Raw genomic sequence first — 72,089 nt, 5'->3', positions numbered from 1 at the left:
AAAGAAACACTTATTAGTATGTTTCTAATATGATATACCATTAATTGTCACCTATATTTTCTATGGTAAACAGAAAAATGAAAATCAGATGGGGAGTTGGAGGGTAGATCAATGGAATAGTGTGTGTTTAGCATGCATGAGGCCTTTAATTGGAACGTCAACATTCCTGCTTGGACTTCATCTCCAAAAAAAAATTAGATGAGATATTTGATTTCTTAATTTCCAGCATTATACCACATTTTATACTAATAATTCACCATTTATATATCTCTTTAATTGATTGTATAATATTTTACATTTTTTATTCCCTATTAAGATGTTAAATATATATACTGAGATGTCAGACTCTAAATTCCTTTGAAATTTCTTCTATGTTGTCCTCCCATGATGAGTGATGGCTATTTACTTATTCAAGTTCAAGAATCTTAAATAGAGGGCCTGAGTTTTATTTAACTCACCATGACCATCTATTTTTTAATTAAAATTTGCTGGAACACAGCCACATTCTTTTTGTTTATGTATTATCTATGTCTACTTTTATGATAAAATAGCAGAGTTGGATAGATTTAATAGAGAAAATAGGCCTGGAATGTTTATAGGGTTTACTCACTTTGCCAAAAAAGTTTGATTCTCACTAATGTGCTTTGATATACAATTGTCTTCTATTCTACATTTAGTGGTGGGCTTTTATAATAAAATATTACTATCATTAAAAACAAGTTAGGCATTGCACTTACATTTAAATTCTTTAAGTTCTTAATTCAAAGTATTTTTATTTTTTATTATACTTTGATCCATGTAGTGTTTCTAAGTTTATTTTTTATTATTCAAGCATATGGATATGTTTTTTTTTTATTTTTCAATAATGTGAATACTTTCAGCTTAATTATAAAGAGCCTACCAAAAATATTTGATATGCTGTTAAACTTCTGATATTTGATACTTGCTTTATAAATAAGTCTGTTTATTTTTGCTATATATTCTTCAATTGAGTTCCTGTTTTTTATTTTCTAATTTGCTAATTTTCACACGTCTGCATAATCTGTTATGAAAACTCCATTGAAGTTTTGATTTTGGATCTTTTGATTTTGAGTCCATTGGTTTTATATTTTAAAAATTTGATTGTGTCATGGTTTTCAGTCCTTGTTAAAGGACTATTAAATAGTACAAAGAGAACGATTTCAATTGTCTGCAGATTATGCTGATTTTTTTCACATATTGTCTTATTTCCTTGTATGCCTTGTCACGTTTTACTACATATTAGACTCTGTGTTGGAGAAAATGTTTCTAATAATTGTTACTTGTTCAGTTTTAGTGTGAGTATATCTTCTTTCAAAAGTGATATGTTTTTCTCATTTTCATTGAAATTTTGGATCATTCAAGTTCAGTATATATATATATATATATATATATATATATATATATATATATATATATATATATTTAACACAAGCTTTAGAAGGTCATGTAAAGTCAGGCTATAATGCCTGGTGGGCTGATTGATGCTTAACTGATTGCAAATATCTTTGGATTCTAGCTTAACATACTGGATGTTTTTTCAAGTACCCAAGGATTTGGGGATCATAATCATTTTTTGTTTGCTTAGACTAAACATGTTTTTTGGTCTGTTTTTTCTTCATTGTTTATAACTGCCTTTAGAACCCTAAATTATTGGAATTACTTCTTTCTGGCTTTCTTGTTGTAATGCTTTCTGGTTTGCTTTCTTTCTCAGGTTATGACCTCAAAATTCATCACTGTTTTATTAACTTCTTGGAATTTTATAGAAGACTAAATATTTGTTTGCAGGTGCTTGATTATCCTCAGGAGAAGGCTTGATTCACATTATAAATGGTCTTATTTACCATTATTAGAAATAAGGCTTTCCAATTATCCTCTGAGTACATGACTTCTTCAAAGAAATTAAATTTACAAATACCATAGACTCAAAATCAAGCTGTATTAATAATTGTGTGATAATATGTAATTTTACTATATTTTCTAAAGCTTTGTTTCTGCCTATTTAGTAGTATCCTATATACATGATTTTGTTGAATTCATTGTAAGAAATGCATTTCTGAGTAAGCCAGATATTATTGTCAAGTACAATTTGACTATTTGTATAGAAGATCCACATAGAAAAGAGAAAGTATTAGAGTAAAATAGACATATAGATAATGTTAAGGAGAAATAACTTCTAGTGTTCTACAGCCCAGTAGATTGATTGGATATATACCATAAATTAATAATTTACTTTTTATTTTATATAGAATTAGTAGAAAATTCAAAGGTTCCTTACACAAAGAAATGATAAATATTGAAGGAGATAAAAAAGATAATTACACTTATGTGATTATTATTCATTACTTGCTTATATCAAATTATTACATTTTACCCACAAACCTAAAAACTATTAGTATTAATAAAAGTACTAAGACTAAGGGAGAGAGAAGTAGAGGATAGAAATATTACATGGATACAGAAATATTTCATGGAACTCTTCAGGTAATCCTCCTATTCTGCATAGACATTGTGTAACAATTTTCTAGTTTGAGTTTCTCATATTAAAAATCTCAAATGGAAATGCAAAGTACTTTAAGATTTTAGAATATAACTTAAGAGAAAATAGAAAGAAATTAAAAAAACATGTTAATATAACATACCTATTACCTACCCACAAAGAGGTATAATCCATATATTTAGGAAGGAGGAAGATGGTAGATTAGTGGAAGGAATCACCCCTCAGCATCAGACTTACAAAAAGGATAGATTGCTTCTCATTGAGAGGCAATTAGCATTATACATATCAAAGTTAAAAACAAATATTTATCTTAAAATTATATATGGGTTTCTGACATTAGTCTGATATTATTGCTACTACTGGCTCTCTCTCCATCTAAGAGGGGCACTAGAATGTAATTTGGACCCTTTTGGATTACAGAGTGGAGGGATTGCTGCTGAGAATTCTCACAAGTTGTTGACCTCAGGGTCAACATAGAATTCCCAGCCACTTATACACACAGGTCCATGGGGTGCCCCAGTAGGACCACCAGCATTAGCATCTGCACAGGACTCCTGGCTGCCCAACCATGCAGGAATCCTGATACTGACAGTTATGGATGACAAGTCATGCTTCCCCACATGTTGAAGTTTGAACATGAGAGAAACACTCCGAGGCAAGCATGTAAAGCAGGGTTTATTTAAAAAGGGGTAACATAGTTCTCCCAGGAGGTAGAAGGGGGCCATAGCTGGTATCATGGTATCCCTAGAAAGTGTTCTGCCCTTTGTATACATCCTACACTTCCTTTGTTCTCCTGTCTTTCCCCCCTTATCTTTTCTCCTTCCTGTGTACATGACTAGCCCCCCCCATCTTAACAACCTTATAGCTCCCTGTAGTGGGGGGGGGCAATTCCTGGGACAGGTTACTTTGGCAATTAGGTTGGAGCAGAGGTAGGTTCTTGGTAAGGGTGGAGGAAGGGCATTGAAGGAATTAACAATTTAATCCCTCAGGGGACTGTCTCCAGCTTCCCTGACTCACTCAAAATTGGCCTCCTTGATCCTTCCTGACTCAATTTACCTGTCTATACTGACTGCCTGCCTGATTCTGGCTTCAATCCCAGCCACTGCTCCCACACAGAACACCCAGCTGCTGCCCACATATAGGATCTCTGGCCACCACTTCCATGTGGACCTCCATCTGCCAACATGGGGCTCCTCTGGTTGCCTCCATCTTGGGGCACTAGAACTATTGCCACAGTCTCCTACATGCGGTAACCTGCACCGTAGGACACTGCACTGGGTCTAGAGACAGCCGCCAGCCACAATACTGCATGCCACAGAGCTGCATCTCTAAACTTCCTGCTCAATGCCATTGTCTGGCCCTACCTGACCCCACAACACACCATCACTTAGAGCAACTGCCTCCATCTTGTGACATCTTCAAAACTATATTTAGTTGGGGCATCTCTTAGCTTGGAACACAAGATGGGGCTTAGAAACATTATCAAAGTACTGAAAGTACCCAACTCTCCCCATTCCCAGCAGTTACCAACCTGGAACAGTGCCTGTGGCTACGTAGCCAGTCTGTAGCTCACAAAACCAGTTTGGAGAACTGGGTCCTGAGCTTCCCAGTATAAATCAGCTCTCCATGACAGATGCACAGCTCCAAAAGCTCCAAAAGCGCAGCCCACAAGACCTCCTGAGAAGTTCTGAATTGGGAAGTAGAAAAAGAGAGGGTGGGTAAAATATAGTTTAGAGACTAAATTAGTGACCAGGAATTGTGAGGTCTACAGGCAAATAAGGAGATAAGACCAGGTGCCCCCATCACACAAGTGGGCCCCAAAAGAGATCCTTGAACCAACCCTCCTACCTAATAACCTTCTCAATCCTGAGGTGGTAGATATCAACAAACAACAGACAACTCCACCAATTGGATGAGAAGGGAACCTGGAGAGATACTGATCTCCAACAGAAATAATCCTTGTATCTTCCTTCAAGATTTTTTTTCTTCTCTCTCTTCCCAGACATCACTCACCAAAATTTGTGAAAACAAGCATTGTTCATGAATTAGGCTACTGAGGACTGGTACGTCTCAACAGTGTAATGCAATGGTGTTGTATATTCTTTTATATCCAATTTTACATTTTTTAACTTTCTTCATATATATGTTTGTTTGTTTTTGGTATTCTACTGTTTCCCACTTACTTGTCTCCCTGAAATCACTTTCTCTCTCTTCTCCTTCTACTAACCAACTTCTTTAGATTCCTCTTTTATGCTTTCTAAAATCTAATAACTCTATCCTCACCACCTACCCCCTCAACATCTCATCCTATACTTCATCCCTAATTCTTTGTCCACCATCAGAAACTGTAGACCCTTTTGCAGACTTATTGTTTATATAGTAGATGATAATTGAACTTACCATTTCTGTATATTGTGACAAAACCATAAATGTCTTAATAGCAAATATTTGGTTTAAGATGTATATTGTTTGTATTGGGATCTGCTCAGATTGTTCTCCCACTTAAAGAAGAGGTATTGGAAACCTTCAGGGACACTATAAGCCTATAGGGTAAAAATAGCAATGTCTTAGATACGCAATGCTAGATAGGAAGGCACACAAAAACAAGGGAAAAACAAGGGAAGAAAGAGCCCCCAACAAACCAAGATATTACATTGTTACAACCCATGGCCAGCACAATGGAAGAAATGACAGAGAAGGAGTTCAGTATGTACATAATTAAAATGTTCTGTGAATTAAAGGATGACATGCAAATACAAACAACAAAAGATCATTTTGAGAAAGAACTACATAAGCAAATACAAGAAGCAAAAGATTACTTTAATCAGTGTATAGAGTTTCTGAAAAAAAAACCATAAATACTTGAAAAAAAAGAAACAATAAACCAAATTAAAAGCTCAATAGAAAGGATCAACAACAACCTGGGTACAGTGGCACATGCCTGTAATCCTAGTGGCTTGGGAGGTGGAGGCAAGAGGATCTCTATTTCAAAGTGAGCCTCAGCAATTTAGCGAGGCACTAAGCAACCCAGTGAGACCCTGTCTCTAATAAAAGTACCAAATATGGCTAGGGATGTAGCTAAGTGGTTGAATGCCCCTGAGTTCAATTCCTGGTACCCCTATCCACCCCAAAATAAAAGTATCACCAACATAATAGATCACTTGGAAGCCAGAACCTCAAACAATGAGGACAAAATATATAATTTTGAAAAGAATGTTGACCACAGTGAAGATGGTAAGAAACCTTGAGCAAAACATTCAAGAATTATGAAGTAACATAAAAGACCAAACTTAAGAATTATTGGGATAAAGGAAGGCATAGATTTATAAACCAAAGGGATGAAAATCGTTTCAAAGAAATAATATCAGAAATTTTTCCAAACATAAAGAATAAATTGTAAATTAAATAAACTCACAGGACACCAAATATACAAAATCACAACCGATTCACACCAAGGCACATATAATGAAAATCCCTAGCATAAGGAATAAGAAGAGAATTTAAAAAGCCACAAGAGAAAGGAATCATATTACATATAGGAGGAAACCAATTAGGATATCTTCAGATTTTTCAACCCAGACCATGAAAGCTAGAAGATCCTAGAACAACATATACTAAGATGTGAAAAAAAAAGATGTATGCTAACCAAGAATCTTATATCCAACAAAATGAAGCTTTAGGTTTCATGACACGTCTGGGCTGGCGAGATGAGCTAGGTTCAAAGGAGCTGGCTGCAGCAATAAACTGAGAAAACGGCAAAGAAACCACACAAAACACAAACATGAATTTTGAGGGTGGGACTGCTTAGTGACCCCAAGGGTCAGCTCCACGTTGAATAGCACTAGGAAGAGCCATAGGGGGAAGGTGTACCTAGGACCCCCTTATTTAGTGGAGAAAAGACATTGAATAGAATATTCCACCAAAATAAGGAAAGGAGTAGAGTTTCAAAGGGTGGAGTCATATGTGGTGATGCCTTGTAGTCAGCAGATTGATTGACATCTTCACACCCATCTCATGTGCTGTGTGGGATCACAAGCAGAGTGAAGAAAAGGCACATTTGAGTCGCACAGCCCAATCAGTACACAATGCCAGACCAGTACCCTCATATGCTCAAATGCTCATAACTCACACACAGCCCATGGATGGCTTATGACAACAAAAACAACAACAAAAAAGCAAAAAGCATTTACAACTAGAAAGCCTGCACTACAGAACATCCTTGAAAATATTTTCCAAAAGGAGGAAACAAAAGACAACAATGAAAATCAGCAAAGGGAGATATTACATTAAAGAATCTTCTAATCAAAGGAGAAACCAAGTCAAGTTAAATACCAGAAATAAACAAATATGACCAGGATACAAGTCATGATTCAATAATAACCCTGAATCGAAAGACATCGACTGGCAGATTGGCTTAATTAAAAAAAAAAAGGCCCAACAATATACTGCCTTCAAGAGACTCATCTCATACGATAAAACATCCACAGACTGACAGTGAAAGGTTGTGAATAAACATACCTCTCACATGGACTGTGTTAACAAACAGGAGTTTCCATCCTTATATCAAATAAAGTAGACTTCAAACCAAAGTTAATCAAAAGGGATAAAGAAGGACATTTTATACTGCTTAAGGGAAACATACATCAATAAGACATAACAATCATAAATATTTATGCCCCAAGCAATGGAGTATCTATATTCATCAAACATACTCTTCTCAAGTTTAAGAGTCAAATAGACCACAACACAATAATTCTGGGTGACTTTAACATGCCTCTTTCACCACTGGATAGATCTTCCAAATAAAAGCTAAACAAAGAACATGAAAGGGACAGAACACTCTCAGTGACATTGTATGAAACCAGTGTAACCCTGATACCCAAACTAGACACATCTAAGAAAGAAAACTACAGACCAAAATCTTGCATGAATACAGATGCAGTAATCCTTCATAAAATAGAAGCAAACTACATTCAAAACATACTAAAAATATTATACATCAAGATCAAATGCACTTTATTCCAGGGATTCAGGGTTTTTCAACACTGGTTTTTTCAAGACATCAGTATACTTCATTGAGAAAAACTGAAAGATCTGCCTCTAAAATAAGGAATAAGACAAGGATGCCCACTTTAACCCTTTCTAGTCAATGTAGTTATTGAAATTTTAGCCCAAGCAATTAAGGAAGAGAAGGAAATTAAAGGGATACAAATTTGTAAAGAAGAAGTCAAATTATCACCGTAGGTTGATGACATAATCCCATATCAAGAGGACCTAAAAAAGTTTCACAAGAAGACTTATTGTAAATGAATTTAGCAAAATAGCAGGATACAAGATAAACACTCACAAATCAGTATATTTTCTATATTCTGACAAAAACGCAGATGAAAATAAAATAATGAAAACCAGTAGCCTCAAAAGAAAGAAAGAGAAAGGAAGGAGAGGAAAGAAAGGAAGGAGAGGAAAGAAAGAAAGAGAAAGGAAGGAGAGGAAAGAAAGAAAGAAAGAAAGAAAGAAAGAAAGAAAGAAAGAAAGAAAGAAAGGAAGGAAGGAAGGAAGGAAAGAAGGAAGGAGAGAAAGAAAATGTGGAAATTAATCCAACCAAAGAGGAGGAAAAAAAAAAAAAACCTCTACAGTGAAAACTATCCAACAATGAATAAAGAAATAGAGGAAGACTTTAGAAGGTGGAAAGACCTCCCATGTTCTTGAATAGGCAGAATTATTGTTGGCAAATGACCATCCTACCAAAAGCATTATACACATTCAATGCAATCCTCAACAAAATACAAAATGTCACTGGTATTGCTTACAGAACTTGAAGAAAAAAAAAAGAGTTCTCAAGTTTATTTGAAAGAACAAAGTACTCAGAAGAGCCAAAGTAATCTTCAGCAAGAAAAGCTGATGAAAGAGACACCACAATACCTGGTATCAAACTATACTATAGAGCTATAGTAGCAAAACAACAGGGTACTGACATCAAAATAGACATTAAGACCAATAGAAAAAAATAGAATACAGAGATAAACCCAAATGCTTAAAGCATTTAAATACTTGACAGAGGTGCCAAAATGTAGTTTGAGTAAAGACATACTTTTAAACAAATGGTCCTGGAAAACTAGATACTGGTTGAAAAAGAATACCATAAAATCCCTACCTTTCATCCTGTACAAAAAACAAAATGTCAAATCAAAATGGATCAGAGGCTTAGGGATTAGACTATATAAAGTTTGCAAAAGTTAGAGGTAAACATAGAGAATTATAATTACTATAATAATTATTATAATAATTATAATTATTTGGGGTAAACATTCCATCATATAGATGCAGGCCCTTACTTCAGCAATAAGACCCCTCAAGAACAAGAAATAAAATCAAGAATCAGCAAGTGGGATGTCATCAAATTAAAAAGTTTCTCTATGGCAAAGAAAAGACTGAATGAAGACAGAGACTACAGAATATGAAAAAAATATCTGCCAACTATTCCTCTGACAGAGGATTAATATCTAGAATTTATGAAAAACTAAAGATACTCTATGTCAAAAACAAATACCCAAAGAACTAAAAAGAAATTTTCAAAAGAAGAAATAAAAATCCCCAACAAAAACATGAAAATTTTAACATTTCTAGCAATCAGGGAATTGCAAATCAAAATTACTCTAAGATTTCATCTTACTCCAGGCAGAATGGCAATTATCAATAACATGAATAAAAATAATAAATGCTGGCCAGGATTTGGGGGTAGGTATACCCATATATTGCTGGTGGAACTGTAGATTATAGTACAGCACATTGGAAAGCAGTGTGGAGATTCCTCAAAAAATTAGAACTACCATATGATGCAACTATCACACTCAGTATTTATCCAAAAAAACTAAAGTCATCATATTATAAATACACAGTCACTTCTATCCTCAATAGCTAAACTGTGGAACCAACCTAGATGCCCTTCAATAGATGAATGGATAAAAAAAATGTGGCACATAATCACAATGGACTATTACTCAGCAATAAAAAGAGAATAAAATCATGCAATTTGCAGGTGAATGGATAGAGTTCGAGAAGATAATGAAGTTAGTTCAGGAAGATAATGAAGTAAGTGAAGTTAGCCAATCCCCCCAAAATACAAATGTGGAATGTTTTCTTTGATATAAGGAGGCTAATTCATAGTGGGATAGGGAGCAAGCATGGGAAGAATAGAGGAACTCTACCTAGGGCAGAGGGGTTGGAGAGGAAGGAAGGGGGCATGGGGTTATAAATGATGGTGTAATGTAATGATCATTATTATCCCAAGTACATGTATGAAGACACAAATGGTGTGAATATACTTTGTATACAACCAGAGATATGAAAAATTGTGCTCTCTATGTGGAATAAGAATTGTAATGCATTCCACTGTCATATATAAATTTAAAAAAACTAGTTGAAAAAAAATAACAGCTTAATTCTCAATAGCCAAAATATGGAATCAACATAATTGTTGGCAAATAGATGAATGTGTCAAGAAAATGTGGTATATATATAGACCCAATGAAATTTTATTGAACCTTAAAGAAGAAAGAAGTAATGACATTTGCTGGTAAATTGGTGAAAATGAGAAATGATGATGATTAGAATGATTTTATTCTAAGTTAAATAAGATAGACACAAATACTTTAGAATCAGATGTTTTCTCTCATATGTGAGAGCTAGAGTAAAATAAGGGAAAGAACCAGGAGGAGAGGGGATTGGCTATCATAAAGATACTGGGAAAGTTAATGGAATAAAAGGAGGACAAGAGGGAGGAGGGGAGGGAGGGAGGGGAGTAGGGAATGGGGAAGCAGTATGAAATTAATGTAGCAAAATAATGTTATATATGTATATAAATGTAACAAAGGGAATTTCCCCTTTGTGTATATGTAGAAATTATCAATTAAAAATAAATAAATAAATATACAGGAGTGAAAGGAAGATAAATATAATTCATAAGGGAGAATAAGGGGAGGAAGAGAGGAAAAGAAGGGGATTGAAATCAAATTTCTTTCAGGTATGATTTTGTCAAAATGAGATCAATTATCATAATTACAAATGCTGTAGTAAAAATAGAAAAATTAATTTTGTTCTCTGAGATCAAAATGAAGGAGCTGATATTAAACAAGAGGATTTCGATTGACCATAAAAATATATAAAATATATTTTTAAAATTAAAATGGCATTAGAAAATGGAAGGGTATGCTTTCCCTGCAGAGTCTGAAAGTATGAAAGATCATCATATATTAATAAAGGTTAGATTTCTTGGAGGGTAGGTCATCTTGAAAGGGTTCTTCAATCATTATATTTTTCCTGGGCACAGAATAATAACTGTTCTAAGAACAAAGAGACAAGTTACCAGTATATCCTAGTAGCTCCCAAACAGAAATAAATCCAAAAAGTTATTATAGACAATTATACAATTTTTATTGACACAAACTTATAGTGAATAATATTTTAGCTTTGTTAACTTAAAAATTTGGCTTTGTTTCTGGACATTGCTTAATAGTAAATTTTTAAATAAATTGATTAACCTATACGAGTCTTACTTTCTCATTTATGAAGTGGCAATTGTAATTCACATACTTAATATAAAATTTTATCAATAAAATTATACATATCTAATAAAACCATCACTACATTTCTCAAGCAGCAGTTTCTTAAAAATTTTCTCAATCTAAAAACAAATAAAAGAAATAAAAGCTGGAAATAAATTGAGAAAGGATAATCCCACGGTAAAATTGAGCAAGAACCTTTTTTATTAAGTAATGCCTAGGGAATAGTGACCATATTCAAAGTTGGATAATTAAAAAGTGAAATTATCTCATTTTATTATAATACTGTGTGACCTTGATTTTTCCTATAATATCTGCAATAATGCAATTTTTTTAACTGCCTCAAATCTTTCTCCTCCTCCTCCTCCCCTCTTTCTTCTTTATTTCCCCCTCCCTTTCTTATCCAATCTCTGTCTTTCTTTCTGCTTGATAGTTTTTACCTTACTAATAGATGATTTTGCACAAAATTAATCTGTCTCCCAGAATATTTATAAAAATAAAATATTTAGTTAATTTAAAGCATTCAACAAAATGCTTCAAATACAGTAAACTTATCATTTTTATTTTCTGGATCTTAGTCTCTTACAGAAAGCGTGGTTCTGCTTGATTTCAGCTAACACTATACAGTGTATTTGATAACCTATAAGGTGTTTTAAGAAATAAATTAACTTTTGTAAAGCACTTTGAATAGTGCCTGGCACATAGAAAACATTTCATATATCCATTTAATGAATGAATATACCTTCACCCTGTAACCATTGTATAGACTATTAAATTTCAAGAACTTTGGCATCTACAAAATGCACATATACATGTATAAAAGCCAAGCCCTAGATATTTTGGAGATATTAAAGTTTAACAGTGTATAATCACTTTCTAATGAACACTCAGCCTATTACATGAGATAAGTGATGTGTAAACAAATAAATATAATTCAGGACAGTTACTTTAAAATGTTAATTACTAATGTGATGTGCTTCTACAGAATTAATATTAAAAATTACATGCTAAATCACCAGATTTGTTATAATAAGTATCATATTAAAAGGATGATTAATTATATAAATTTTACACTTACATAGACCACATCTATGTTGGGACGTTACTGGTAACAATGACAGTTTGACATTTCGGGAATAGATTTAGTGATGATAATAGTACTAAGTGAAATTTCTTGCATGAATGATCTGACACAGGCTTAAGTGCATACATATTCTTTATTTCATTTAATATTCATAACATTTCTGTAAGACAGGTACTGTTTATTTTTATTATCTTAAATGTGTGGAGGAGGAGACTAAGATTCAAATGATTAATAGCTCTTAGAATTAGTAATGACAGAGCTGGGATTCAATCTAATTCTCCCTTTTCTAATTATCAGCCACTAGTTTAATATAACTGTAAAGCTGAGACATTCCTTTTTGTTGCTGCTTTGGTTTACAACCATGATGATGACAGCAATGTCTACATTTGCAGTTTCCAAACTGTGTGGTTAGGTGCCTGGCTTGTAGCATTGAACTGGGTAATTTTATACATCCAAGGAAAACAGGAAAACTCAACAAAGTTACTACAAATAGTACATTAAACTACGTTTCACAGTTAATGTTAGCACAAAATACATTTCTTTTAATGACATCATATCTTTGAAAATTTGAGTTTTTATTTGTTACTATCATAAAACAAAATATATGTGAAAATCATAATAGAACAAAATCTGAGGATGGTGGCATTGTTACCAGAATCCTAGATTAGAGGATTGACTCTGGGGTTGCAGCAAATTAGTTCTGGTTACTTACCTATGACAAAAACAAACAAACAAACAAACAAACAAAACAGAAAACATAATGATAACGTAAACTTAAATGGAAAGGTGCTTCAATCAGAGTAGCTAAACCAGAAACACAAGGGGACCCACATCCTTATCCTGTTTTTAGGGTACTAACAAAGATTTTTAGGTTTTACAAAAAGGGAAATGAGGACAGAGGTTGGGGATTTGCATAGCTGGAGTGTTCTCACAGCTTGCAAAACTGGTGATCTTGGTCAAATGTGGTCTGGTTCATCACTATCTCAGTATTGGTCAGAAGGAATTTTATTAGCACAGGAAATTTGCTGTTGCCTTGAGGTAATTTTGACTCATCCCAAGATATTTATTGCTCAAAACTGATCTTACTTAGATCCAGGTCACTGAACAAAAGAGACAGATGCAAAATAGAGGCAGAGATGCCACGTTCTTAATCCCACTTTTAGTTACTTATTGGATATTTGCAAACAAAAGTGAAAAATCTAAATCCTTGTTACAGTATTGTACCTAAGTCAAAATTTGAGAAGTCATGTAGTAAGCAAAAATTATGCACATCCAATTAATAAGATACTTCAAAGATACAATTAATAAGAAATTATGTTTAAGAACATAGCAAAATATCTTATTTTTCTTTATGTGTGTTATTTTTAAAATATATATATCCTAAATTGATATTAGCTATTTAATCAGTGAAACTGATAGGTATTTCATTCAACATTGGGGCACCATGAAAAACTTCATGGTAGATTGATTGCTCTGTGAGTTGAGACAGTCTAGTAACATCCAGTCTAACACACAAGTGCTATTCCCAGGAATTTCAGTCCTGGGTGTCAGAATATTTCTCTCTTGTGTTCATTTCCTTTGCTCATTTCTGACGTTCTCCCACCCAAACTGTAAGGTATATCTTTAAATTTCCCCCAGTAGCTATCCTCTCATTTTTGGATTTTAATCTTTAATTGTTATTTCTATAAATGTCAATGATAGAAAAAATACTCAAAAACAACTACACCAAAGAAAAGTTGTGGTCTTCACTTAATGCCAATATTCTTTCTTCACTATTTGTGGATTTTTAAAGTTCTGGAAATATATTATAAAAACACATTGACACAAATATCTGCTAACAAGTAAGTAGGTTTTATTTTCAGAAGATTTTATCTCATTCTAATCAGAATGGTAAGTACCAAGAATACAAATAATAATAAATGTTGGTAAGAAAAATGTATGAGTGTATATAAGAAAAAAATATACACTCATACATTGTTTGTGTTACTGCAAAATAGTACAACTCTAACAGTGGTTCACTTTATGCTTTGAATATAGTCTTTGCTGCTCTGCCAACACAACTTATTTTTTATTTTTATTATTTATTTATTTATTTATTTATTTATTTATTTATTATTAGTTGTTCAAACCATTACAAAGCTCTTGATATATCATATTTCATACATTTGATTCAAGCAGATTATGAACACCCATGTTTACCCTGTATACATATTGCAGATTCACATTGGTTACACATCCACTTTTTTACATACTGCCATACTAATGTCTGTTGTATTCTGCTGCCCTTTCTATCCTCTACTATCCCCCCTCTCTTCCCCTCCCCTCCCCTCCCATCTTCTCTCTCTACCCCATCTACTGTAATTCATTTCTCTCTCTTGTTTTTTTTTCCCCTTTCCCCTCACTTCCTCTTATATGTAATTTTGTATAACAATGAGGGTCAACTTGTTTTTTAAATGGACATGTTTCTTTCTCTTTATCTCTCTCTAGCCCTGCCTAATCTTCCCCCCCCTCCCTAATCTCAGGGGAAATAGGTTTACCTTTCTTTCTCATCCCCAAGGATAACTGCCTGCAGAGTTATCTGTTACTGAGTACACACCCACCAATGAAATGAAGTAACCTAGATTTTAGATATGGCTACAGAAGATGTCTGAAATGACTGAGTACCAAATTAACAAGTGAATTACAACTCCAGACAGAGAACAATTGGAATATATCTTTTGAATCTCCTCTGTTCCTGCACATGAGGAGAATCACAGCCTGTGGTACTGGAGTCCCCTGTGTTTCTCCTTTGCTACCAAAGCAATAAAGCTTCTTTTTCTTTTCCCTCAAAATGGTGTACTCATTATTGGATTGACATCAGGGACAAGGACCAAGCTTTTGGCAACACAACCACTCTGGAAAGCAGTATGAAGATTCTTCAAAAATACAGGAATGGAACTACCATATAATCCAGTTACACTATGGCTTGGTACTTATTCAAAAGAATAAAATAATATTCAAATTAGTATACTATAGGTGTAAGGTCCTTGCTTAGCATCTGTATGGCCATCTTAAGTAACAGTTGCCATCTTAAGAAAAAGTTTTGCTTTCCTGCCCAAGATCCTTTCTGAGAAAGGCTCACCACTCCCTCTTACCAACCCAACCCTTAACCACCCACATTAGGACCTGCCCATCTCTAATCTTTGAGCTTGCCACATAAAATTCCTCAAGACTGTGTTACCTCTCTCAATCAATGGAGGAGAGATGTGATTTTATTTGTCAGCTCTGACAAATAAACTCTCTTGTGTATCTTTGCCTGGCCTCTGACTTTCATTTCTTGCTTGTCCATCTCCCAGTTGCTTGTTTTCCTTTCAACAGGGATATCACATCAATGTTTTAGTGGCACAATTCACAGTTATCAAGTTATAAGACAAGACTAGGTACTTGTCAATAAAATAATGGATAAAGAAAATATGGTGTATATAACCAAGGGAGTTTTAGCCACAAAGAACAATAAAATTTAAAAAATTGCTGGTAAGTGGATGTAACTGGAGATCACCATGCTGGGTAAAAATAAGTCAGACCCAGAAAATCAAGTGTCTAATGTTTTCTTTCACATGCAAAAACTAAACAAAAATAAGGGAAAAAAAGTAAAAAAAAAAAAGGTGGGGGATTGCATGAAAATCGGAGATAATCAATGGAAAAGAAGAAAGGATTGAGGGGGAGAGAGAAGTGATGCAAAAGGAGAACAACATTTGAAGAAATCTGGCCATAATTTTCTATATATGTGTATGAGTATACCACAGTGATTTAGCCTTTATGTATATCCATAATGCACTATTTTTTTTTAAAAACTATAAACAAATAGAGGATGATCAGTAGAGTAGAGGAAAGGTAATTCAGGGGAACAGGATGGAGGAAAAAGAGAAGTACTAGGGAATTACTGGAGTAAATAAATTCCATGCTTATAATTATGTCAAAATGAACCCAAATACTATAATAAAATAATAAAAAATAATTTGAACAAAAAAGAAAAAATTAAAAAGCCTCATGAGAAGTCATACAGAAAATCTGTATTAAATTTATCCATTTGTGGAAATTCAATTTTATTTGGTGAAATTATCTCTTCAGTTTGTACTGATTTTAGTTTTTATGCTGAACTTAGGCTTTTCCTTTGAACCCTAAAAAATTAGGTAGCGGAATAAATGAGATTTTTACCAAGAAAAAACAGTTTACAGTTTTTCATTCTGATTTGGGAGTTCCTTTCTAATGAATTGTGTCTGTGTCTCATTGAAAACTATGCTATTTCTCACTCTGAGATCTGAAGGTTCAGTATTATGAAAACCCCCTGTGTTTAAATGTATACTAGAACTATATAGATCAATTATAGCAAATGGAAATGAATAACTCTAAAACAAAGAGAGAGGCTGCAAGATGGTTAAATGCACTAATATCAGATATAAGAAATATTTCCTAACCTTGGAACAGGTTAATTGAAGTAAGTCTGCTTTATCTCATATTAATGTAACTATTTTAGCCTCATTTTGGTTAGTGTTAGCCTAGTAGATCTTTCTCCAGAAATTTACTTTTAAATTATCTGAGTCTTCATATTTAAAATGTGTTTCTTACAGACAACATAAAGTGCCCACCCTGAAAACTTCTTTTACTTAGTGTGTTTAGACATTTTGAAGTTATTATTGCTATAACTTGAACGAATATTCACCATATTAATATCTGTTTTCTATTGTTTGTTTTTGTTCTTTGTTTCTTTCTCTCATTATCTTTTACTGCCTTCTGTGTTTCAATTTAATACTTTATATAACTCCAAATTATCTCTTAACAGAGTTTTCTTTTTCTTAAACTTTTTAAATTGTTGACCCAGACTTAAAATATATCACTTTAACTAGCATAAGCCCATCTTCAGAGAGCACTATATCACTTCAAATGTGTCACAGGTAACTTATAATGTGTCACTTTCTATTTTTGTCATTTCTGATTTTTATGTCATTCATTTCACTTAGGCATATGCTATATTTGGCCCATATATTGTACAATTGCTGCCTTAAATAGTTATCCTTCAAATCAATTAAGAATAAGAAAAATAAACCCGGTTTTAACCTTGATACATCCCTTCTTCTTTGCTCTCCATTTCCTTACATAGGTGTGATTTTGACCTTTTTTTTATTTGCCTAGAGAACTTTTTCTTTTTTAATTAACATTTTTATAGGGCAGATCTGTTGGCCTGGAATTTCTGCAGATTTTGTTTGAGAAAAATCATATTTCTACATTTTAGAGGATTATTTTGATGGATATATATATTTCAGAGTGTTTTTTAATACTTCAAGTAGTTTGTCTAATTATTTTTTTATTTTGTGATTTCTGTTGAGAATATGTAATTACTTTCCTTGTCCCTCTAAAGATAAGTTTTGTTGTTTCCCTATGTAGGTAAGTTGTCCCTCTACAGATAATTTTTTTTGTGTGTGTATGTATGTATGTATGTATGTTTAGTTTTCTGCTTTTCTGTTTATTATGTTTTCTGTTTTTATGCAGTTTGAATATGATATGCCTAGACACAGATTTTTAGTAATTGTTTTCCTCTGAGTTTCCTTCATCTGGGGTTTGGCATGTCATTAATTTTAAAAATGTTTATTTTATGTTAGTTTCTTCTTTTATGGTATTTCAATGATGTGTTTATTATTCCTTTGAAAATTTTCTGTAGGTTCTTGGATTTTGTTGAGTTTTTTGTTATTTATTTTCCTTCTTTACAATTCAGTTTAGGGAGTTTCAATTGACTTGTTTTGGAGCACAGTGATTCTCCAGCTGTGCTCAGTCTATGTTGAGCTCCCAGAGGTCTGTTTCCTTGCTGTTACTCTGTGTGTGCATTTTAAATTTCTGGTTGCTCCTTTAGATACTTAGAATTTTCATCTCTCCACCTTCATTACTCAACTGTTCTTGTGTTTATCTGCTTTTATCTATTAAATTACTTTGCATATTAATAGTTATTTAAATATTATATCTGGTAATTATATAAAATATTGTCATTTTGGTTCTGAAAATTATTTTGTCATTTTAAACTGTGTTTTCATCTTGATTTTTGTGATGCCTTGTATTTGATAATTGGACCTGAAATAATGAGGCTTTTGAGGAAAGGATTCATGTTCATCAAACTAGGAGTTAGACTGTATTTCATGTTTGCTCTAGGTTTAGGTAACAGAGGCTCCACAATTCACTAATATCTTTTTGACTTTTTGTTTATCATCCCCTCTTGACTTTTGATTTCACCAAGTACTACTTCTCAACAAAAATAGCTGTCTTGTAGCACTCTTTCAGCTTATGTACTCTTTCATTACACTAGAACCTGTTGGTGTGGTAGTAAAGAAAAAGGGTAAAGGAACATTCTGTAGCTTTCTTGTTAAATCTCAGTCTTTTAGTAGGCCTCTGTTTGGTTCTGTGTCTTTCACCAGTGCTTCTCCAGGGGTCAAGCTGACCCCAGACTCTTATTAATACTGTAGCTTTCTAAATCTGTGTCCTTGATTTAGTGACAGCTATTGGCTGTATGGTTTTTATTGTTGTTGATATTGTCTTTTTAGATAAGGCAGGAAGACTAAATTGTACTAGAGTCAGGGAAGTACCCTTCCTACAGGTGGGATGTAGCTTTGGCAGAGTCCTTTTCCTTCAGAGTCATGGCCTTTGTTTTGGAGAAGTCTGTGATGTATTTCATGGTGGTTATTCTTTTCTCTCCCTGCAGAGCTACAGGGGATCTTGGACTTTCGCTATGAGAACCTACTTCTATACTAGGAAACTGTAATATTGCTTTTTTATGTATTATTTTTGTAAAGGAGAGTTAGAAACTTTTATTTGGCCTTTATTGTCATAATGTCCCTCAGGTTGTGAAGGAAGCTCTGCTACATTGCTGAGAATGTCTGTTACAACTATGCATTCACATACTGGAAGTATAAGTGCAGGAATTTTGGTGTGAATATGTCTCAAATTTTCCTACCAGTATTCATGTGGTTGGTTTTGTGCATTGCCCAATTTTTCCCTTCCCGGAAGAGTTATTTATATATCAATTCTAATTTTAATATGTTAACTAAATTTTTATCTAATTAATACACTTATTCTTTCTTCAGGTTCACATTGTTCGTTTTCTAAATTCTTGATTGGCAAATTTTGTTTCCTTCCTTTTTTCTCATTTAATATTGACATTTTTATTAAAATGAGCTTTTATATAAAATGTTCCAAAAATCATCTTCTGTTTAACTGTGGTGTTAATGTTCTATTTTATTCAAGAGTCATCTACAAGAGTATTACCAAATTACCGAGTGTTTTTCTGTCTAAGTCTGCCTATAGTTAAATCTTACACATTAATTTATGTTTTTGTTAATTTTGGTTAGCATCTGTAGAGTATGAGTTTTGTACTTACTTAAACTCTTTTTTATGGCCCCCAATTTATCATTGGATTTAGCAAAGGATGTCTAGGAACTTTAAAAGAAAGCATGGTATCTGTTAATGTACAATATATGTCTGTATGTGAATCTGTGGACTACTACTTCTGTGAATGCAAAAAGCACCACTGAATTTTTCACTTTGAGCTTAAATTTATGTTGTGTGAATTTTTAAATATTTTTTTAGTTGTAGTTGACCACAATACCTTTATTTTGTTTATTTATTTTTTGTGGTGCTGAGGATCAAACCCAGGGCCCTACATACGCTAAGCGGGCAATCTACGGCTGAGCCACAACCCCAGCCCCTGTAATGTGAATACTATCTCAATAAAATAAAAAAAAATAAGCCATGCAGGCCATATATGCCCTGCACTCAGCCATCTAGCTGTGCCTGAGTGCTAGTACCCACTGTCCCTAGAACTCGAGCCCCACCATCCTCAGCCAGATCAGGACTCTCTGGGCTGAGGCTAAGAGCCCTACTCTCTCTCCACCTGCAGCCCCCTTCTGCTGCATGTCCACAACTCCTCTCTACCTGATCTGCCCTCACCAGCTGCAGACGAGCTCCACCTCCTGACACTGTTCCCTGCAGAGGAGACCCTGATGGCTCACCTCTGCCCACACTGTGGCTTCAGTCACTTAGCAGCAACCTCTGCACCTTTGCCCCTCACCGAGCCATTGGCAGAAGCCCTGATGACCCCCTCCCTGCCTTCCTCCTCCTTCACCAACCTTGAACAGACCCCCACCCATCAGGCATTCCTGCCCTTGGCCTGATGCTGGGGGTCCACCTCCCATCTAAGTCTGACCTTGCTTTGGGGGAAACTCTCCTGGATCTTCAGCCCCCACCTCAGCCCCTTGGCCCTTAAACATGTTCAGTCTCTCACCAGTCAGGCCAAGGGTCAATTCACCCTGACCCTGACTTTCTTCACTCTGCCTCTCTCAGACCTCCTGGTCAGTTGTCTAGGAAGAGAAGTTTGCAGGTATCTCACCCTGCATGGGCAGTGGGCTCCACCGCCTTCAGGAGCAGATCCAGCACTATCCTCTGAGTCAAGGCCCTCCTCACTTGCCAACCCACTCTTGCCAGTTTTAAGGATGTACCGCAGCAGTGCAAAATAACCCATGGAATTATCCTCACCCACCCATAGGCTTTGATAGTGGCATAAGATGCAGACCTTGGCTGGGTGCAGAGTTGTCCCTCATGGTCAGTCTCTTGGACCCCAGACCCTCCACATGTGCTCACTCTACTGTCCTCCTACTGCAAGATTTGACTGTATGCAGCCAGAGGTCCTCCTGGCATGTGACCTGGCTTTCAGAAACCAGTTTCCCACCCTCTTTTCTTTCCTGCTCAGAAAAATGGAGAGAGTTCCCATAGTTCAGCAAATCCAGCTGTCTCCACCTAGGATGAGACTGGGTATTGAATCCAAGGTCACAAGTGAGGGTGACACTTGGGGAGATGCTGAGAAATTTAGCCAGCCACCACCCACCTAAAATGCACAGGAGCCAGGAAGATGATTTGGGACTGCCCTGCAGGTGCTACAGGACTCTGGGTCCCAGGTATCCCTGACCAACCTGTGGGCCACAGCTGTGCTGAGGCCTCCCAAGCCTCAACAAAGAAACCCAGAGAAAACGGACTGCAGCAGTTCTGATCAGGTGAGACTCAACCTCTCCTTGACTGGAGGGGCTGAAGGCCCACGTCCTCTTGCACACACTTGCTACCCAGACCTCAGCCGAGTCCTGGGGAACTGAATACGTGTAGTAGAGAGGCTGAGGCTGTGGAAACCCTAGGAGCCCTAATTTGGAGCACCTCTCTCTCTCTCCCTTGTCTCCAGTAGTGTGCCCAAGCCTTTCCTGTCATTCTCTGGCTGACCAATGATTTCTGTTCCTTAAGGTCTTATTTTCTTTTGTTTTCCCTGGTGCTGGGTATTGAACCCAGGCCTCATGGTAGAGCATGCTGGGCAGTGCTCTACCACTAAACTACACCTTAACCTCTTAAAGTTCTAGTTTTTGTTGTTTGTTTGTTTGTTTGTGCTGGGGATTTAATACCGGCACGTGCCACAGCAGCCAACCTTTACGTTATTTTTAAGGCTCCTATCTATGGTTCAAATGCCAGTCTTGTGTGAGAACTCAAGCTGGCATTGCAGTGGGCAACAGGGGTTGGTACAATGTCTACCCCTTAGCCCATCCAGAGTCAAAGAGAGGTTGAGTCTCACCTGATTGGAACTGCTGCAGTCCATTTTCTCTGGGTTTCATGACTGTTGACTCTTCCTCCTTGAGATCCAAAGATACTCCCACTCCCAGGGATTCATCATCTGTAGACCCTCCTCAGAGACTCTGAGAATCCAGAGGCCCACCTCCCCACAAGTCCATTTCAATTCCTGCACCATCTTCTTGGGAGGGAGAAGAGGAAGGGGCAGGGGCCAGGAGAGAGGGGAGGGAATGCCTTTAGCCCTGGTGCAGGAGGCAGGATCCAGCTCTACCACCTGCCATGGCTGAGCCAAGTCCTGGCCTCTCAGAGCGTCAGTTTCCTGGGCAGGCCATCTTGACAAGCTTCATGATTTGCACAAAGAGCTGGGTAGGGAGCCCAGCATACTAACAATTTTAGTAGAAATTGTCATTATCCAGTGTGCCCTCACTGCGTCCCTGTGGTACAAGGGGAAGACAGCAGGCCTGACTGCAGACCCTGGGAAAAGGGGGCAGGAGGGAGGGGCAGTGTCCTCAGTGACCTGGGCCAGCGTCTTTCTCCAGCCTGAAGCTCCAGTAGGCGCTGCTCCTGGGCTGCCCACTGGGGCCAACTTAGGCACAGCGGATGTCAGCTAGTCCCTGAGACAGAAGAGTTAGACCAGTGGAGACCTAAGGGTTAAGCCAGGCCTGGGCACGAGGGTTAGCCCAGAGAGACTAAGGGTTAAGCCCACTGGGGCAGGCTGGGGGCAGGCCAGGGGCAGTGGCGGCGCAGCTGCCCAGACTTCCAGGACGCTCCTGGCGCCGCAGCCACCAGCCTCCGGGGACGCAGCCGGCGGCTGGGGACAGCTCCGCCAGCCAGCGCCCCCTCTCGTCGCCGTCCCCGCTTCTCTCTGGGCCCACATCCATCGTGACTGACAGGGACTGTCACACAGCGAGGCGCCCACCATTCACGCTTCTCGGCCAAGATTGAGAGGTCCTGCAGGACTGTCTGACCCATGTCCAGCCAGGGGGCTAACCTGCCTGCCAGAGGGAGGCTGCTGGCTGACCACAGTGGAGGGAAGTCCTGGGTCTGTTCAGCCCTCCCAGACCCCAGAACCTTGCCCACCATAAGCAGTCGGGGTGAGCTTGCTCCCTGGCACCTGCGCCTCCCAGCTTCCACCCACCCAGCCACACACATCCCACCCAGGCCGGGGACCTTGGAGTGGGTGGGCAGGCCAGAACCCCAAATCCCACCGGCAGCAATGCAGGGTCCCTCACCAAACACCTGGAAGTGACCAATGGCAAGTGTTACTTTGTTTATTTTTCTTAGTTGTAGATGGACACAATACCTTTTATTTTGTTTATTTTTATATGGTGCTGAGAATGGAACCTACTGCCTCATACCTGCTAAGCAAGTGCTCTACCACTGAGCCCCAGCTCCAGCCCCAGCCGGCAAGTGTTACTTTGAAGTGTGGGTGTGCAGTAGCTGGTGAGATGAGCATTGTTAAAAACAGTGGATTAGCAGGGTTGAGGACAGAGGATCTCAAGTTCAAGGCCAGCCTGGGCAACTTAGCAAGATCCTGTCTCAAAATTAAAAAATGACAAGGGCTGGGGGTGTGGCTCAGTGAGTTCAGTTCACAGTACTGCAAATTTAAAAAAAAAAAAAAGGAAACCAAACAGAAACACATGGATTCAAAGAGAAGCTGATTGCTGTGGCAATTTTCAGAGGAAAGCATCCCCACTTTTTCTGTTTGGATGCTGGAGTTACACATCTGCCCCTCCATACTCCCACCTGTAGGGCCCTCAGCCTCAGCCCTAGTCAGGACGTGGGGGATGGCCATGTCCTGGTCCTGCCCTATCTGGACAGGGAGACCTGGTCTGCCTTCCCTGCCTCCTCACTCCCATCTGGCATGGCCAGCCACCCTGATGGGGCTCTTTCCTCCCCAACTGCCAGCCTCCACTTATGGAGAGGCAGGATTCTCCTTCCCACCTCCCTCTGGAGAGGAAGACAGCAAGGCGACCACCTGCCCTGCTCCCTCATCTATCACCCTGAACTGTGCTTCACAATAAAATTACTCATCCTCGGTCAGTGATAAATGAAATCAGTATAGAGGCGACCACACGGAGTGGGGGTGGGGGCTCCCCATTCAGGAGCTCCAGACCTGGGTGAGGGAAACCCAGCCAGCTGTCTTTGTGTTAATGCACAGCCTGGCCAGGGGCAAGTCAGTGGACTGTGCATGCCTGGAATGCTCCCGGGGTAAGGGATTCTGTGTGTGTGAGCTGGGGCTGGGAGGAAGCCATCTGAGGTAGAGGGTGTGGTGTGGTAGCAGGGAGGTGGCCAGACAGGCCACAGGGGACAGGAGCAGAGGGACCAGAAAAATGGGGAAGGGCAGACCCCAGCAGGAGCAGCCCTCTGAGAGCCCAGCCTGGGGCTGTGGGAAGCCTGGAGCCTCCAGACCTTCAGATATCCCACAGACCTCAGCCCTGCCCACAGCCCAGCCAGGAGGACCGTGCCCTTGGTTGGCTCTTCTCTTCTGGTTTCAGTTAAAGAACCATCAGCCAAGAATGCCAGAGTGCCATCCACTGGGGCTCCCGTCCAGTTAGAGGAAGACAGGATTTCTGTGGGAGTCAGAATACCACGGTTTGGATGTGTTCAGAAGCTCCAGGAACAGGATGCTTTCTGACTGGAGGATCCAGGAAGCTTCCTGGCAGAAATGGCATTCAAAACTGGCATCAAGGATGCACAGGGTTAGAAAGAGGGACCTCAGGGCTGCTCTGTGTCTCAGGCCCTGATGAGTGGTCTTCAGTGCCAGTGCCGGGTGGGGGCTTCCTGTTCTGCCACAGCAGGTGGAAGAAAGTCTATGCCCTAGAGGTAGAAAGTAGCCAGACTTGGCTGCTGCAGGGGCTGCAGCCTCCCAGCCCCTGCCCACAGAGCCCCTTCAATCTCTCCCTGGTCAATGTTCAGGAAGTCCCAGACCTAACCAAAACACCATAGCAAAATTGGATTGTCAGGGCTATAGCTCAGTAGAAGAGCGCTTGCCTAGCATGTGTGAGCACTGGGTTCCATCCTTTGTACCACACAAAAATAAACAAATAAAATAAAGGCATTCTGTCCATCTGTACTACCAAAAAAAAGTGGGTTGGCAGCTGTTGGGGCTGAGGGTGTGTTCAGCAGGTTGCAGAGGGCATGGGGTCAGCTATGTTGTGCAGCCCAGGCACTGTGAGAGGGCTAGCTCAGAGATGAGGTGTAGCATGTATGAGGCCCTGGGTTTGATCCTCAGCACCACATAAAGATAAATAAACAAAATAACCATGGAGGGAGGGACGGAAGGGAAGAGAGAGAGAGAGAGAGAGAGAGAGAGAGAGAGAGAGAGAGAGAGAGAGAGAAACACCCTCACAGGTGTGCAAAGAAGCAGAAAACACAGCCCAGCAGGAAAAGAGGAAACCAGTCAACTGAAGGTGACCCAGAAATGACAGAGATGACCTGGGAGGAGACAAGTACATTGGGACATTCACTACAACTCTGTCCAGACGTTAAGAAAACAGAAAGCAGATGAAATGTGGTCAGACTTTTTGAAGCCACGCTGCCTGAAGGATGGGACTGCCCAGCATGCAGGGCTGCAGGGGCCACCCCACTCCACCTATGACACCTGCACACACCCCGGACACTCAGTACATACTAATTTTGTCTCCTTTTATCCTCATTCCCATTTTACAGACTGAGGTTAGAAGAACTGACAGTCTCTCCAAGGCCACACAGCCAGGAAGTGGTGGGCAAACAGCCCTGGGCGCAAGGCCTACCCTCTAGGTTCCACATCCTCACAGAGATGAAGTGGGGCTGCAGCCCAGGAGGCACCTGGAGGGGCTTGGCAGGCAAGAGGCAGAGGTGGGTGCCAGGTCCCCATTCCTCCCACACCCCAGCTTTGCCTTAGCCTTGCACTCCCCAGCTTGGCTGGGAGCCTTGCAGGAGGGTGCGTGCTTCTGTGACAGGTAACCACCTGGTCACCATCTGGGCTGTGGCCTTGGAGTTCAGCCCCCATCCCACACACCTCAGCAGCTATACTTGGAGGTGCAGACAAAAAGCCCAGGAGACCAGTACCCCCACCCAGACCATAGCCAGCACCATCCCTTTCCTCAGGGTATCCTCAAGCCCCTGGCTGTACTGCAGGTGATGGAGCTCTGACTGCCTAAGGCACTGTGGCTCCCAGAGGGGACTTCCTCTCCTCTCTGGCCAGGGACTAGGCAGTCTGTGCCCCTTGGAGAGCACCCTGATAAGGACCCCACCCTCCCTGGGCCAGTGCTTTGCTGGCGTGTGAGGTCTGGCTTCACTCACAGAGAGGATCTGAGGCTCAGAGCACAGCACTGCAGCTCCCATGCCTGTTGCAGCCTCCTGCTCCAGGGGTCACACTCCCAGAAGGGCTGGGTGGGGTAGTGCTGAGCCCCACCGTGAGTCTCCAAGAGAAGCAGCAGCTCAGGGCCAGCAGAGGAGGCGGGGGACCTCCGCCAGCTCCCACCAGGTCCTGGCAGCATGAGTGATGGCGGTCCAAGCGATAAGAAACTAATAATTCATGTTTCCAGCTCCCGAAGCCGGCGCCAAGGGAAGGCTGAGCCGCAGCCACCCCCACACTGGAGCAGCCGAAACCCTTTATTGCACAAATTATTAACGACCAGAGAATGAATGGCTGTAATTAGATCAGGGCTGCCAGCACTTTTCATTTCATTTATTTGTATAAATCCTAAAGTCAGGGTCTGCCCTGGGGCACAGAAAGCCAGCCTCCTGCTGGCCAGGTGCCCACCCCAGACAGAGCCAACCCTCCTCCTACCCCACCCCTGACTCCAGGGGGTGATGAGGACAGAGGGCTCCAGAGGGCTTGGGTGGGGGCCATGGGTTCATGGTCACCCATGGCAACTCCATTTGGCGGTGGGTCCCTGGGCCAGAGCCAGAGCTCTGCTGTGACTGTTCTGAGCCAGGGGCTCGCCCACGGCTGAGGGCCAGGCCTGAGACCAGGCACAAGATCTGCATCCTCAGCACAGATGGTCCAGGCTGGCCCTCTCCAAGACTCCTGCCACAGCCGTGGCCCCGCCCGACAGAGTCCCTCTCTCTCCCCCTTACACCAAACGGCAGGGCTCTCAGGCAGGGCTCTCCTTGGCGGTCCTTTCCCTCTTGGGCCAGGCTGGAGTTGGGGACAAAGACTGTGAGGTTTCCTTACAGCACCTGGGAGTGAGCCTGCCAGCTCCTCTCAGGAGCCCACTTTCAATCTCATTGACCTCTTGTTATACTCCGGCACATAAATTCAGATTTGGAGATCTTATGTTCCATCATAAATTGGGCTGGCAGACTTCCCATCAACAAGATAAAGCTGTCTCCTGTGAGGTGGGTGTTTTATTACTCTCGGCCTCAGTGCTGCAGGTGGGGGCTGGGGTGGGAGTAGGAACTGCACTGTTCAGAAGGCTAGATGGTGCCCAGGGCCCTGAGTCCCTCCTGCCATCACAGGCTAGGTTCTAGGGAACTGGGCAGCCCCTGTACCTGGCCTGCAAATGCCCACACACCCCTGGAGTGAGCAGCCATAGATGAGCCCTGCCTGGGTTCCCAAGGCCCTGTGTTGACCGTTCATGCAGACGGGTGAAGTATGGCTGCAGATGTGTGCACCATTCCTTCCAGGTGGCTGTCATCAGGTCATGAGCCTCTGCATCTGGGCTCTGCACAGGGCCTCAACACATCCCCACCTGGGGCCACACCTGGGGTCATGGCCAAACAGCAGCAGAGTCCTGGTCCCAGGGAATAGCACTCAGGGCTGCCCCACCTGCCCTCACACAGTGCAGGAGATGAGATGGTCCCAGGGGAGCCTGGTGAGTCAGGAATAGGAACTTACACATCCAGAGGGCCTCACCGGACATCCATGCACAAAGCCACCAGTGCACCTCAAAGGATGTCATTGTCAACCTACCTCCCAAGGACTGGGGCTTGGTGGCAATGGGAGACCGGAGTCAGACTCGGTCTATACATCAGGAAGTCAGGACAGTGATCTGGTCCACCCAAGCTTCCTACCTACAACAATCCCGACATGACAAAGACACCGGTGTTGATGAAGGGGCTGCTGGCCCTCCAGGTGGGGCCTCACGTGTCCATGCCCTCTTCCTTTTTTTAATATTTATTTTTCAGTTTTCAGTGGATACAACATCTTCATTTTATTTTTATGTGGTGCTGAGGATCAAACCCAGCGCCCCGCGCATGCCAGGCGAGCGCGTGACCGCTTGAGCCCCCTCCCCAGCCCCCATGCCCTCTTCATGATGCAACTGGTTCAGAGGTGTGACCTACTGAGCACAAGGTGACAGTATTATAGCATGAAGAAACACTGAAGGGACAGCCCCAGGCAACTGGGCAGCCTCGGGCTGTGTGAGGGAGCATGCTCCACGTCAGGCACTCTGCATTGAACACCCACGCGTTGTCCCCGGGTACACACCTGTGTGTGCACCACTGCTCCCTGTCACTCACCTGAGTGTATGCTGCTGTTCTGTGTTCTGTTCCTGAACACTTACCACTGCTCCACCCCAAATGCCGTGTGCAGGTTGACTCAGGCCACACTGGGGCAAGGACATGAGACATTGGAGGGCATCTGGTACACCGGCCTGCACCTGGGCAACCGTCAGTGTCAGGCTCTCAGCAGGTGGCCTTTAGCTTTTTCTTGTATCCTTCTACCCAGGAGAAGGCGAAGGCTGTTACCAGGCAACTCTGACTAGTTTTCTCTATTTTGAGCTTCCATATCTGCTTTTCCTAGGCCTGAATCCTGCCCTGTGGGGCCCCAGACAGCAAAAATTCCCCACAAACCCTCGCTGGTGGACAGAGAAGGCACATCACAGGAGAAACATGGATAAGCATCAGGAGATCTCAGGCAGCCAGCACTTGGTCTGCAGGATCTCAGACCCTCTATGGTGTGACCACTGCCTGTCGCTATGTGTCCGTGGGCACTCTGCCTGACCCTTGTGTCAGTGGCAGGGTCCTCAGAACAGCACCACATCCCACTTATGCACCCTTAGATCTAACCTTATCTTCCAGCTTGGGCAGTGCTTGCTGAAGACCAAGGATGTCTACCTAGGCTTCTTCAGCAGAAGACTTTCAGGTATCTCTCTCTGATGAAGAGGGTACCTCTGGCAGTACCCTCTTTTTTCAGTAATGAGGATTGAACCCAGAGGTACTTTACCAATGAGCTACATCCCCAATCCTTTTATTTTTTTTTTTTTTATTTAGAGAGAGGGTCTTGTAAGTTGCTTACATTGCCGGCTATGTTGCTAAGGCTGGCCTGGAACTTGTGATCCTCCTGCCTCAGCCTCCAAGATCTGTAGTCCAACTCTTAATAAGCTTCTGGGGACAGGAAGGTATGTAGAGATTCCAGGGAAGGTGGTAGCAGAGGGGAGCAGTCAGGCAATGGTGCTGCCCAGGGACAGGGTAGCCATGTCAAGTTAGGAATGGCTCAGAGAGCCCAGAGCCCAGCAGGTACCAGATCAGGGTATGAGCTGGATCCACCCATGGCCACATTGGGTTGCCCCATGGACAGTCCTTAAGACACTGGTACCTGCCATGTGCCAGGGTGTGTCAGGAAAGCCACTACCCCAGCACTGAGAATCCACCCTGCAGCCTGAACAGCTGAGGGGGCTCTCAGGTGAGTCAGAGCAGCAGCTGACCACCTGACCCCTTCTAGCCCTTTCCTTTTCCCTCCAGCACCATCCGTGATGATTCAGCACATCCCGCCCAAGGTTTTCTTTGTGAAGGAACTGCCCAGATATCCTCTTGTTTCCACCTGGCAGTCTGGCAGAGACCCCACCTGTACCCACTCCTCTCCCCACTTGGGGATGACCTCTGCCCCAAAGCTCTGCAGACAGCATAGCCTAGTGCCCCTATCAGGACTTCCTGGTGGGCTCTGGCCCTAGGGCTCACAGGGCCTGTGAATTGTACACAGAGTGAACTATAACCCGCACTGCTGGGCTGGACCAATGAAGGCCCAGATTCCCAGAGTAAGGAACACGGGTCCCTGAGGCCTTCACACCGTATTTGTGCTGAGTGTCAGCTAAAATGAATGGCAGGAGGACAGGGCAGGCACACATAAGCACAGGAACACCCCTCACGCAGCATTGACACACATGAGAACATGGGGCCCCTCACTCCACCCCTGCTGACACACCCTTGGGACGTGGAGTGGGTGAGACTGCACTTAAGGCCTGTGTGCTACTTAGCTCTGGTGGCCCTGAGGGTGCACAACATTTCTACAATAATTTGAGCCATGAGGGAGAGAACTGCACCCTGCCCCCGCATCCACTCTGCAGGACAGCAGCTGCTCCCATGCACCCCTGTGTATGCTCTAGTATCCAGACTGGGCCCAAGTGTGGCCATACTGTCTGCAGGGAGGAGAATATAAACCACCCTCACATCTATCTCAGTGAGAGACATATGAGATAGATTTGGGGGCCTCAGGGGGCACTAGATAACTCATTTCTTTCCCTTTGCTTGGCTCAGAGTTGATGGGAGCCCCTCAGTTTCTGCGCTCCAGATCAATTTACAGAGGAAAGTGTCTAGAGTGTGCAGGGGTTTGGTGCTCCCACCTCCCATAGCTGCTCTGCTGACTGTTTTACTTCAAGCTAAAGGCGGCTTTAGAAGGTGGGTTTTGAGCCCACCTCTTTAAAGAAGGCTTTAGAAGATGGGTTTTGAGACAACCTCTCATTTTCAGATGGGAAAGTAAGGTCCCAAGAAGGGCAGAGAAGACTGGGTCATGCAGCTGCTGCAGGAGGGTCTGAGGCTCTGCACACCTGCTTCAGCCTCCCCAACAGAGTCTACCTTTCGGTGGGACCACAGCACCAGGAAGACTGCCCTAAGATGGGGGCTGCTTCTGCCCCCATGTGGTCAGAAACAGGCATCTCTGTCCCTTCTGCAGAAGGGCCGAGTGTACAGATCCACTGGTGACAGAGGATCAGGCCCATGCCGCCAGGCCAGGAGGAGAGGCCTCTGTGATGCCTTGAGGGTGAATTCAGGAGTGCTGAGCACCTGTGCATCACTGTGCCTGTGTCTGGTCACTGCCTGTGTTGACACCCTTGAACATGACATATGACTGTCACTGCACAGGTAACGTCACTCCAGCAGTACAGGGCGCTGTGGGTGCCTGCTAGAATTCCTGCATGTGTGCATCTGGACACCAACTGCATGGCCACAGGAGTGGGGTGAGGATGAGCTCAGGCCCTCTCTCTTTGTTCCTTTAAGTGGCAGAGACTAAGGTAGTGGACAGCCCCAAAACACCTTCCTGCATGCTGAGAGACAAGGCATGGCTTCTTTTCAGCTCACAGCTAGCTGCCCAGGTGTCCCAGCAGGGCAGCTCTCCCTAGGTCTGAAAAGGCTACATTCCTGAAGTTTCTAGCTACTTTGCAGGAATGTCTGAGGGAGCCTCATCTGGCTAACCTCTAACCCCTGACCTTCCAGGTTAACTCTTTCTAGACCAATAGTGCAACCAACTGGGTGTCACCTGTGTCTGACACCCTGCCTTGGCAGGTGAACATGTGGACCTGGGTCCATCTGTGCCTGTGTTTCAAGTCCCAGTCTCGGGATATCTGTGATCTGTATCTCTTAGCACACATCCTGTCTGTGTTGGTGCTTGTGGGAAGTATTTGAGGATTTGTGTGCTCCATGAACCTGTCCGATGCATTCAGGCTCAGCAACTACTGTGCTGGCACACAGAAAGTCATGGGTGTGACACACCTGTGGTTGCTCTTTGTATGTCTTTGAGCATGCATGCATTTGTGGGTGGCTGGGCAGCTGTGTACACAGGTGTGCTTCCTCATAGCTCAGTGTCAGCCACACCTGTGGCCCATAAGCTCAGTCCCTGCATGTCCCCCTGTTCTTGGTGGGTCTGGGTGCAGTCCCATGCAGCACCCGCCTCATTGAAGAAGCTGGTGAGCTCAGGCAGAGAAGCCGGGAGGCAGGCCAGGACTCTGGGAACCCGCACTTCCTTGGACTCTACACCTGTGCTCTCACTCTTCCTCTGCATCTCTCTTCCCACAACCCCTTCTCTGGGTAGTCTCTTCCTGGGGTTACACCACATCTGGCGCTCAATAAATGGTTGATTGACTGATGAAAGAATGGATAAAAAGGGGGCTTTAAGAGGCAGGCACTCCAGGATGGGTCAAGTCTGGCGCAGTGGGGTTGGGGGCAGAAGTGCTGACGGCCGTCCCTTCACTCCCCCAGGACGTCTCAGGTCACCGTCTGCACTGCTGCCCGCGGGTTATTTATGACCCTCCTCCCCCTGCCGGCGGCGGAAGAGGCGGCTCCGGCCTCAGCCCAGCGGCGGAGGGCCCAGCGCGGGGGAACCTGGAGCAGCGACGGTGTGGCGCCTAGTGGAGGGCGGGCGGGGCCTCGCGGGTTTGGAGGTGGGGCTTTGGCTTTTGCAGCCTTCTTACCCGTCGGTCTGTGATCAGTAGCAGCTCCGGCCACACCATGTCTGGGTCCGCCGAGACCCCTGCAGTAGGCCGGGTAGCAGGAAGGGGCGGCCCTGCTGCAGCGGCGGCGGCTTCGGGTGCCAGGGCGCAGTAGCGGGCGGGGTGGAAGCGCGGCCAGGCGCCTTCAGGGCCGGCGGAGACGCAACTCCAGCCAGGGCCAAAATAAGTTGCGCCGGCGACCGAGAGCCGGCTGCTGGGCCACCCGGGCTACATGCCGGCGGTCAAAAAGGAGCTCCCGGGCCGCGAGGACCTGGACCTGGCCCTGGCCACCTTCCACCTGACCCTGGCCGCGCTGCCTCTGCCTCCGCTGCCGGGCTACTTGGCCCCGCTGCCCGCCGCAGCAGCTCTGCCCCCCCGGCCGCCTCGCTGCCGGCCTCTGCTGCAGGCTATGAAGAACTGTTGGCTCCACCACTCCGGCCCTCGAGCGCCTACCTTAGCCTGCACGAGGCCACGCCGAACCTCCACCTGCCCAGAGACCCACTGGCCCTTGAGCTCCTCTTGGCCGCAGCAGCCGCGGACTTCCAGCCGCTGCTGGACAACAGTGAGCCCTGCATCGAGGTGGAGTGTGGCGCCATCCGTGCTCTGCTCAACGTACGGAAACTCTGCCAGGGCAGCAAAGGCCCGTCCATCCGCCACCGCAGCGAGTGGCTCACGCCCAACGAGTTCCAGTTCGTCAGCGGCCGCCAGACGGCCAAGGACTGGAAGCGCAGCATCCGCCACACAGGTGCGGCCGACGAGGGGGCGCAAGCCGCTGTCCCTCTCCTTCGCTACTGGGGACCCGCGGGTCCGAGCCCTTCGCTCTGCCACTGAGGAGACTTGGTTTTGGCCCAGAGAGGGCGCTGCAGCTCCAGAGCACGTGCTGCCGGGGTGTGAGTGCACACTGGTTGGGGCTGCGCAGGTACGTGGGGCCGCGGGAGTGGGGCGGGGCGTGGGCGCGCGGGGCGTGGGCGCGCGGAGCTGGAACAGTGTCAGCGAGACCTGGAGCAGCCCGTTTGGATGGTGACTCCAAAGGTGCGACAATACACCTTTGGAGGCTGGATCGGGGGCACCTGATAAGCGCGGTGACCCTCTGGCGAGGGTCTTGGGAAGTTTGGGACCCGGTAGCGTTTGGTTTAGGAGTTCAGGCTGCACAGTGGCTGCCCTTTCCTGCGTTGGGGACTGACGCAGGCCTGGGTCGCAACTGCGCCTCCACTCACCAATTCCCCAGCTCAACCTTCCACTGCCCGGCCACAGTTCGGGCTAGACTGGCTAAGAGAGGGTGGGGCAGGAGGAGGGGCGCCAGGGCTGAGAGGAAGCCGCCCTCCACCAGGGGAGGGCCTCGCCCAGGATTAGAGTTTCAGAGCCCAGCAGATCCCCTTCTCGTCCGAGAGGGTGGGGCGGGCAGCAGGCTCCGAAGTTGGACAACAGTGGGTTTGGAAGGTTGGTGTGCCTTGCATACACCTTCCGGGAGTGGGGACTGGCTTTGCGGGTGACGGCGCCCCAGAGGCTCCATCTATGCCCTGACTGCCCCTCACCAGCTGTGCTCGGCTCTCCTCACAGGAAAAAGTCTGAAGACGCTTATGTCCAAGGGAATTCTGTAGGTGCATCCTCCAATCTTCGACTTCCTGGGCTGTCGAATATCCTCGCCTGTGGTGAGACCTGGGAATAAGCTGGGTTGGGGTGTCTGGACTCCCCTGAGAGCCTGGTGATCTCTAAGATTGGGAGTCCTAACTTCAGCCCTCTGGGCAGGCTGGAGGGAATCCTCCCAGGGCAGATGGGGTGGGTGGGGTTGCTTTGTGCTGTTCCAGACCATCCCTGGGAATGGGTGGGAATCCTGGGTCACAGGATCCTCTCCTGTTTGGATGAAGGGCGGGTCCTGCCTGTTCTTGAGCAGCCTCCCTCATGGGTGTCTTGGAGCTACTTCTCCAGCCTTCCGGGTTCCAGGGTCTTCCCACTGTTATTGTCATTCATTGGGCCTGGGGACTTCCCTGTCCCAGGTCTGGAGATCACCAAGTCATCTGGCTCAGCAGAGAGAGGTGCTGGGTGCTGGGGCAGGACTCTTTTGAGGTGTAACAGTGTTAGCTGGCCAGGTTGCACATCTGGGTTATCCCCAGGCTTGAGCCTGAGTGGTGTGTGTCTTGGTGCTCCTAATGTTGAAGTGCTGCCCTGCAAGGGTCTGGACCTCGGAGGGTCCATGACATGGAGCCTGGCTGGGGCAGGGTCTTTGCCTGTAGGTGTCCAGAGAGCAAGAACCCCACCTAGGATAGACAATCTCTGGCCTCCCCACTGGCCTGGGGAGCAGGTATGAGACTCCAGGCAGTGAGGAGTAGAGGGTTGATCTGAAAAGGAAATTGCCTCTAGAGAGGAAGCTCCCCCTGTGGGGTACCTCTAGGGACATGGGGGGTGGAGGCTGCTGTTCCTAGGTCCACCCAGCAGTCCCCTCTTACAGGAAGGAGCAGGAGGAGTGGAGGTACCAGTGGTCCTGGAGGGCCCAGGCTGCCACCTTGGGTTTATTCCCTTTGACCGGGTGGTGGGGTATCCTGGCTTCCCCGTGGGCTCTGCAGGATGCACGCTGAGCAGGCTGGGAAAACTTGGACACATGGATGCTGGCAGGGGAAGGAGAGCCACAGGCCCAGCCCACACCTGGTCTGTCACAGTCACAGCCTCAAGCCGCCCGCCCTACACACTTGAGTCTACAGGAGCACAGGGCCCTGTACAAGAGCTCCCCAAGCAGGTGTGCAGAAACACCTTTTGCTTGCTGTCACATACCTACTGGGCAAAAGATTGAAGTCCCTCTCCATCGTGGCACCCCTTCAGGCAGCTGGAACTGGATGGGATCCTCTGGGTGCCCACCTCAGACTAGTCTGGGTTCTCTTTTCTGTTTGGATGGGAGTGCCCCACAGTTTCCAACCTGCCACCCCTGAGGCCTGCCACAAGAGAGGGGCAGAGGGTGACCTGAGCTCAACATCTGCCATCACCTCAAGTGGCAATCTGAAGCTCAGAGAGGGATGGAGCTGCTGCCTTTCTGAAGCTCCCTGGTTCCTGCCCTGAGTGAAGGGCACTTCAGACCTGGGCCTGCCGGCCTCTCTGTGCCTGGCCGCTTCCTTGGAGGTATCTCCATGGATCCCCTTTCTAGCCCCAACCTATTGGTGCACAGAGGCTGTCTCTACCCACCCTTGTGGCCAGTTTCAAAGGTGTGTGCACTTCATGGTCACAGATACTCCAGGGGTAGAACATGGTGTGCATGTGACTGTGCATGCTGGAACCCACTCTCACCATTTCAGAAGGGGTCAATTATTGGTTAGGAGCCAGGTTCTCAAATCTGTTGAGCAGTGGGGAGCTAAGTCTCTGATGTATGGGGGGGCATGTGTTCCCCAACCTTGGGCAGGGTTAGAGTGGCCATCTGGGTTCTCAGCATGCTCCCCCATAGAGTTACCCCCAAGAGCCACCCCAGACCTAACCTTCCAGGGTGCTTTCAGGGCATACCAGGGACTGGAAGATCCTGTGCCCAGCTCTGTGCCTCATGTGGCTAAGACTGGCATATAGCCTGGGCTCCTTCCCAGCCAGCCGGTCCTGGCCCCCTTCCAAGTAGCAGTCTTATAGAATCTGTGTCCCCCTCTTCTCTTCCCACAGATGAGAGGCAGAGAGATGTTTACTCCTAGTCTGGGTTCTACTTTCTGTTTGGATGGGAGTATTTCTGCCACAAAAGAGGGGAAGCAGGTGGCTTTGAGAAAATACCCCTTTTCTTTTCATGAGAGTATTTCACCTAAGGCTGAAAGGTGACTGAGGAGAAGGGCAGAGCTCATCTCCAGATGCCTGGCACTGGGCTTTGGCAGGCTGGACAAGGCAGAGCCATGGGCCAAGGGGTGTTGAAAATGATACCAAACCTATGGATTGACAGAGGCCGAGACATAGGTGGGCACTCACCACTGCCGTCTCCCTGCGCTCTGCTGTCACTGGACCCTGTCATCCTGTGGGCTGGCCCTGAAAACCCATTGGCCCCATGCCATGTGCCCTTATATTGCTGGGTCTATTTCACTCACCATGTTACAGAGGGAATCAGGGTATCCTGGGCAGACCCCAGCAGATGTGTGAGGGCAGGTTTGGGGGATACTGTGGCTCCCAGAGCTGGGGGAGGGAGCACTGAGCTGGGCAGAGCCAGGCGTCCGGAGATGATGTGGTGCTGAATCTGAAGAGAAGCGTCCTTGCAAGGACAGGACTCCATGCAGCAGCCCACCTCAGGATCCTGGATGACCTGGGGCAGGGACCCTCCTTGACCCCTTCCTCACTAAGCTCATGGGTATGGTGAGGATCAACTCTTTCTGGCAATGGGAGGACTGAACAGGAGAGGAAAGTAGATACTCTGAAAGCCCATGTAGCCTCTGAGCCAGCAGCCTCTTAACCAAGTAAGAAAAAACCTCTGTACACTGGAAAATAATCAATGACTTTTTTTCTTTTCCCTGGGGCATCAGGACCTGGAGCCAGGAAGGGTAGAGAAATGCCAGGACTGGGGCCACACACTCATGTCCACCGCTCTGTGCAGAAATGTGTGAGCTGGGTGCAGAGCTCCAAGCTTGAGCATACACAGCACCACACACTTACACATGGTGCAGGGGGGACACTGAGGAGAGAAATGAACCATCAGGGCTGGGGAACAAAGGGTCAGGGCTGTCAGTGCTCTCGGGCAGCCTGTGGCTCCCAGGCCTGCAGATTGCATGGGACCAGCAGTCTCAGACAGACTTCCCCTGAGCTGGGCTCTTCATGGTGCTAACAAAATAGCAAAGAGGGGCTGGGGCTGCCGCTCAGTGGCAGAGTGTTTTGTGAGGCCCTAGTTTCACCAGCACTGCAAAAGAAAAAGAAAAGTGACTTTGCTTGTTGATATTGCTGTAAGTTTTCAGGACTGACAGAGGAGATGGGATGTCAGCCAGACACGTTGAGAGGGACCTGCTCCCTGACTGCACACCCACCAGGACCAGCCCCATGATCCCTGCCCCAGGCTGTATGCACAATCCCAGAAGACTCTGGGGACACAGGGAAGGAGCTGAAGGTCATAGCTTAGGCATCCCCAGGGCTCCCTGCCACAGGGTGGGTACCCACACTCAGGCTGGGCAGGCAGAACAGCCCACACTCTGCTGTCCTCACAGGCTGTGCCTACAGCAATGAGGCCCCTGGGCCTTGGCCCAGGCCCAGGAGGCTGATGTCTAGCTCAGCCTTAACGTTCTCCTCCTCCTGCCCAGAACCGGGGGCGGCTGGCGGACAAAAGGACAGTGGCCCTGCCCCCTGCACACTCCCTGAAAAAGGAACAGAACCCCAGCTTTTCTGCCAGTGATGGTGACAGTGATGGAGGTGGCCCAGCCTGTGGACGGCAGCCAGGCTTGAAGCAGGAGGATGATCTGCATGTCCGAATCATGAAGAGAAGGTACTTACTCCAGATCTGGGCCGGGAGGCTCAGGCTCCTATGGAAGGGGGCACGAAGACCAGGGGTCTTCTGGAATGCTGCTGTGGGGCGGGGGTGCAGGCAGAGGCTGTCCTCTCTCCTGAACTGGCGCCCTGGCACCTTGTTCTGCCTCAGCCATGCCATGGTCACTTCTGGGTAGAGGTTGGCCAGCAGAGAGACCCAAGGTCCGGTACCCACCTGGGCTGACACCCACAACCTCCCAGAAATTTGTTTCCTGATATGGGCCTCGTCCTGCCAGCACCTAGGGGTGGGGTGTCTGTGAGTAAGGATGGTGGGGGCTGTGGTGCCTGGTGTTGCCCGGGGCTGTTCAGCCTGCTCCTCGTCCTCATCTCTGGGAGGCCAGAGCATCTCAAGCCCTGGGTTTGTTCAGTGGAAGCTGCCACCAGGTTGAACTGGGCATGAGGTGCCACCCTCATGACTGCCCTGGCTTCTGGCTGGTGGGATGTTAAGAGTCAGGCCCACACCCCGCTGCTGTCTCTGTGCCAGTAATGGAGCCACTGACCCTCTTTTCTCTCCCAGTAGAGTCCACACCCACTGGGATGTGAACATCTCCTTCCGAGAGACATCTTGCAGGTAGGAGCCTGGCTTGGGCAGGGGCAGCTGTTGCCATTTCTCCTGGGTCCCACCCACCCTGCTTCCCTCCTCTACCCATGGTCTTTTGTCTTGTCCTCTGTCCCAGTCAGTGTGAGCCAGTGTGGGCCATGCGGTTGCCAGGCTGGTTTGGATGTGTGTCCTTACCTGGCCTGGAAGGTAGGTGGCATGGTGCCCAACTGAGATCAGGAGGCCCATCTCAGCCAAGTGCAGACTTGTGCCAGGCCTCAACAGCATGGGCAGGGTCCTAGACAGCCCACCCGTGGAGACAAAGCATGCTATGACCCTCACCACTGGACTGTCCATTGGAACCCAACAGCTCTAAGATGAGGCTGTGATTTTCACCTCTCACCCTCCCAGAGACCCACCAGGAGGGAGAATGGTGATATGTGAGCAGGTTCTTGAAGGATGCATAGGAGTTCACTGGGAAAAGGTGGTCTGCAAAGCTGTGGAGGGATGAAGGATGGGATGGAAGGGAGGAGAATGGGAACATGGCAGGTCTGGCTCAGTGGGATGCTAAAAGGTCTGCACCTTAGCCGCTGGACCAGTTGGGCTTTGTTCTCCAAGCTGAGCCAGCCACAGAAAGTTCCTGAGCAGGGAGTGACCAGGTCTGTGTTTTGGAAAGATCCTTCTGGGGACCCTGGAAGGTTGGGGTTTCCTCACATGGATTTGGGTTATGGAAACAGGCTGGGGCCTGTGAATCCAAGACATAGAGGATAAAAAAGAAGCCCCCAGGAGGAGGTCAGGTGTCAGGGACCTAGTTCCTGCTCCCAAGGGGCAGGGGCTGGTTTCTGGTTATTGGGGCCAAGTTTTTCCTCAGGGCTTCGAGGGCAGCACCACAGGAAGGCCTGATGGGGAGCAGAGGGCACCAAGGGCAGGGAAAGCCTCTTGGGACTCAAGCTGTGGGTGCCTGGCCTCCCAGGCCCAGCTGCAGGAAGGCAGCTTGTCCTGGATCTCTGCCAGAGGTGTCATTATTTATGTCTTCAAGAATGTCTGGATCCTGGAGCCGAATTACAATAAAAACATCTTTAAACTTATTTCCACCTCATTTTGGAGTTGCCAGCTCAACGGATCATTTTTATGAACCGTCATGAACATTGATGACATTTTATGAGCCTTTTACTCTGGACGCTACAGGATAAATTTGCCAGCAAGGCCTGCAGGGAAACCCAATGGCTGTGCCTCCCCTCCGGACCTGCACCTCCTTGCAGTACACCTGGCCTTGGGGTGCGGGGAGGCCCCAGGAGTCCCATGCTGAATTCTTACCAGTACTGGCTGCTGCAGCCTGGCTGTGCCTGGGAAGAAGCAGGCCTGCATTAGTGGAGACCCTGGTCCCACAGAGGATCCAGAGGGGCAAGGATGACTTTCTGGATTTCATTGAAGGGAAGGTTACAGTTCTGGAGAAGAGCACACCCCAGAGGACTAACAGCCCATCATATCCCGTCTGCTAACAGCCCCCAGTGTCTGGACAAGGAGGGCTGTGGACCGCCAGCTGCCTCACACTGGGTCACCAACTGTGTTTGTCCCATCCCGACTGTCTGTCCATCCGCATTGTCTGTCACTCTTCACTGGTCTGTCTGCCTCTTGCATCTGTCTGTCCTCTTCGTCCTTCTCACCAGTCCTGCTGGGGATGCCTGCTGCTGGCTGCAAGCAAAGGCCCAGGGCCCCTCTGCCCTGTGATGCCCCTGCAGCCTGGCTGGCAAGAAGGGCCTTCTAGGTCCCTGACCCTCTAGGGCCCCCAGCTGGTGAAGGCTATGTGAGAGAGTTGGGGTGGGGAGGCCCTCAGGGGGGAGTCGGGTCTCACCTTCTCCTGGCCTCCTCACAACCCTCCCTGCAGCCTTCCTGACCCTGCCCCAGTCTCCTCCCCACGTGGCACAGCAGCCTGCTGAGGCCTTGCCTGTGTGTAGTGGCCCCACACTGTGAAGACAGGTGCAGAGCTCTCACCTCTACAGCCTGGGTGTGAGTCTCTTGGCATTTTTTTTTAAATGAACCCAGCATAATTTGTTCAGAGAGTAACTAAGTGACCAGAACAGGTTTTCAGGACTGGCCCATCTTGGGACCTGAGGAATGAACCCCCAAGGCAGGGACTCGGGTGTGGAATGCAAGGGCAGGTCCTGTCTAGCCAAGGGTGGCCCCCATCGGCCTGCACCTCGAGAGCCTGGGTAACCCCCAAGTGATACTGAGCCGATCGCTGTCATTGAGGCTGGTCCCAGATGCAGGTGCTGCTGGGGGTCCAGGCCAGGGCTCACAGGAAATTACTGTGCTCACCTCTCCAGTCCCTGGAAGCAGGAAGTGTCCAGTGCACTGTGGGGAGCAGCTCCATGGCAGCTGCAGCCCTGTACCCGGCCAGCCCAGGCCCCTTCCCCATGCTGAGGACAGCAGTTCTGTCCAACATCCCACATCAGTGAGGATGATGGGGGATGAGCCTCGTGAGAATAATCCCATAAAGTACTTACTCCCCACCTGCCTCCCACCTTCATGGGGTGGGGGAGAACCTACATCTGGGTCTCTTAGGGGCTCTGGGGCCGACCCGGGGTATCTGGTGCTGAAACTGATCTGCTTAGGGCCTGGCCCTGGATTAGCCTGGCTCCTGCCAGCCCAGGCTGGGGGCTGGGGGCTATTTAATAAGGTTCAGGGTCGGTTCCTAGGTCACTGTGAGGAGGCTCTGCTAGTGTCAGTGCTGCTGAAGAGGCTGCTCCACCACAGGTGGGCCGGATGGGCACTGCTGGGGGCACTGGGCTTCCCTGCCCCTGCTCTGGCTGGCCTTGACTTCCTGTCCCCTCCTTCTCTGTTGATGATGGGGTTGCTCACATAACCCCAGGGTGCCCCACTTTCTCCTCCCTCTTCTCTCTGGGGCTGTGGGTGAGGGCTCAGCAGGAGGGAGAAGGGACAAAGAATCACATGCAGGGTGATTCCAAGGCCAGGCCTGGGTGCACCCTGGGGATCACAGGTGTCCTGAGCCTGCCAGGGCAGATCTTTTTATCTACAGGACTTTGGTCTGAACCTCAGTTTCCTGATTTGGAGAAATGAGGGCCTCAAGAGGGTGTTGCAAGTTGTAACCAAAGTGGCATGTGCCAGGTGCTTGCTTCAGAGCTGGCAGCACATGGGTGACAATGTGCCCTCTATATGTCTGTCCTGTGAGACAGAAGGCCGTCCTGTCCTCCCTCTGAGGCAGGGAGCAGAGCACAGCACTGCCTCTCTGGAGAGAGGAAGGTGGGAGGGGCTGCTCTGGCTCTGCACAGACCAGCTGGGTGCTGGAGTGGGGTCCAGGTGCCACGTCTCTGCTTTCTCTTGGCCTGCCTGCTGAGTGTGCGTAGTTGTGGCATCCCAAGCCCACAGAGGTAAGCGCACACATCACCATGCTCAGTGCACACTGTCCTCAGCCCCAAGCACCCTTGTACTCATGCTCATCAGGTTGCACTGCCAAGGCTCATGGCTCCATCCTCTGTCTTGCTCTGCTGCAGCCAGGACAGTGACCTTCCCACACTCATATCCAGTGTGCACTGAAGCCGCCACCTCATTATGCCCGAGCACCAGAGCCGCTGTGAATTCCAGAGAGGCAGTGTGGAGGTTGGCTTGGGACCCACAGGTGAGGAGGCCCCTGTGTCCTGAGGGCGATGATGGGGCTGCCAGGGCCACAGCAGCTCTGCCTAGGGACAGCCACCCTCCCTGTGTCTGTTCAGCAGCTCTGGAAGCCTTGGCGGGCAGCCAGGGAGGCCAGCAGAGGAGGCGGGAGGTGTGAGGCCGGCTGTCCCCTGGGGCTCCATGTGATGGTAATTGTGTTAATCCCAGCCAGTTAGGCAGACTGGCGGCCCAGGGCAGCTCCAGCGTGGCTACTGCTGGGGTGGGCTTGGAGTTTCGAGGCCGACCACCCCCTCCTCACAAGACAGGCACAGGCAAAGACCTTCCAGAGCTCACCTCCCACCAATGCCCACCTCCCACCAAACCCACAGGGCATGTCGGCCTGGTCCTGCTTCTCAGGGGTCCTGGGAGGGAAAGGGCCCATCCCCTGCAGCCTGAACAGCTTCAGGTAGGCCAAGAGGGTGCTGGCCCAGGAGCTTCCAGGGCCACCAAGGAGATCTGGTTCCTGGAGGCAACAGGAACTCAGAGGGAGAGAGCAGCTTGGGGACCCAGGCAGTCTCCCATGGAGCAGGTCATGAGGGGTTGCAAGATGCCACCGCTGAGAGTGGGCACAACTTGACCTCAGGGGCCTTGTCACATGGACCCTGGACAGGGTTGTTTCTGACAATGGCTACTGCTCTGGGAAAGCAGGGTGGGCATCACCCACCACCCTGGACACTCCCAACAGAGCCCCCATGAGCCCAGAAGGCCCTTGTGGATGGGGGTGGGGGTTGCTTCTGGAGCTGCTTTGGAGGTGGCTGATAAAATCTAATTGCCCCATCGATCGGGCGGAGCCGAGGGAGCCCCTCAGTGATTGAGATGTTCTGAGGCAGCAGGCCCTCTCCTGCCTATGTACAACCTCCTCAGGTACACAGACCTGCATGTGCCCTGTGTGTCTCCTGCAGGGCTTGCTCACCCTGCCAGGTAGCCCTCCACACTCTACAGTGAGTGCAGGTCACATGCTGTGCATAGCAGCCAGGATGCTGTGTGTGTGTGTGTGTGTGTGTGTGTGTGCGCGCGCGCGTGCACCTGCCAGGTCTGCAGCTCCCCGTGGGATTCCTCTGGGCCCTGAAGTGGTCTTTACCTGTCACCATGTCTACTTCCTTCCTGTGGCCCAAGGGGGTGTCCTTCGAGCCACAGCTTCCTGGGCTCTGGACAGGAAGGATCCCAGAGGACTGAGGAGCTCAGCGCAGGTCTTGTGACTTTAAGGTCCACCCCTGGTACGTGTGTCTGCCTCCTGTCACTGCCTACATCAGGTGTGACTCTGAGCTTATGCAGTCTCCTCAAGGCAGCTACAAGGCTGGGTCTCACTGCGGGGCACTCCAACCCCAGTATTACCTCCCCTAAGCTGTGACTCTCAAGCTCCCCAGGAGCAGAGAAGCCCAGCAAGGAGGCGGGAGTTGCCACTGTTGAAACAGGGAACAGACTGCAGAGGTTACCCTTGCTGACCCCTGAGCATGTACAGGGAGCAGGAGATGGGCAGCAGGTGTGGAGAGAGGCTGCAAGACCCACTCCCTGCCTGGTGCGCTCGGGGTGCCCTCCTGCTTGCTGGACTCTGACACGCAGCTCGTGATGCCCATGTGCACCTGAGTGCCCTCCATCTGTCCTACAGGGTCTGTCTAACCTGACCCCTCATGCAGGCAGTGGGGACTGCCCCCTGTCTTTGGGGCAGGGCCTGGGGCCAGCCAGCTAAACCAGTGGCAGTGAGGTGGCTGAGATCAATAAGTTATTAGCATCATTCTGTCAGCTGTAATGTGGAGATTGATCAGTGCTCTGGCTGCCGCCGCACTTCCCTAGCCTGATAAAAATGACAGATTAAAGGAATAAGGAAAAGGAATTAGGCTCCTGAGCTGACAGCAGGGCTTCCTGGGGGCACAGGTTGGGGACCCCCAAGTACCAAGGTGTCATGAAAGGCTTGAGTTACACAAGGAGCAGCCCTCATCCCCGCCACCCTGGGTCTTCAGAGGCAATAGGGTCTGACCTAGAGGCCAGGATGATGACCTGCTATCAGCAGAGCCCCCTGATGTCAGGGTCCTCAGGAGGAAGCAGAGCTTGGGGGTGCAGGGACAGGTTTGGAGAGGGACCTATAGATGTGTGTGGCTTTTATTTTCATTTCATTTTTATGGTACTGGGGATGGAACCCAGGGCTTCTTACATGTGAGGCAAGCACTCTACCAACTGAGCTACATCCCCAGCCCTGTGTGCAGCTTTTGATGTGGAGATGTGATCTCTAGAGGGGATAGTATAGGAATAGGCAGACCAGGAGCCAGGCACCTAGGGTCTGTGTAGGGCAGGTCAGCTGTGCAGGGGTGACCCTTGGAGCGCAGAGCCTGGCTGGGCAGGTATGTGCTTGCCAAGGCTGAGTGCAGGAAAGAGGAGGGTCTGGGCTTTTGGTGCAGAGAGGAGGGCTCCCCTGAGCACACCCCTGGTGTGGGGAGTGACATGTGCCTTCCTGACTGACTCTCTTCCCCAGCACCTGCACAGCCCACCCCCAGCCCTTCTCAGAAAGGGAAGGTAGTTCTGTTCTCCAGGAGAAGCTGAGGTGGGCTCATGAGCACACATGGGAATGGACTGGCTGGTTAGGGGCAGCCAGAGGCCCTTGGGGACACAGTCACAGTCACGTGTCACACCCATCACTTCTATTCAAATGCAGCCTGGGGCCCAGGGTCAGGGCTGCCCTGTTTCCTTGCCTTGCTCCATACCTGTCATGATATCCTCCAGCCAGCTGGGCTCACCAGGTGGAAGCCTGGGACCCAGGGCTGGCAAGGCCTTGCCCACCAGCACCCAGGATGCTCCTGAGTGGAGGGGACTGGGGCTCACTAGACTGAGCTGGGGCAGGAGTGGGTCTTCCCCACCTGGTCTTCCCTGCCTCCTCCTCCAGTCCCTGAGACTGGGTGTGGCTCACTCCACCCTCTGCAGGTGGCTTGCGAGGCAAGAGACTGGGCTGCTCCCCGCACTTCACCAGTGACTGCTCTTCAGAGAAGAAGGCCTGAAGCGAATCGAGTGTGAGTCTGAGTACCCTCGAGGTGGGAGCCCAACCCAGGGAGGAGGGACAGGTCACTGGAGGAGGAAGCAGTAACTGAGTGCTTGGAAGTGTTGTTAGACCTTCCAAAAGGGGCAGGTGTGCACAGAGGAGGGACTTGGGTTTCGTAGCAGGGGTGGAAGGTCTTAGGCTTAGGCTTAGGGTGAGGTGTGCCTTCCCTACTTGCCTCTCCGCCTGGGTAGTATTTCAAGGAAAATCCCCTCCCTATGTGCTACCCCAACGCAGAGACTCTGCTGCTGCCAGAGCTGCAACCCAGCATGGCGCCTGAGGACCACTACCACCGGCTGGTTTCCGCTCTCAGTGAGGCTGGCAGCTTCGAGGAACCACAGCGTCTCTACCACCTGGGCCTCCCCAGCCATGGTATGTGACCTCCCCACCTGCCCCCATACCTGTGTACACTCTCAGTTGCCTCTCCACCCCAGAAGAGGGTGTTGGCTGCTGACATCAAGACCAGGATTGGATCTGTCAGTGACCCCCAGCCCTTTGTGGGTAGGCGATGAGGCCTGGCTGCCCCAGGTCTTGTTCCAAGTCCCCACTTTTCATCACATTCTCAGGATCCCCTCCAGGCATGTACACAGCTTACTCAGGGGTGAGCCCAGGTGAGAGGAAGGGGTAGGGGCTTGAGTAAGCCTATCTGCCCCCTATCCAGGAGACCCTGTGGTCTGTGCCCATTCTCCTGACTCCCACAGCAGTTGGTGCACAAATTTAAGTCAGTGGACGCTGACCTGTGGTCACATTCAAATAGTGCCAGATCTTTGTCCTGCATGGGGTGCAAGCCTTCCAGAAAGACAGGACGACTAAGAGGCAGCTGTGTTTGGCCACCATGGCCTCCTGGATGCCAAGAGAGGCCCAGCTAGAGGCTGGGATGAGGCTCTTGCCCCTCTCCACTCACTGGGTCTGCTCTGTCCCTTGTGGTCATAGCCCAGGGAGCAGTCAGATACCTGTCCAGCTGCACTCTAGCCTCACAGGCTAGTCTCCTGCTAGGTGAACTTGGCTTTTATGGTAGGAGGTGGATGGGGTGCTGTGAAGGGGCAAGATTTCCTCTCCTTGCACAAGGCACCAAGAGTCTGAATAATTCACCAAATGTTAATAATTTAAAAATCTTCCCTTTTAATTGCTTTGCCTGCTCTGCCTGGGGCCCGCTCTGCAGGCCTATGTGGGGGAGGAGCGTGGTTGCGGCCGCCAGGGAGCTGCTGTCAATCACGGTGCCTAGGAGCCGGCTGCAAATAGCTGTGACCGCGGGCTGGAGGGCGGGGGTGCAGGCCCCACTGGGATCGACGCGGGCAGCTGAGCCGGCTAGGCTCTGCGGGCTGGCACCCAGCCCAGGGCAGACCCACCTCCGCTTTTCGGGTAATTAATTTATAAACAGAGGCAGCGGCTCAGCGGCAAAGGTATGCAAAGGGGGGTGGTGGGGACTCGAAGGCCCGGCCCTGGGCAGGAGCACAGTGCATCAAACCACTGCACGTCGCCGCGTCCAGAGATTGTGGCTGGTGTGCCTGCAAGGATGCGTATGCATGGGCCTGGTGTGGTCTTGCTGGATGCTGACTGTATGCAACCACTGCTGGATGACCGATGTGAACGGATGTTGGTGTATGCTGGTGTGGAGGTGTGGCCACGTGTACAGGTTCAGTTTCCTGCCTCCCATCTAGGAGACGGTCACCTGGTGGAGTCTGGAGACCCACTCCTAGACTTGTCACAGTGACCTCCAGGAACTGGTCTATGCTCTCATGGATCTGTGCACAGTCCCTCCCCTCAAGGCTCCAGCCTCAGGTTCCACAGCCTTGCGTACCAACACTGGGCTTTCCTCCCACCTCACATTCCTTTCAGGTCCTCCTGCAAACCTGTCTCCCCTGCCCTGGGGCTGCTCCTCTGGCCCCAGTGACTGACATCAGGCCTGACACACAGCAGGGATGGTGTGGAAGTGGGCCCCTGGTTCCCTTTCTCCTGGGCTCCCCTGGGTCAGTGTCCTGTGCTCACTAGGATGAGGGGAGAAGTCCAGGGAAGGCTGGGCCTCAGGGTCGCTGCTGTTGCCCATCCCCTACCCCCCCACCCCCAGATCTCCTGAGGGTCCGGCAGGAGGTAGCAGCTGCAGCTTCGAGGAGTCCCAGTGGCCTGGAAGTTCACCTGCCCTCATCCACAGCAGGTCAGCACCGGAAGCAGGGTCTGGCTCAGCACCGGGAGAACACTGCTCCAACTCCAGCTGTTGCCCGGTCCTTCTCAGAGAGGTACTGGGGCTTGGTATCTGACTTCTGCAGGCCCCATAGCCTGCACCTTCCACCCACTTACTCCTCCCTGATTGCAGCTGCACAGTCATGTGGGTATTGCCTGCTTTGGGTTTAGGGTCTGTTGGGCAAAAAGTTCCTGCAGCTGGCTGAGCTGGGTAGAGGCCCAGGAAAACATTTCCGGGGCAGTATGTACCTGGGTGCCAAGAACCCTGGGCAGGAATGTGAAGGGTCACTCTTGTTTCTTTGTTGAGCAACTGGGATCCAGCAAAATCCAGGTGCCCCTGGGACAGTGAGTGGGGGATGAGGTTGGGGAAGCAGAAGGCAGAGCGGCTGGAAGTCTGGAAACCCAGCCCAAAGTAAGTCGGGAGGGGTCGGCCAGAGGACTAGAACTGGGGGAGGAGGGAAGCCCGCTTCGCCAATTCAGACACACTAGCGGTCTGGGGAGACCGCCTCCCGGGCGGGCGGGGACAGGGGGCGACCTGTACAGAGCAGGGAGGCGCTCAGGGATGCCCCCCCCCCCCGCCCGCAGCGGGCCGTCTCCAGTCTGGCGCACCCCGTGCCCTCCACAGCGGAGCTCGGCGTCTGCAGCTGCCGCTGCCTCAGGATTGCGGCTAATTACGCTTCGTGTCCCCGGCAGCGCTGGGCCCGCTACGGGGAGGGGGTGGGGAGGAGGGCCCCGCGCGGTAATTACCGCTGCAGTCACCACGGCCCTCCGGGTTAGCGCCTCCTCCGAGATTAATTGGCGCCGCCAGGGGGCGAGAGCGGGGGCAGCGCTCGACCTAGAGCCATAACGAGCGGCACATCGACCGCCCGCAGGGCCAGCAATTAGCGGCGACCAGGATGCGCTTGGAGGCGGTTAGGGGAATCTGGGGCGTGGAGGGGGCCGGGCAAGCCACGCACGCCCCTCAGTCCTGCCTTTCACAGGGAGCTGTCGCAGCCGCCCCCTTTGTTGTCGCCCCAGAATGCCCCCCACATCGCCCTGGGCTCCCATTTCAGGCCCCCTTTCTTGGGGGTTCCATAGGCTCTGTGCCAGACTCCAGGTAAGGAATAGGCAGGTGTGCACGTCTTTTATGTCCTATGGGCACGCTCATTGAAACTGGTCCTGTAAGGTCGCCCATTAATGTCGAGGATGGACCAAGGTGGTGCAGAGGGCCAATTCATCAGGCCAGCACCATTTGACCACTTGGCCCTGGTCTGTCCCTTTTCCCCAGGGTACAGCTTCCTGCCCCCCGCCCAGGCGGAGATGCTCCCCCTGCAGCAGGAGCTCCTGCGTAAACAGAACTTGGCCCGGTAGGTGCGGCCAAAGCCGGGAGGGGAGGTGGGTGGCACTAGCCCTCAAGCTGATCCTACTACTCCTGGCCTAGGCTAGAGATGTCCGCGGAGCTGCTTCGCCAGAAAGAGCTGGAGAACACACACCGGCCACAGCTGCTGGCACCTGAAGCGGCCCTGCGTGCCCCAGACAGAACAGAGGAGCTGCAGAGGCGCGGGGCCATGCTGGTACTGAAACATAGCTCCGCGCCGCTTCGCCTTCACAGGGTGTCTCTGGTCCGGAGCCTCCAACCTCACCCCGGGAGCCTGCTGGCAGAGCACCGCGGAAGGGGGGGCCCTAGTTCTGCCTCAGTTCGGCCCAGCGAATCCAAGGAGACAACAGCATCTGGGCTCTGGGCTCAAGATGTCTCAGAAGAGCCCCCCAAGGACTCAGATGGAGAGGACCTGGAGATAGCACCCACAGGGGGCCGGGGCTCCACCCCAGGTCAAGCCCTAGGAGGGACCAGCACTGAGGGAAAGGGGCTTCTTTCAGGTTCCACCCTGCCCCCTCCTCTGTCCCTGGGCTTCCCCTACTCGGTCAGCCCGTACTTCCACACAGGTGGGTGTGGAGACCCAGGCCAGCCACCCTTGGAGATCTTGTACGGGGAGGGGGTGCAAGGCCTCCACAGTCGAAAAATCTTAAGTCATGGATTGCATGTCTCTAAGCAACTAAGGCAAGCAAAGGTCAGCAGACCAGTGGGGTATGGGATGGGAGGAACAAAGCCCTAGTGACACCCACTCACACCTAGGCACCATGGGGTGACTCTTTGCTGATGGGGAGGTGGCCACATCCCCTGAGGACGTCAGCAAGTGGACTGTGGATGATGTCTGCAGCTTCATTGGGGGCTTGTCTGGCTGTGGGGAGTATGCTCTGGTGAGGCAGAGCTGACCTGGGTGTGCAGCGGGCCTGTCACTTGCCCTCCTCTCCCTTCCCTACACCCCTCAGCCCCACCTGCTCCTGCCTCATGCTAGCCCCTGCCCAAAGCAAAAGGGGATTCCTTCATTTGACCACTCCCTGAAAGCTACACAGCCTGCTTACTCTCCCTGGCTGCTCTCTGGACCTTTGCTGTGTGGGACTGATAGGCCTGACCCTATCCCTGTTCTAGGTATTCAGAGAACATGAAATTGATGGGGAGACCTTGCCCCTGCTGACAGAGAAGCACCTGCTGACGACTATGGGGCTGAAGCTGGGGCCCGCCCTCAAGATCCGGGCCCAGGTAAGCATGGACAGTGGGCAGAGGGCATAAAGGCTCTTTGAAATCACCCAATGTCCTTGGCAGGCACCCATCCAGGCTTTTCTTTATAGGTGGCCAAGCGCCTGGGCCGAGTTTTCTACATGGCCAGCTTCCCTGTGGCTCTGCCTCTGCAGCCGCCAACCCTGCAGGCTCCTGAATAGGAGCTTACCTCCAGAGAGCAGCCCCTGTCCCCACCAACAGCCAACTCCCCCTATGGGGGGAGCCACCCACCCACTAGCCAAGCCTCACCCAAACCAGAGAATGGAATAGCAGCAATACTCCCAGGGGCCCCAGATGCCACCCAGTCTCTGTGTTGAGTTGGCCAGCAGGCTGCCCACAGTCCCAGCACAGGATGCAGTGGTACCTCCCCCACAGCTTTCTCCCTTTCAGATTTGGATGCAGAAACACCAAGAATTTTTAAAAGGAAAAAATGTGACTTAAAAGGACTGAATGAGTTTTCAAAAACTTTCTGGGGGTGAATGCAGAGGTCCACAGACAAACCAAAGACAAAGGAGTAGAGGAACCAGGGAGCCACCTCTGTGGAGCAGGCTGCTGTGACCTGGCAGCAGAACCAGCCTCCTGCATAGGGCTGGCTCTTGCTGCCCAGGTCAGCACAGCTCTTGGTTCATCTGGTCTGTCGTGCTGTGACAATAAAGCCCTGTCCACTGTCTACTGCCCTCCTGCTGCACAGACACTGGCCTCAGGGCCTTTGGGGTACTGCAGGAGACCCTTAGTCCTCCTCCGAGAGCTGCAGATCCTCTAGCTCATCCTGGGGCCCCTGGGCCAGCTGCCACAGCTCACCAGGGTCCAGCTCCACCTCTGTGACTGGGCCTTCATCTGCAGGGAGAGAAAAGGCTACATAAATTCTGCTTATCGGGAGGAAGCCAGTCTTGGAGGTTAATCATCACTAATTAATCAAAGCATTAATTAATTTATTGCTGCACTATAAGCTGGCTGCTAGAGCCCATGAGAACAGAGCAGCTGGCTGGGCACCCCAGGGAGGAGTGGGCCAGGCTTGGGGCTGCCCTCCCATGGCTCTGTTGCCAGATGGGATTAAGGACCAGATCCCTTGCCCCAAGAACCACTCACCTTCTGAGTCTGCTATCCTCCTCATCCTGGTGGTCCTTATCATCTTCTTCCGCCCTGAGACCCTGCCGAGTTCTCAGGGACCCATGTGTTTCTGTGAACCCAGAAGAGTCCATGATGAGCCCCCCCACCCAGCGACCACCAGCAGAGGTTCACAGGAGGGTATGCCACAAGCTAGAGGACCACCCTTCTCTCCACTTGCAGGTGGAAGACCAAACAGAATAGTCAGAAGTAGGCATGCTTACCAATCAGCATAGAAAACACTGAGGTGGGGACCCCTCTGGCTGTGAGGTCCCACATCCATCCACACCCTCCCCATCTCCAGGAGCACATGCTTCAGCAGGGGCAGCCCCCACCTCTCTCCCAAAAGTCTGTGGTCTCCTCATCCTCAGTACTGTCCAGGTCAAAGAGGTCTTTAAATTCCTTCCTGTCCTCTATCTTCTGCCGTTTGATCTCTGGGAAGTTCAGATTTTCTAGCTGGAATAATCAGAACCAGAGGAGTAGGTAGGCATGGGCAGGGGGTTCAGAGAGGCCAACACTATTTCCCTCAGAAGCCTCCAGCATCCCTCAGGAGCACCCTGCTTGGCCACTTGCTACTTGACAACCTTTCTGCTCCCACATCCGTATCATCCCTCCCAGGACAGCCAGCACCTTGGTGGCATGCTACTCCAAGTAGTAGTCTCTCAAGTCACCCCAACTCATAGCCACAGCCATGCCCAGGGTCAAAAGCTAAAGCCCTTCTTGCCTCTTCTACCTGCCTTCCTGGGGTCCACAGGCTGGCCTGTGTGACAAGTATGTGTAGCCACTCCATTCCCTCCAAGACCCCTACCCTTGGGAGATGCCTGGCTGTGACAACTCCTGACACCACCCCATAGGATCACCACCTCCTCAAACAGCCATAGTCCTCCGATGCCCCACCCACACCACCACCAAGACCCCATCAAATCTCTGCCTGGTCCTAAAAGTCATGCCAATGTGCAAGATCTGAATCTAGCTGACCCACCTGCTCCCTTGGCACCCCAGATGTACCCGCTCTTTGCCACTGATCTCCAGCTGTATCTCGCGGTCCCTCAGCTTCCGCCAGTGGCTATAGTACCTGGTGAGTGGGGTCCCCTCTTCTCGGGCCTGCTTCTCCCAAGCATCCTAGGGGTGGGGCAGTTCAGAGTCATGTCCCACTATGGGAAAACCTCAAACCCAGCCATTCCCTGACAAGTGCCCTCAAGCAGCACCACCCCCACTCCAGATACCAGTTCCCTACTGACCACTGCAAGCTGGTCAGAGACACCAAAAGAGACCCTCTGGCGGTGACTGTGGATGTGCTCTGCATTCTCCTGCACCTTTTCCAACAAGTGGCACATCTGCTGGCAGTAGTTGGCCACCTTGCACTCCCGGAGGAAGGACTTGAACTGCAGAAGTGGGGGGCAATCAACCCAGCAGGCAGACAGGAAGTCCAGGGCCCATCAAAACCTCATGGCAACTCCAGGGAGGTCCAGAGCCCAAGTGCACACAAGTGGGCAGTGGGCCACAGATGAAATCAGGCTGCTCTCCAGCCTGCCCATCTCTGTAAATAAACCTCTTCTGGCAACAGCTGCACTCATTCCCTCACATGCAATGAGCTTTCTGTGGCTGCTTTTGTACTGTGGCCAAAGGCCAGTAACCAGACTGAGAAACCATGCAACCATAAATCCAAGAACACTTATTGAAAATACCTGTTTACCCCTACTCTAGTCCCCTATCCCTGAGACCTTTGAATCCAGCAGCAGAAGCTTCCTGACTGCCAGGCACTCCTATCTGGGACCCAGGCCACTGCAAAGTGCCAAAGAACAGCAAGTGACTATGCATGTGTGCACAACTATATGACTGCAGCCTTGCACGCACACACACACACACACACACACACACACACACAACCTGTATGGATGGGCCTCAGATGCAGCTCAGTTGTGAGCAGCAGCAGTGACCCTCCCCCATGAGAGGTACAGGCCTGAGACAGGGAACAGCAGACAGAGAGCCATACTCTCATGGGAGAAGCAGAGAGAAACCCCCACCCCAGCCCCAGGACCACATAGGAAATCAGTCAGGGACCAGCCCACCCCAGTGTAAAGACTTCTGCAGGCGGCTGATCTGGTCCCTGGAAGGCTTAGACAGCCTTTCAATGGACCAACATGATGCTAGGATCCTTGGTGAGCCATCCAGACCTGTCCCAACCTGCTGAGTGACTGATAATCTCCTACACCCCCAAGACCAGTACCACACATTGTGGTCCAAGGGGTCCAGCTACAAAGCGGTGCCTGTGTGGAGACCATAAAGGATCAGGCTCTGCTACTAGCCCTGTGAAGCTGGGACAAAGACACCTCCTTTCAGTCCCTGTGTACAAAGGTCACTGAGTCCATTAAAAGATAATCGAAGTCCATCATAAAGCATACCCCGGGGATTTGGGGAGGGAGCCAACCATTGGGTACACACCTGTAAGACAGCAGGCAGTGCCAATTCAGGGAAGGCAAAACTGTGGGCCTGGCCCTGCTGGTACTCCAGCATGAGGTCATACAGCTGCTCCACTAGGCCATCCTGAGGCAGCAGGGAAGGACCAAGCTCATCAGGGGATGGGGCCCAGATGCTCAGAGTCCTCCAAATCAGGCTGATGAGTCTGCTCCAGGTCCAGGGTGGGGGCCACAAGGAAGTGGCCACACCTTCCAGCCACACTCAGGCTCATGGGGGCTGGAACTATGAATCCACTGGTCTCCAACCCAGGGAACCAGGAAGGTCCACACCCAAACATCATAGGATGGCAGGACCCTCCCATCCACCTCAATGCTCTCTGAGGTCCTGCTGTGACCTCAATGCAGCACAGCCCTAGGCCCATCTACAGAGACTTAGAGGGCAACTCACCAGGTATGCTTTTTCCTGCAAGTTGACATTCGATAGTTTCAGGACTACAGAGAAGCTGATGGGCCTGGAGCTCATGCGGCTGGGTCGTTTGTTGAAGTCCACCTGCTGGAAAACCTACCCCAGCCAATCCCAGTGCTCAGATCTTAGCTCATAAGCCCATCAAGATAAGGGGTGAACAGCCAGAAAGCAGCACACCCCAAAGCCTGCAGACCCCTCCAAACTCTGTTTGCTTTCCAGAGATCTAGCCCCCTTTGCCTCTTCAGTGGATAGGGCAGGACCAGGAGCACTGGCCCTCCCTCAAAGTCAGGGAGGCCATAAAGACCAGTTTCAGAAGTCCAAGAAGGTGCCCTCTATAAAGAGCCCTGCCACTTAACCTACCCTTCCCAACATGCAGCACTGAGGCCTGGGCCTGGCAGAGCTTCAACCAGTGTTACAAGGCCAAAGCAACAACAGAAGGACAGAGCACAAGAAGATGGGAGTCTTGGGAGGGTCTGGCAGCTTACCACACCCTCCATACACTACAGGCTGTGCACCCAAGCCTTCCCAAAAAGGGGAGGGAGTGGGCACTGAGCCTGGCCTCTTGGCCTTGATATTCCTCCTCAATTCCTAAGAGACTCACACCCAAGGCAGTGGAGCCCAGGGTACATGCAGGAGCCTGGAGGGGGAAAGGGGCACAGAATGGAAGCCATGGAGAGACCCTAGGTCAGGATGCTGGGCAGCTGAGCTGGGCTCCAGATAAAGATTGATCCCAGCAATAAACAATAAAGTGGTTCCTTCTGGGGGGAGGCCTGACTCCCAAAGGGAACTGCTCTCAACATCCCTTCCTACCCTCACATCAGGGAATAGTAGGCCCAGATGCCCTGCTCACTTCAGCCTCTGTGATCTGCTTCTCAACCTACAACTGGGCATGGGAGGCCCCACAAGGTGCAGCTACAATAAACCAAGGCAGGGTCAGTGTTCTAGCACTGTCCAGGATGAAGGAGAAAAAGAAACCATGCCACAGCACTGGAAGAAACTGGGGAGACACCTAGAGCCGGTTGGCAGGGTAGGAGGCCCTCAGTGGGGTGCCAAGGTAGAGAGGCCACAGCAGGGGCAGTTAGGAATCACACCTGGCTGTCACAGGGAAACAGATTGGCTTCCACAACAGCTTCACAAAGCACAAACAGCAACCTGCCTCAGTGGAAGGGAATGGGAACAGGCATGGGTTCCCTTTCCTTGTGACCTGGAGACAGCGAGTCTTTGAACATCCTGTGGGCTAAGGCCTAACCTGACACTAACCTTCCCCCTCAGAGCAGCACTGGTGCTCAAGTGCACATAGTGGTCCAGGCAGAGCCTTGGAAGCTCTGAAACCACAAACCTGGGTTTGAAACCCAGCTCTCCTGCCTGCTGCAGTCCTGAGCAAATATCTCTGTGGCCAGAGTCTGTTCCCTGACTGCATGACATATGACATCTGCCTCCAAGTGGTCTGGATCACATGATATAAAACATGTCAGATACCAGCTCAGAGTTTCCCTGAAAGTAACCCTCAGCCAAGGTCACTATGTTGACAGGTCATGGCTGGTGAGATCATACCTGCAGCAGAACTGGGAGCAACTTTACAGTGAAACAGCAAACATGGAGGGCTCAGTAAGGTCCAGTCCAGAACCCAACTGAACCTCTGAGGACAGGCTGCTGGAGACACAGCCCTTGTCACTGGGTGCCTGCCTCCAGTGGGGATTCAGAATGGTAAGCCCATCCTGGCACAGGGCTGCCACAAGGAGAGCCAAATTACCAGTTTCCAGCAGCCATCAATCCCCAGCAAGGCTAAGAGATTGAGCAGGCAAAGAAGCAACAGGCCCAGAGTACACAAGGAGCCAGTTCCCAATAGTTGTGACAGGGCAGCACCAGCATAGAGGACCAAAGAGAGGGGCCCAGAAGGGTGAAGAGTTTCAAGATGGTGAGAGTGGCATGGAGTGTTCAGGGCCAAGATCAACAGAGGAGGAAAGTGAGAGGATCCTTGGATGAAGCCACTTGAAGGCCATCAGAGCCATGGGAAGTGTAGAGAGAGGACGTGACCAGAGATTCTGGGCTTGAGGGGGGAAGGGAGGGCACGGAGTCCAGGAGTCCTTGGAGATGTGCTGATACTGGTATGAGTAGGGAGATGACAGCCCAGTGATCTAATTCTGATAGACAAATCACCCAGAGACTCTGGGCCATGGCGTCTCCATCATAGACTGAAGATCCTCATAAGATCTTCCTCCAAGGGCAGTTTGGTGACAGAGAAGTAGACCCAGGGAGAATTGGGAACAAAATGTCTCAGAGATATGACTAAAATTATAGTTCCTTACCTGTGATCCTAGACCAAGTAGGGACTGTGGAAGACCAGGGATGTGGGCAGGGATAAGCCTGGGCTAGCCCCAGAAATAACCAGATTGGGGATGGACAGAAATAGAAAGGGAGAGGAATTGAGGAGAAGTCTGCCCTAATCCCTAGGGAATTAGGATCAAAGCTGAGCTCAACTGAATAAGGGCCCCTAAGAATAGTACTTCCTAATCCTGGAGCCTGTGAGTGTATTATGGTTTGTAATCACAGGGACTTTGCCCAGGGGATGATGTTAAGGGCCTGAGATGGAGGATTATCCCAAATTATCTGGATGGTCCAAGGTAGGGGAAAGAGGGAGGTGGGAGGTCAGTATAAGAGAAGGAATGTGAGAATGGAAGGAGATGAGGGAGAGAGAGAGTAGGGAAAGAGAAAGAAGAGAAGATGGGAGAGGGAGAGGGAAAGAGAAGAGGAGAGAGGGGGTGGGGCAGAGAAAGCCAGAAAAATAGATTTGTAGATGCTGCACAGCTGGCTTTGAAACTAGAGGAATGGATCAGGAGTCCAGGGATGTGGTATCCTCTGGGAGCTGGAAAAGGTCAGGCAATGGTCTCTTCCTGAGTCCCTAGAAGGAGCCTGGCCTCCCAACACCTTGGTTCTAGATCCCCAGGATGCATTCTGGACTTCTGACCTCCAGGCCTGTGACAGAATAAATGCATGTTTTTTTTTTTGAGCCACTGTAGTGCAGTCATCTATTTCAGCAGCCACAGAAAACTCCCACAGGAGCGAGGCACTCATTGAGACCCCTCCACAGCCCCTGCCCATGGTGACACAGGCATGACCATAGGCCCTGAGCCCCAACCCTGCTAACTTCCATGGTAGATTAGAGATACTGGAGCTCAGGGACTGCCTGAGCCGATAGGGTGGGGCTGGGCCACAGACTCACCATTCATTCATGGTTACAGAGTGGCTGGAACTCTAACCCTGCTAGTCACTGCCTCACAGAGAAAGTCTCAATACAGGACCTAGTTTTACTGCTAATATCCACAATTGAATGAAATACTCCCAATAAATAATGACTTCCCTGTCACCAAAGGAAGATGGCAGGTGACCTTCTGTGCCACACACTTTAAAGAATCACTATGTTCTTGGGCCACAAATTGGTCACCTATGTGTACATCAGAACCCAAGTCCCCTCAGTGCTGAAGCCTTGATAAAACATTTTTCCACCTCTAACTGTGGTACAAGATGCTCTGTCTCATTTCCCTCAAGCAATGTCTTAGAAATTATGAGCACCTATTTCCTGTACACACTGGTTCCCTAGGAGTTAGGAGCTCATTGTTGGCAACTGTCTGAAGTTCTTCGCAGACCTTTTGTGTAGCAGTTTTCTCTTTATCTTGCTCCTATTTCTCTTTTGTACCCACACCTACCCTTGGATAAGGAATTGAAGTGGGCTCTGAATTTAAGAGTTTGGGAAGCCAATGGCATTGGTGTGCCCTGAATTCTGTGGACAGACTTGTTATCAGGAATGGGGGTTGTGAATATGTGTGGGTAGAAGATGAGTTGGGCAAAGAGGATGAGGGGATTCCAGGAGTCCACCCAGAAGAGAGGGGCACAGTTTATTGCCCTTGTTTGATGCAAGTGATAAACTGTCTGTGAGGGTCAGGGCTTGTGGAACCAAGCCTTCCCAAACTGTTCAGGCCCTGGACTCACCCTCCCTCTGCTTCCCAATCCTGAGAATCTCCCCCACCCCTTGCTCCTGCCCTGGCTTGAAATTCTGGTTTTGTGGCATGGATGCCTATGGCAGCCACTACAGCACCAAGAGGGGTCCAGCGGGCAAAGCCAGAATAGTAGAGAGGCAGAATGAGCCCTTGTGCAGTCCTGGGCCTGTGGTCTAGAATTTCTCCTCAGGGGTTCTCAGTCTGTGCATCTGGAAGAAGGGTCAGGAGGAGGAAGACACTGAGAGAGAGAGAGAGAGAGAGAGAGAGAGAGAGAAATAATATGAGTGTGTGTGTGTGTGTGTGTGTGTGTGTGTGTGTGTGTGTGTGTGTAGTGGAGGGAGTATATGAGCAATTGATACCTACTCCAACCCTGTCATAGGGTTACTGAGGGCCCTAGCTATTTGGTTGTGCCTGGTCAGTGAAGTTCATGCTTTTAGGTACATAGCCTGGTGGGCCCTGACCTCTGACCCTCAAGCAAGTCTGCCCAACCTTTTGTAGCCACCCATGGTATAAGTCCTAAGAACTGTGCATTGTATCTCCTCTCCAGCCCCATGAGAATTCTCTCAGGGGCCAGTCTCTGCACCTTTTAGTGTCCTTGCCCTGTAGCTAGCTGCACCTACACCCTGATAAAGGTCACTAGCATCCTCTTTGTGACCAAATTCTAGATGTTTGCATTTACTCACCACCATCTACTCATTTTTCCATTCATTTCTGGCCTTCAGACCAACTCTGAACCAGACAAATGAAGGAAAGTGATCCTCACCTTGGGTTAAGTGCTTTAAAGGACAGGCAGTCACAGAGCCAGCACTGGAAGCCCAGCCAGCAGGGTGGGCACACAGTCCCACACCTCTGCGTCTCTCTACACCATCTCTGGAGTATGTGGGTCTGGCTGGGTCCCACTACACTGTGTGTTTTGTGCTGAAGTTTCTTCTTTTGTGACTATATTTTAAAAATTTGCACATTTGAAACTATTCTTATTCATCATGCTTTACTAGTGTGTGTGGAATCCCTTCCAGAAAATGCACTATAATTTATTTATTCAAACCTGCATTGGCCTCTTATACTGGCCACAGGCAGGCAGCTGGACTCTAGAGATGTGTCTCCCCTCTCATATGCATACCCCAGCAAGTTCTCAGCTCTAAGGATGGCCATCTCTGCAGAGGTTGTTTCAGGGCCACTTCTTGCCTACCCTTTCCACATAGCTTCCAGCCTTACCAGCTAAGTCTAATAGTCTTCCCTATCTCTGGGTGGAGTCCATATCCTTGCCCTGGTGTGGGAGGATAGAGACTGAAATGATGGTGGCACTGACCTGCCTTGTTTGATGGCAGTCTGATGCCTTGTTCTGATGGAGGCTTCCCATGGCCCCTGATGACCCTCCTTAGGGTAGCCATACACAGGTAGTGGGGCCAGGAGGCAGGCGCTATTGGTAGACCTTCCTAAGCAGCCTTGGGGAACTGCTGAGTGGATGGAAACCAGAGTTCCCAGGTCAGCCCAGTTGGGCCTGGCACACAGTGAGTCCCATTCAGCATTCTGATACATGGACCTGGGCTGATCTGGGATACAGGGGTGTTAACAGTTGATTTAGTCTCATTCATATAGCCTACCTCATTCCCAGGGGTGCTCTCTGGCTCTTCAGTCAATACCTCAGTGAATGCTGACCAACTCCCTGCCATATGTGGGACCTATACAGCCAAGAAGAGGGTCTTCAACTCCCTGGGCTACTTCCTGCTAGCAGCTCCACATCACTCCTGTACACAGCTGCACTCCACTGGGCATCCAGGACCCCCTAATTCTGTCTATGTGATATCATATCCTTTGTATTGGACATCCAACCCCACAATCTTGGCCTGCCCACTCCACTAATCCCCAAAGACAGATTCATTGTACAAAGTCTGACCTTCTCCCTGTCCATTCCCTTTTATTCCTCATGGCAGGCCTGCCTTATTAGATCACCCCCTCTACTTCCTGGCTCAAGACCACACCCTGCCTACTATCTTATTTTCCACTAAGATGGTATTTTCCACCCCTCCTGCCTAAACCCTCCCAAGGCTACCTCTAAGTGAAGCTTTTTCTCCTTACTTTCAGGGCCTGGGCCTGAAGGTCTCATGTGAAAAGCTTTTCTTCCACCTTTGCTGGGGGAAGCTCCAGGTGCTATTTTCTGTCACTCCATCTCCGTGTCTCCCAAACAGTCTAACCCTGACATGAGAGAGCAGAGAGCTGTTTGTGGGTAAAACAAAATATAATTCAAATTAAATGAACATAATGATGGATGATGAGATATCTCATGTGTGTAATGCATCATGATAGAAATATTAAAATGATGTCACAATTCTATAGAAATGTCTCACACCTTTGCAATGATTAGGGTAAAATGTACTTCTGACAATCAGTAGTTGAATTTAATTTAAAATTGCAACATTGCTTCAATCTTTATTTGTATATCTTAACATGAGACTCTTGAAAATTATTTTGCAAATTTGACAATTTCCTCAGATGTAAATTGATGCAGTAATAGTAATATAAGGTTATTTGAAGATTATTTGATACAATGAATTTCTAATTATAATCTCTTACAAAGTGCTTGATATATAGTAAAGTGAAATAGAGCTTAAATTCTTTCTGCTTAATAAAATGCAATGAGCAATCAAATCCCCACTATTTCCTTTTACTTAAAGATAAATGTCAATTTTAGCATCTAATTTTGTCAATGGCAAACCAGTATTTTTCAATATGCCCATTTAAAGAAAAATATTTTGACTTTCCATTTAGATTTTCTAAACCCGTAAATTTTTCTTTGCACTTATTTTTCTTTTTATTACATGTATTTACAATATATAGAGCAGAAATACTATATATTACAGTAAATATATCATGCATTTCTTATTAATTAAATTTTTAAAAATATTTTAATGGAAAAAAATGTGGCAACTTTAAATGTTGACCTTGAAAGTGAAATATTTTCCTAGTAATATAAAGTGTTATTTGGTCATTTTTTTAATTTTATGTTTTGTAGTATTTTAAACTGTGTGTAATTTTAATTTCCAATATGATAATTAAATCATTGATTAAATATTGTGTTATCGGTTATCTTTCTTTTTTATTAAAGGCTTGAATTTAGAAATTATGATTCAAGTTAAATAATTCAACACAATCACAAATTTATAGGATCAAAATTATGGCAACTCTATCAGGATTTCAAGATGCTTTTAAAAAGCAAAACAAAATTGGAATAATAAAAGTTACTTAACACTTAACTGTAATTCTTGTGAGTGCCTGGTAAAAGAAAGAAAAACATTCATCACTGTAGTTAAGCAGGACTTAGAGGTTAGAGTGCTTGTCCTCAATGGTGACAAAGCAGCTTCACACTCTCCCTCCAGCCTGGCTAAGGCATCAGGTTTTCTTGAAGATGCAGCCAGGGTTACAATGCTCTGAGTGCTGACACCATCTGAGTTCACCACAGAAGCAAAAGCATGTGATGTGAAGCCTCCTGGAGTTCCTGATAGTTTTCTCCATATTATACTAATGAATTTATTATGAGTAAATCGAGGTTTTTGAGAAACAATAACAGGGATGTGTTGACTATTGGATCCAGAGCTGTAATAGTGTTTGAAAGCTATCCCTTTGGATGCCCTTACTGAATGATAAAAGTTAGAAAAAGTATTTAATTAATTTCCAATTGTGCTTTCCTTTAACTCAATCTCTAGAATCATGGCAGTTTTCTTTATTTTTCATAAGGAATTCAATCTAATTAGAATTACATCTAAATCTAATCATTCAAGCATATTACCTAGAAGTTTTTAAACAATCACTTTATATTAAATAACAAGAGATGGGAATAAAGCTAGAGTATGGCTTTTTTTGTTATCCAGCAAAGACAAGCTTCTTCTTCATTCATGTTTCTGCACAAATTCCTTTCAAAGACAGTACTAGTCTTCAATATCTGATTTCTGATTGTGATCCTAACTCATGAATATTTGTGAAAGCCTAAAATATGTGAAAATGCATAAAATATGTATTCAGAGCTACTACCACTATTCAGTGTTCTTGAAATGATTTAAAAAATCTTTAGTCATGTTTTCATTTTATTTTTATTTTTTTACATTTTATTATTATTATTAGTTGTTCAAAACATTTTTAAAGCCTCATCTTTTACTAAGTATTTATCTTCACCAAGAGAGTACAGCACAATAATTTCAAAAAAAATGAAGAGGAGTAGGAGGGGGAGGAGAGGCAGGAGAGTGGACTTCTAAAATTTTGGAACTAGATTCAAAGAGAAAATTGACAAAGAGAAGACATTTTTGTTGAAATTTTGGATATTAATATAAATAAAGTTTACTAATAGGGATTTTAGAAAATAAGCTTTTAAGCAAAAATGTAAAGAGGTACAAAAAGACATAAATTATGAAAATCAGGGTATTGAACAGATTATAGATATGAATACATTTATGGTACATTTTTTCAATTAAGTTGTTGCTGGGTCAAATCGTGACCTTAATTAATATTTGAGGATCATGGTTGAAAAAGCCCTCTTTTAGCATAAGCATCCTAAATAAGTAAATGATATACAATTCTGTTTATTCTATTTTCAATTAATGCAAACAATGGTATTTATGATGGAAAAACAGCCACCTTTCCTTGTCTTGTAGTTTACAGTTGTCCCTCTGTATTCATGGGAGAGTGATTCTAAGCCCCACCCCAAACACACACACACACTAAAATCTGCTGGGTTTCAAATCTATTATATACAGTAGTGTTATATGTTTGTATTATTTATTGCATATCTTCCTGTATACTTTCAGTCATTTTCACACATAATATCTCAACAAAATATATTTTTTCAATATTGTTTAGGAACTAGTGTCAAGAATAAATGTGTGTACATGTATAGTTAAGATTCCATTTATTTCCAGATGTCTTAAAACTCATAATTGATTGAATCTACTCCTACATATCACACAGGTATTCAGGACTGACTGTACTTCAAACATCATATAGTATTCTAATTATGACATTAAATGTTATAAGTTTCTTCATAAATATAGTATTTAAATAACCCCAAATTACTATATCACACTTCATATTTTATTATCCTAAATCATATAATAATTAATTTAATTGGCCAGATGACTATAAAGAATGTTATTAGTACATGGCCGACACTGCCAGATGCTTTGGATATGATGCCACATATTAAAATTGATGTTAATGTCTGACACCCACAATTAAAGCCTAGACAAAGAGTCCCTTAGTGAAGTTTTATTCTAATGTAGGAAACAGATGTTAATTGTAAAAGACACAAATAATGGTCAAGTTATACTTATAATAAGACTCAGTGTCAATTACAGAATAAGTATAAATTATGTCAAGAGAGTCAAAAAACTTATCAGAAATATCACAATCAAATTAAGATTTCATAGATGAGGAAGAAGTTTTGGAAAAGAGGGTCAGGAAAGACATTCCACTGAAAGGGAAAAGCAACCATAAAGGCCTCTGGAGAGGATGAATAAGGATAGGTGACAGGGATTAAAGTCAGCATACCTGTAATCAAGAGCTGTCGGAAACTGTGGCATTGAGGAGGATGAAGAATATAGTAGGCATTCCAGTCAGGATGCATTGATCAAGTCGTTGAAGCAGGGTGATTATATGATGAGAATGGAGTGTTCCTACAGGATAAGGGAAAATATTTGTGGTTTACATGGAATTCACATGAAACTGAAATTATACAATGTCAGGATTTACAGGATTGCTTGGACCTATGTGAAAAGCCACAAAACATGGTTCCTATTGGTGACATTAGGTGCATTGGTACTAGTTTCTGCATGGACTCTGTTATTCTCTGAGGGCACAACTCATATATTGTGTAATGTACATAGAGCTGGGAATTGGTTTCTATACTGGCATATAACACAAAGCAAATGAAATATATAAGAACTTGTGTTATATTCATATTAGAACTCTCAATGTTGCTGGGCTATTGGTGGAGAGCCACAGAAAATGAGATATATCAATGTCAAGATAAGCAGGGTAGTGTGACCCTATGTGGAAAGCCATATAACTGGCATTTTATGTTGGCAAGAATGCCAATGTTTCTGAATTGATTCAAAAGTTTTGTCATTCCATACAATTTTTAATGCTGACCATAACTTTCTTTTAGTTTTACTCTTATTAAAGGTTACAAATTTATAAAACCGTAAACTCTTCCACATCTATGATCATACCATACATTTATTTCTTGCATTTCTATTCCTGTGCATACGTGTGTGTGCATGTGCCTGCACACCTCTCACTTTCCCAGGGCTGGGAATTGAATCCAGGGTCTCACACATGCTGGGCAAGCCTTCTACCACTGAGCTTCACATCCAGCCTGGGGTTGTGACTCAGCTAGATAGATAAAGCTCTTGCTTTGCACATGTGAGCCACTAGCTCAGTACCACATAAAAATAAATAACAAAATAAAGTTCTAAAAATTTTTTTTTGAAGTAGGGTCTACCTAAAATTCCCTGACCTTGAACTTGAACTTGCAATACTCCTTCCTCAGCCTCCTAATAACTGGGATTATAGATATGTGTCCCCATATATTGCCTGTGTCTATTTTTTTAATTTAAATTTGTTTGAATTAGTTAAATATGTCTAACTTTTAAACCATTTTTTTTATTTTGAAAAATTAACATGTGAAATTATACGAAAATAAACTATATCCTGATTTATATTGATTTATATGGATAAGCACCCATACTTCGCTAAGAGCTCCCAGTAGTGAAAGTTGAGTTTTCTGCTTGTCTTGGTGGGTGGGTTTCTAGTAAGTGGCAGGCCTCTGGGCCAAGTAGCTTGATGGGAGACTCTGCACACCGATGTTGCAGCCAACCACAGACACTTATCACAGGGTTCCGGGCTTCTGAATTCAGACAATGCAACCTAATCCCAGCAGCCCACATAACTCTCCAAGGGAGGGCGCTCAGCTAGGTGTTTATATACCTCTTGGGTCAACCCCTTTGGTTCACATTTATGCTACTAAGGATTTGGAAAAAGTAGAGACCCTATTGGTCCAAATTTAGGAATTGCTCCTGCCACCAGCCCCCTGTGTGAGGGCAGAGCACTTGCACTTGTCCATTAGCAAGTCCACCAGACCAGGAGACCTCCAGAACTTGAGAGGAGGAGGTGGAGCTGCCACCGCCTCGCCTCTGCCAGGAAGCTGCGGAGCGCAAGAACTAATGGCGCCTCCAAAGCGCAGGAGACAAAGCCGCTGCTTCAGCTAGAGCTTTGAAGCCAGCTAGAGGTGTAGGAACCGCTGCAGTGCGGGAGCCAATGCTGCCGCCAGAGCATGGGAGCCCCTGGCCCTGCCGGACCACCGGAGTGGCTGGAGTGCAGGAGCCCTTGACTTAGCTAAAGCACAGGAGCCAAAGCCGCCCCCAAATCATGGGAGGAGGAGCCACTGCTTCCGCCGCCGACGCCACACCAGAGCATGAAATCATCGGGTTCACGGGAGCCTCTGGAGTGCAGGAGCCAACGCAGCTGCCGCCCAGGGAGAGTGGGAGCCGCTGGAGTACAGGAGCCAGTGACACTGCCACGAGAGAGCGCGGAATCTAAGGCTACAGGGGTGATGGCCTCCAGAACTCAGGAGCCACCAACACTGCCGATAGAGCCCCGGAGCTGCTGGAGTGTAGGAGCCAATGATGTTGCAGCTGGGATACAGGATCTGCTGCCACCAGAGTTGAGAGCCGCCATCTATGGGACCCAAGCCAAAGGAGGTAGGTGCTGGGAGCCCCACGGGGAGGGTGCAAGCGCCTTGGGTTTGAGGATAGCGGCTTCTGGAGAGGTACTCTTTGGCGACAGGAGTTGCCACATTAGAGGTGGGCTCACCTAGGATGGGCATCTTCATCTGCAATGCAGGAAGTGTGGCCTGTTAGTTTGGGGGTCTTGGACTGGAGGTAAGGTTACCTTTGGTGTCTTTAAGCTTTCTGCAGGGGCAGATGCAGCATGAGGATCCTTCAGAGGGGGACATTACCTTGAGGTGTCTGAGTGAAACCCCATTTTGTGAAGGTACAGGTATCAGTGAGGAGATCTTAAAGGAAAGATAAGATCCTGTGGATAGGTCTAGTGTGGGGGGTTGTTGATATGGAAAGGGGATGCCTAAGGTAGCCCAGCCTTCAACAAAGGGGAGAGGTTCAGTTGTGACCATAAAGACTTCCTTCCATACCCCAACATTCTTACTCCTGGGGGACAACTCTAGGAGCCAGGAGGCCCCTTACTGATGGTTCCAGGTCAGAGTGTGTGGACTGCTTCTTTGGCATGTAGGTTCTCCTCACACCTTGCTTTCTATGACAGGAAGATAACAGGTTTCTGTTGTCCCACTGCCTTTTCACTCTCCCTTGGGCCAGACTGGAGCTTAGCCTGCCTCTGGATTCATAGGTAGCCACCTTCCAGGTCCCTGTAGAGGTTGGGAATGTTTATACTTGTGGAGACTAAAAAGAGACTTTGCATGTCTGGACTGTGAGTGTGGGTAAACAAATATGGCTGTGTGTGCATGAGGACATGTGCCTGGAGTATGCATATATGAGAATGAATGTGCATCTGTTTGGAGATGTCCAACTGTATACCTAGGTATTGTGTGTTTGCTTATCTGTGTGCATGAACTGTTTTTGTGAGTCTATATTTGTGTGATGCATAAGTTTGTGGGAATGAGTAAGGCTATGATTGTGTGCTTTTGTGGTGTGTGTATATTACCCTTCCCTTGTTGCACCCCGTCACTCAGCCTGGCACCTTGTTGCAACTATGTTTGCATCTTGGGAGTTGGCAGCCCAAGAAAATGGGAATATGAAATAAAGGACACAGAATAGAGAAATGGAAAAAAAGGCAGAGGGCAGAGTGTGGGGTAAAGGTGTGAACAGAAATGGCCAGAGCATGCAGGGAAATCAGGGGCATAGGAAGTGGCTCTTCCCAGCCCTGAGTGCTTCCATTTGGGCAGATGCTGCAGTCACTGCCCAGAGGCAGCATATGACATGGGGCCACAAGTGCCTGTTGTCAGAGAACTCTGGGAGCTGGGAGTGTGCACCTAGGGGCAAGTTGGTACCATCCTGGATCCTGAGTTCTTCATTGGTTTGCAAAGGTGGTAGCAGCATTCCTGGGAAGATGGGCCATGAAAAGGGGTGTGGCTTGGAGCAGGGACTGGAGAACCTAAGGACAGTGGCTACCTGAACACAACCAAGAGATGGTGGACCACATGATCTCAGGATATTGGAGCAGCACGGAGGACCAGTGTGCAAAGGCCACCGGGAGCTCAGTTGCCAGGTAAAGACTGCACTCACCATCTGACACTCTGTCAATCTAGTGGCAGTAGTGGATGACATGGTTCCTTGGTTTAGCTCCTTGCTAAAGGAGGAAAATATTTTTGTGTTAGTATAAAATGTTTTTGCTAGAGGCATTAAAAGAAGGAACTGTGGAGAGAACAAAAGAGGTTGTTCTCTCAGTTTGGGGCTGGGGTCTGGTAGAAGAGGAACTTCTGTAAAATCCTAAAATATAATTCTCTGAACTAAGCCTCATGATTATTGACCTTTAGAGGTTTTACTTTATGTCTTCTAGAATCAAGATCTTCTTAGAGGCCACACAAACACTATCTTTCTCAATTCCTTTTGCTAGATTAAATTTGAAAAATTTATTGAATGTATGTGGATTAATCTTAGACATATACTTTAACTGAAAGATTGACACATTATGTAAACTAACCCCCATTAGGAAATTTTTACTAATTTTCAGAAAGCATATGACATGTAGATAGTATCTTCCATCTATTAAATTGTTTGTGAATGTGTTTAACCACTCACTCACAGGGCACATGCTGATTAAGGATCTGCACTCTAGTTTTGCTTCTCCCAGGAATTTATTGAACTTCTACTTATTGGGTTCCAAAATAACCAGAGTTTCTGGTAGGTGGTAAATAGCAATACAACAGAAGAAACATTTAACTAATGTAATCTTTTCATTGTATGTTTACTTACATGGGCAGGGAGCACAGGACCATACTTCCCACTCACGTTCAAAGCTCTACAACTAGTGTACACAGAACTCTGAATCTTTAAAAAAAGTAAGTCCAGCTATTTCAGAAATTTATATTAATGAATAACATGGGATGCTAATTACATGTTGTCTGAATAGATGATCTACAATTTTTTTCTTCAAGGGAAACTAGAGATCTCTCACTAAAGAACCAATTTTTCTAGTCCCAAATTCAAAATATAACCAAATAATAGAAACTTTTCACTTATATAAAGAAGTATAGCGTTCATCAAGATAACAAGTGGATATCTTTACATATGGGATTTATAATGGCTTTTAAATTTGGAAGAAATATGAAACTAAGTAACATTTTTTTTCTGGTAATTTATCCATTTCTTCCACAAATACTTATTTAATACCTATGATGTGCCAAGCTTCACGCCAAGTAGCAAAGATAATAATCATGAACATACTAATGTCTTGTCCTCAAAGAGACTAGATATAGTGAGAAAGCAAGCATGAAATATAGTTACAGAGCAGTGTAATTCTCATAAAGGATATTTAACCCAGTTTCTTGAGGAGAGGAGATAAGAAAGTCTCAGAAACCAAAAAAAAGTATTTGAGGCAGGGGGTACAGTTAATGCAAAGTCTGGAGACAGAGTTCATGTATAATAAACACAACTAACAGCCTAAATTATATATGATAGATATTTGGATATGCTTGAAACTTCAAACACTATGTGATCTGTAAAGAGAGTTTTGTAAAATAGTTAAAAATAAAATTTGATTTTAAATATGCTGAATCCTCATTAAAGCCAGAAATGCCATATGCTACTAAAAACTCCATCAAAAAAGGAAACTAATAGAAAAAATACTTAGTTTAGAAAATTATTACTTTCTATGCCTTCTGCAAAGATGGCTGTAATTTGTTGGGAGAAATAATAAATATTTAGTACATAATTTTAAAAGTTATAACCAGGAATGTTGTCATATCTAGATTATACATCCTGCATTTTGATTAATTTATTTTATATTGCAACAGTTACAAATAATAGTTCAACATTGGAATGTGGGCAAACTTTCACAATGCCAGTGGCAGGGTGAAACCTAGGTATCTCTGTATTGCATGGGCACAAACAGCCCCAAATTCAGGATAATGGGACCATGGTACTGAAGTAGCATTGCTAGAGGTTTTTCATGAATTTTGAAATACAGTCCCAACCTAAAACTGCTACAGTCACTAAGTTATTAAGTTTGATTCTGACATCCCACTTTGTGCATGTTCCATGTAATGATTTTATGAAGAAATGCTAATATATTACACTACGGCATTTCCTTTAAAAATAGCATGCTTTCAGTGTTAAGATTTGGACTGAAGGGTTTCTAATGGGCTCACTCAATGCCTGTACCTAGGACAACAGAGTTTTTCAGTCCTTCAGGTCTAGGTTCTGGGACAAGCATGCAACTTGTACATATGTTGGTGCGCACAATGACACCAATGATGTAATTACATTTGAAATCTAAGCATTAAAATAATTGCAGAATTAAAATATCTATTATCCTAATATAAAAGGTTAATATTGCATAATCAAACTTAGACTATAAAAGTTAGTATTGGGGATAAATGTGTATTTTTAAACTTTTGGAAATATATAATATTGGCAGTTTCTCACAACTCACTCATTGTAGATATTTGCATGAATATTAGACCATTTTAAAGCAATAATGTGTTAACATAATACTCAATATGATTTATATTTATTTCCAAGTATTATTGCTAAGGAAGGAAGAAAGAAGAGATTAATCCCAGTTGTTAAAATTGGTTGTCTGTATAAATTGGCCCCTAAGGGGAATTTTCCAGATCGGTTTCCTTATTCCTTGACAAGATCCAGTCAAAATCACATTTGTCTCTGTCGTGTTACTTTAGCAGGGCAAGTTGAATGAAGGGAACAGGTGCCCATGCATATGAATCAGTGATCATGGCAAAGCACTTATTAGCTGTGGCAGGGCACAGGAAGGCATGAGGGATTAGCGGGAGCAGGAGCACCAGGTTATTTATGAAGGTAATAACAAGGCTCTTGGGGCTGTGTGCACTCAGGCCATAAAGTTTACCAGACAAGCACATCAGGATGTGTAGATAGATTGAGGGGGAGTGACAACATGAATAAATATGAAGCACAGATTCTCACCTGTAGAGTTATTAAAAGTCCACTGCAAGAAGATGAACCATTTTAATATATTAAACACTCCAGGCTGCTAAGGGAGAGTCACTGTCACCACCAATGTCATTGTTTGAGGAGCTTTTCTTGTCTCTGTTTTTAATTCTCTTTCTCCTTTTGGAAATTTGAATTTGTTTTCACTCCAGCCACATCTGAATCTCAGCTCTGTGCACAGGCTTAGAAAAGCAAAGAAGCACAGCCTTTCTGCATGAGCTCAGTTAGCCTCTAATTTCTGGGACTTGCTGATCAACTTGTAAGTCAACAGGGAGCCTGCAGTTAGATGAGCTTACTGTATTTTAAATATTAATTTGCTTGTCCATTTGTTCTGAGTCCTCTGTACCTAGCTTCACTGAGCTCAAAGCCTAGCCATAGAATTGTATTGGGGGTACTGAGCCTTGAATGGCTCTGTGGGAAAGGAAGACACTGAAGCAGAAATCCAGGCTTAACCAATATAATATGGAGGCAGAATGTGCAATTTTAAATTACCCTGATGTTATTAATTTGGGAACCACATAATCTGAGAAAAATAATTCTACATTTGCTAGAGTATAAAGAGCTCTAAATTGATATAGGCAACTCTCAATAATTTTGCTTCAGGGTTAAACCTCTTCCTTCTAAGGAAAGGTCACTGCATGATTCAATATTTTAAATCCTACTACAACATAATGACATTTTATGGAGGGTTTGCAAATGCACACTAAGCTGCCATACTTCGAACAGTATTTTATTTTAGTATCTAAATCAGCCTTCTGCAGAGGCCTAACACTGATATTTTTTTATAACTTGACTCCAAAATCTGTAAGAGGGAAATTTTTAAATTAAGGAAAGTCTCACAAGTATTCTACCTCAGAGTCGTTAATCTTTCTCTCTACACTTGGCCACGTTCCTTAGGAAGAAAGCAGGGAGACGGCGTTTCTTTTCTTTTATTTTTTTTAGTTGTTGATGGACCTTTATTTTATATATTTGTATAAGGTGCCGAGAATTGAACCCAGGGCCTCACACATGCCAGGCAAGTACTTTGCCACTGAGCTACAACCCCAACCCTATAATGGTTTTTCTTAATATCATATTTTAGTATAAAAATGCTAATGATTCTGGCATAGCCACTTTTGGCTTGGTTTGGAGAACATCCTGACAGTCTTTGCTCATGCTCTCTGGGAACTTGCAGGGACAACACATACACACAATGTGTCTTATGCACCTTTGCCACCTATTTTATCCAAAGGATGGACTGCTCATTTCTCAGGAATTTTTTTTTTTTTTTTTTTGGTGGAGGGGGAAGGAGAGTCCTAGGTATTTTTTTTTTAAAGGGAGAGGGAGAGAGGGAGAGAGAGAGAGAGAGAGAGAGAGAGAGAGAGAGAGAGAGAGAGAGAATTTTTTTTAATATTTATTTTTTAGTTATGGGTGGACACAACATCTTTGTTTATATGTGGTGCTGGGGATCGAACCCGGGCCACACGCATGCCAGGCAAGCGCGCTACCGCTTGAGCCACATCCCCAGCCCATTTCTCAGGAATTTAACAACTTTTTCTGTGGACTTGATTCATAACCATCTAGTTTTTTCCAAAATTAGTTATCATCCTCACTACTTTGGAATAGTGCTTGTCATCCTGTGACTGCTCCTGTGGGCTCCATGAAGTGCTGCTTATTCTCACCACTGCCAAGGTGACAGAAACCCATTATAGCTTGTATTCATGGTATTGAGAGCAGGTCTTGAAGCCTGATGAATGGAGGTGCTTCTGGCCAGAGGAGTCCACTGCCCACCTTTTGCAGTCATCTGACCAGTCCATCTGTGCTTGAGGTCCTGCCCTGCTGGGATACCACTTTGGGAAGCCTTGCTGTTGAGAAAAGTTAGGATTCTGCTTCTGAACAAACCCATAACCTGCAGAAGTGCTCTTACTCACTGCCATGCGGTGGGTATCTTCGATGTCTCTCACTCCTTTGTAGGTGCAGCATGCCCCATTCTGTGGAGTAGCACCTCTACTATCATCATGGGTATGATGGGATCCCTCTGGTTAAACAACAGAAAACTGGTTTTATTTTCTTTTTCTGTACTGAGCCAACAGTAAACCTGGCTTCTTGTCTCAAGACTTCACATATGAGTACAGTGGAAATGGTCCTTTAAGGAAAGTGGGAGGCACAAAAAGATTTCAAGAAAAAACAAAACCATCCCCCAAACTTTTGTGTTTACTTGGGCTGAGAC

General features: G+C 46.9%; 1 pseudogene; it reads left to right on the top strand.

Moving 5' to 3' along the window:
* The first annotated feature begins 32,434 nt into the window (after positions 1-32,434).
* LOC144253002 (sterile alpha motif domain-containing protein 11-like) lies at positions 32,435-50,388 on the top strand (annotated as a pseudogene).
* Positions 50,389-72,089: the final 21,701 nt, after the last annotated feature.

This window comes from Urocitellus parryii, unplaced genomic scaffold (assembly GCF_045843805.1).
Source record: "Urocitellus parryii isolate mUroPar1 unplaced genomic scaffold, mUroPar1.hap1 Scaffold_83, whole genome shotgun sequence".
Classification (NCBI taxonomy): domain Eukaryota; kingdom Metazoa; phylum Chordata; class Mammalia; order Rodentia; family Sciuridae; genus Urocitellus; species Urocitellus parryii.
Note: the sequence above shows the minus strand (reverse complement) of the source record. Positions and strands in the feature narration are given on the sequence as shown.